The sequence below is a fragment of the Limanda limanda genome, chromosome 11 (assembly GCF_963576545.1).
Source record: "Limanda limanda chromosome 11, fLimLim1.1, whole genome shotgun sequence".
In the NCBI taxonomy this organism is placed as follows: Eukaryota; Metazoa; Chordata; class Actinopteri; order Pleuronectiformes; family Pleuronectidae; genus Limanda; species Limanda limanda.
Genome location: NC_083646.1, coordinates 20,886,453 through 20,958,541, shown reverse-complemented (window position 1 = coordinate 20,958,541; position 72,089 = coordinate 20,886,453). Strand labels below are relative to the sequence as shown.

The following is a 72,089-nucleotide window of genomic DNA, read 5'->3' as shown; positions in this document are numbered from 1 at the left end:
AGTGACCTTGACTGTTAGAAAATTATATGGTTTAACTAGTGTGCCTCAATCAGTCATTTGCGTATGATATGATGGTTTTATTATAGATCACATATATGTAAGAACAGTCAATATTCATCAGTACATATAAAGTTATGATTAAAAGAGGCACTCCAGTGGTCTACTTCTCATTGGTTGTACCACTCATGACACTGTAAATAGAGTTAAAATGACGTTACATTCATGGCAGCATTACCAGGAGGAGTAAAGCTAGCTCAGTGACCTTTGACCTCACCTCAAAGGCTCTGAATGACCCAAGATGTGTTATGACAGTTAAAACCTTAGCAAACCATTTATTTGCAGCAAATTTTCATTCTGTCTTCCCCCCCCCATCGCTCCATGTCTCATCCCAGTAACATAGAGGAGGCAGGGTTGATGACCTCTACTTCAGCCAGCCACCAGGGGGTCATCGAGAAGTTTGGGCTTCACCTTTCGGAGTTGTCATGTTGTCCATCTTTATATATAATCATTGCACGAGAGCATTGTGGGGGTTGAGGATTGGAGGTGGAAGGGGACGGTGGTGATTTGTCTCGTTGAAGGCTTATGAAACATTCAGAAATTCTGCCAACAGGTGTCGAAATATCCAGACTGCAACACAGGCAACATTGTTCAGCCGCATGTCTCCCACCAAGTCTGTCTACCCGACACAACAGGAAAACTTCAACTTCAGCACGGACAAGATACAGGCAATTATCAAGCAGATCATGGAGCAGTTGAAACGCTGTTTCTGTTGCCTACATACCGAGCTGTGTGTTTCTGTGAGATCCAGGCAGAGCATGGAAGTTCTCTCCTACATGAAAAGTGCTGTTCATCTTGTCAAGAGTTGGAAAATGATGAGGACGAGCAGCATGAGGCCACTGAGGGGGCCGAAGAGGATGTGAAAGGAGGGGTGAGCTGCACAGCTACACTGAGAACATAGAAAACCATTTTTACTGCAAAAATAATAATAGGCAACAAGTAAAGAATCTTACCTCTTCCACTTATTTCTCAGGATAATATTGTACGGATCTTGATAAAAAGAGCGACATATAGAGTGTGTGAAGAATAGTGAGTTTGAACAGTGAGGTGCAGATGATCAGACTTCTTCCTTTTTAATTATAGGAGCTAGATCAGGTGTATAGGATTGTTTGGCCTTAGCGGAGGTTTGCGCTCTGCTGAGTATTTTTTTTGTATCTTCTGGCCTTGTGAGTTGGTTGATGTTCAGTCATTTCCTTGGTGGCAGCACTCTCAGCACTCAGTGGCTGGAAGGAACATAAGGCTCCTGAATCTATGACAGAGGACGATATTAGGTGTCCAGTGATGGGAACAAGTAAGACAAATGTGGCAACACGACCGAATGGATGTGGTGGTTTGATCAGGGGACTGTGAAGTAAGCAGGTGTCTGTGGGAGTTTTCCCTCTGGTCTGCCCAGTAACAAGGCCATAGGAGCACCCGGTGGGACCAATTTCTGTCTGTACTGTGGGCCATGTCGTGTCTTTGTGTTGGGTTGAAGAGGATGAGGAGGAATAGGAAAAGGAGGTGAGATTAGAGTAATTGGTATACGTGTTGACACCTGACACTGTTTTCTGTCTGCTATAGCCACACAAAGACCAATGTTGATTTTTTATACTTTTGTGGCACACTTGTTACCTTTCAGATGAACAGAGAAGAAGAGCCTCTCCAGAGGTCGATGGGTTTCAGGAAAATAAGAAAATTTCGCAGTGATTTTGTCCAATTCCCATCAAATGGACGGCTCCACGTTTCACATTTCAACAGAACGTGCATTTTCTGTATTGCCCTTTGAACAGAGTTGCACATTATTCCCAACTTTCACCTGGACAGAAGTGCAACAGAGAAGTTCTCATTACAGAGCAGGGCGAGTGTAACCCCGAGCCAGACAACTCCTTCTCTCCTCATTCCTACAGCTGCTTGTGAATGCATCAGGGAGTAGGGGAGTTGTTCGGTGCAGTAGGGGTCTCACAAACAGGATGTGACCTGCAAGTCAGAGAGCTCCAGCTGTTTCCACATACTGAGGTGAGCATAGGTACACCGACCTACTGACCCCAGGTCGACGGCCCCCTGCACACAGCAGGACATCTTGTGGCCAGTGAGAATGATTAGTATTTTCTCCCTGCTCTTCCCACTATCACAGGAATGGGCCAAAATTAGGAATTGTATTTATGCGACAGTAAAAATTTAGGAAACTAGAAACTAGCCATCCAACCCGTGTCAGCCTACAGCTCACCCCCCCCCCCCCCCCCATGGTGTCCATGTGGTCACCACAAAACAGTTATGTTTGGTGCTCATCAAAGCATCTGCAAGACTGAATTGTAATATTTTTTTTTCTGTCAGAAAGCAGGTGTTTTCCTGTAAATATGCTGATGCATGTGAGATTGAACCAATTTATTCGTTAATGCAGTAACTACTGAAATATTGAACTGAAAAATCTAAGCAAAGGTTTTATCATATATTCTTTGATGTAGCAGTGTCATAATCAGACATCAAACTAGAGGCAAATTATTATCATCCCATTGAGGTTAATGGGGTGAATGATTCAAATTAAATTATTTATATTATTAGATTGTATGGTTTCTTAAGGTGAACTTGATGAGCAGTGTCTAATCCACTAATAATACTGTATAAGGCAATTGGACCCGATCCAGTTTCTAGTGTTTCTTGCAGAGAGAAGGTCACAACATTGAAAGAGCCATGAATAGAGCAACTTTAGTCATTCATTAATGTAATAAACACAAATATTCATGAGTGACTGGAAGTTCATTCCAACTCCTATTCATATTAATGGAACTCATGAGTTGCTTGTCATCTGCCATCAAGAGGCAATGCTGACTTTTCATTTATTTTGCCAATGTCAAGTAAAAAATTGAACTGAACTAAAAATAAGCCCGGTCGTTGAGGGTGTCCTGTTCTCAGTGACCCTTATTTTAAAGGATACAGAAAGTAACTTAATATTTATTTGAATAAAGGTGACATTCAGTAATAAAACAATCTGATGTTTTTTCTGTCTAAAATATGTACTTTCACTCCCTCCACCATTTCCCCCTCAGCTCACTTGTGCTATAATGAGATTCTGCGCAACTTGGCAGTGTAAATATGTCATGAAGCTGAGCAGCTGCTGGGTGGCCTGACTTCTAAAATGCTGACCTCCAAAGTAAAATGTCCATCCATAGGTTCACGTCCTCATCATAATATATTCATCATATCTGCCAAGATGGAATGCGGATGGTTACTTGACAGGAAGGGATCCTGCTGCTTCTTTGCAGCTATAATTTAAAGATAATGTAAGTGAAAGCTGTAAGTTGCTGGCAACACGTGAACAGTTTGTGCTGCTTAAAGCACAAGGCTGGTGATGAAATGTGATTAAACAGTTTTCTGCACGTGGAAATGGTTTGATGGAGTTATCAGAACGTAACATTTTCTTCTATTGTTGAAAAATTGTTCATAAAATCCCACATCACTTGTATTAATTTAAAATTAATTTAATCTGCTGCTGAACAAGCTGCATTAAATTCATGAACATGAACATATGGGCACCTCATCCATTAAACAAGTGGAAAGATTGCTTCCCCATTATTCAGTTAGCTCAAGCATATCATGGCTTTGTTCTCCCAGAATCACGTGTTTTCTTAGAAAATGAAGAAAATTCTTTAAAAATGTCTCACTGTATATACATGTGATGTGCCAACATTATACAGGTTTCAGAAAATATAACCAGTAGCTCTGATATATTTACAGTACACAAGGAACCATAGACTTACTATATATATATATACATGAATATTCTGCATTAGACTATATTTCAGGGTGCTGCCTTATGGGTGATTGCTAAACAAGCCATAAAGGATGAATGCAGATCAAAGTGTTACATGTAATTAATAACAAGCATCATAATGACAGTCAAGAAAGGTTTATGCAAAATGTTGCAATTTCCAAAATAAATGAACAATTTTTTTTTTCTTGAAGTAAGAGGTGCCACTAGAAGTTATGAAAAAGATTAATCTTAGGCATCATTACAACTAAAAATTCTACAGTGGATGAGTTGCTGATGCAGAGCTCCAGAAACTGTCCGTTTTTCAATTTGAAGAACAATGGCAGAGTGGAATACTGATATGACTCTGCAATAAATTTCCAGTTTGCCTCTCCGACCTGGAATGAGAACAGAAATAACAAATACTACACAACTAGTCATTTCTGATTGTGGCATGCAGAGTTCGATATGAGGGAGGAATGACTGTCTTTGTTTCCTATGCATATCCCTATTTAACATCAGGATTTATTAAAGCAAACGGTTTTTTTTTTCAAAACCAGCTGTGAGTAGCATCATCGTCATCACTACCATCTGACACCAAGCTCTTCATCACATAGAAGCAGTCCCAGCAAATGAGAGAGATGAGCGTGGTTTATGTGCTTGATAATTTAGTATGGCACTTGAAGGATACTATCAAATGGAAATAGCTCTTTTTTTTTTTCAATATTTTATTTATACATTTTCAATATATAAAACAGGCAACAAGCATATTGTGACAGAAAAAAGACACATTGAACAAGTGTTCATGGACAAACACATATTGTACAGACAGCAAAAAAAAACAAAAACAGAGAGTACAAAGAGAGAGAGAGACAGAGAGAAAAAAAAAAAAAAAAGGGGACCTGCTCAGAAACAGTACATACAATTATCTACAGAACATACCTGTCATTATATAGAAATCAAAAACATGAAGTTACGTTGATAGAGAGGAATGTGAGTGGAGCATGACTATCACTGTTGGGTCATTCTTGACAAATATAAAAAGAAAGGTTGCCACATCATATCAAAGGCTGCAGAGCTGAGAGAAACATTGTGTCGGATCCTTTCCATATGCAGCAGACTGGTAATTTCTGAAAGCCAGGCCTTAAAGGAAGGTGCCTCACCACTCTTCCATAAAGTTAGTATGTTCCTTTTTGCTATGACCATGCCGTATTGTATAGTCCTACGGTGTTCATTGGTGAGCATAGAAAGGTGCTGAGAGCCACCTAAAATTGCAGTGAATGGATCTGGAGAAATATTACGCTCATATACCTCAGAAAAGCATTTGAAAATATCAGACCAAAACTGGTTCAATTTGGGACAAAACCAAAAGAGATGTCCTAAGGTTCCCTCAGCTGATTGGCATTTTGAGCAGATTGGGGATACAGAAGGGTAGAAAGAATGGAGTTTAGTACAGGAATAATGTAATCTGTGGACAACCTTAAATTGAATAAGTTGGTGTCTTGAATTTATTGAACATTTATGAATATCACCGAGGTAGGATTCCCAATCATTGTCGCTTATCGACAAGGCTAAGTCTCTCTCCCAAGCTTCCTTTAAGTGCTGGGATGAGGTCGGGTTAAGTGAGGTGAAAAGATCAACAAATCGCAAAGTGAGTTTCTTAGAATCAGGAGGTCGAGTCAAAAGAGTGTATAATTCAATGGGAGCTGGCAACGATTGAAAGTAAGGAATATTTTTGCGGGTGAAATCTCTAACCTGCAGGTAGCGGAAGAAGTGCGTGTCTGACAGTGTATATTTCCCCTTCAGCTGAGCAAAGGTGGCAAAAGTCTTGTTAAGATAAAGGTCCCCAATGGTGGCAATATCTTTATCCCTCCAGAGAAGAATAGTGTTATCAGACAATGAAGGTGGGAAAGCGTGGTTTCGGTAGAGAGGGGTGTAAGAGGAGATCTCAGGCAGGTTAAATGATTTCCTTATTTGATACCAAATTTTCAAAGAGCTTGTAACTATGAAATTATTTCCAGCAATGGATTTTAAGGGCTGAGCTGAGGAGAAGAGGAGGGCTGGCATAGAACTGACGGGGAGACTTTGTTCAATTGCGAGCCAAGATGGGGTGTGGGCAGCAACATTACCTTGATGTGCGTTTTGCCAATACATTAACGCTCTGCAATTCGCTGCCCAGTAGTAGTGGCGGAAGTCTGGTAAACTGAGGCCACCAGCTGATCTGGGTTTGGTTAAATGTTTTTTAGCAATACGATGCGTTTTGAAACCCCACACGAAAGGTAGAATGAGTGAATCTAATAATTTAAAAAAGGATTTGGGCAAGAAAACAGGTAGATTTTGGAAGAAATAGAGGAATCTGGGAAGAATTACCATTTTGATTGCATTGACACGACCTATCAGAGATAATGGTAGCAGTCTCCAGGATTCGATGTTCGATTTTAATGTATCAATCATGTCCAGGAAATTCAGTTTATAAATTAACTTGGGGTCTTTAGGGATTGTGGTTCCTAAGTATTTGATTTTGTCTGTTACAATTTTAAATGACAGGTTTTTAAGAAAAATTGGGTCCAGATCACCTGTAAGGGGCATGAATTCACTTTTATCCAAATTTACAGTGTAGCCAGATATTTCACCAAATTTTTCAATGAGTCTTAATAAAGGGGGGAGGGAGTCTTCTGGGCGGGATAAAAACAAAACTACATCATCCGCGTACAGCGAGATGCGGTGGTCGACTCCCCCAAGGATTACTGGGGCAATAGAAGGGTGGTTCCTGATACTGACAGCGAGGGGCTCCATTGCAATAGCGAATAATAATGGGCTGAGGGGGCAGCCCTGCCGGCAAGATCGTTGTAATTTGAAGGTAGGAGATCTGTTGTTTTTAGTGATAACTGAAGCGGTAGGACGAGCATATAGCATTTTGACCCAGGAGGCAAAGTTCTCCCCCAGACCGAACTCCCTTATTGCAGCCAATATATACGACCACTCAACTTGATCAAACGCCTTTTGGGCATCAAGAGCGAGGACAGCTATTTTAGAATCTTTACTAAAACTAGTGTACATAATATTCAACAGACGCCTTACATTAAAAAAAGAAAATCTGCCTGGAATAAATCCAGTTTGATCTTCATGGATTATATCTGCAATGCATTTATTTAGTCTGTTTGCAAGAATTTTAGTAAACACCTTAAGGTCACAGCCCAGGAGGGCAATAGGCCGGTATGAGGAGGGGTCTGTCTGGGTCTTGTCTTTTTTCAAAATCAGGGAGATATTGGCAGAGTAAAGCGTCTAAAGGGGGCAGACCAATTGACATAGAATGATTAAACATTCTTAACATGAAAGGAGCTATAATGTCTAAATATGCTTTATAGAATTCGATGCCAAATCCGTCCGGGCCGGACGCCTTTCCATTAGGAAAAGAGCGGATTGCCTGTTTAACTTCCTCTAATGTTATGTCAGCATTTAAATCTGCTTGTGCTGAGGGACTCAATTTAGGCAGGTGGAGAGTGCGAAGAAATTCAGAGGTGTGTGTTGTAGTAGTGGTAGACTTTGAGGTGTAAAGATCTTCATAGAATTCACGGAAACATTCATTAATTTTCTCAGGGTCTGTAGTAGTGGTTCCCGATTTGGTCTTAATTTCATGAATCTTTCTGCTAGCCTGGATGTTCCTAAGCTGGCGAGCCAGTAGTTTATCTGGTTTGTCGGCTAGCTCGAAGTGTTTTTGTTTAACTTTTAGTAACATTAAGCTGACTCGGTCAGAAAGGATAGCATTATATTTAGACTTTAATTTGGTTATTTCAACAAGCTTAGAAGGTAAGGCGGTCAATCTGTAGTCTCTTTCTAATAGTTTGAGTTGAGTCGTGACATCAATTAATTCTTTCTTCTTGTCTTTTTTTATTTTAGCCTCATGAGCTATGATATGTCCTCGTATAACAGCTTTAAAAGCCTCCCATAGAGTGGAGTCATTTACCTCGGGTGTATCATTTTCATAAAAATATTCTGTTATTCTGCTGGCTGTTTGCTGGCGAAATTGTATGTTGTTAAGTAGTAAAGGATTGAACCGCCAGTTAAATGCGGTCTTGGTCCTACCAATATTTATTTTTAGTTCAACAGGGCTGTGATCAGAAATTATGATATCATGATATTTGGAGGAAATTATATCTGAGGTCAAAGTGGCGTCAGTCAAAAAGTAGTCAATTCTCGAATACGACTTATGTACGCTTGAGAAGAAGGAAAAGTCCCTATCGCTTGGGTGTTGCAGCCTCCAGATGTCAAGAAGGTTCATTGACTTAATTATATTATTCAGCGCAATGCTGGCATTAGAGAGACTGGTGGGGCGAGAGGAGAGTCTATCAAGAGAGCAGTCCAATACCGTATTAAAATCACCACCCGCGATTAGATGAGTGGATGATAAATCTGGAATAAGGTTGAAGACTTTCCTAAAAAAACCAGGGTCGTCAAAGTTAGGTGCGTAAATATTCAGAAAGGTTACATGCCGTGACAGAATGCGGCCTGTTACTATTAGATAGCGCCCGTTAGGGTCAGAGGCAGTGGAAATATGTTCAAATGGGATGGTCCGTCTGATTAATATGGCTACACCTCTGGCCTTAGTAGGGATGGGTATCGTTTGGTTTTTATCCGATACCGGTTCCTAACCGATACTTTTAAAACGATACCGGTGCCTAAACGGTGCCTGAACCGATACTTTTTTCAAAAAAGTGCACAAAACGATGCTTGACTAAGAAAGGCTTTTTTTATTGCCAAATATATTAACTGTTTAAAATAGATTATAAATATAAATAAATACAAAACCCTTTTAACTTAAAACTTTGAATAACATACGAACTGTTTACAAAAGTTTACACTATACTTATATAAATAAAAATAAATACAAAACACACACACTCTGACTCGTGACTCTGACTTCGGTGCCTGAGCCAAATGAAGACTGAGGGTCGCTTTTCCATCACTCGTAGACCCCCGTGTCTCCGCGGCTGGGGCTGTCGCAGGCAGGCTTCGGCCCGCCTTCGTCCCCCTAAAATGCGGTCGCTTTTATGAAACATTTCTCGCCGTGGTCTTCGCTCCTCCCGCCCCGAGCCTTTCCAAGCCGACCCGGAGCCGCTCGCGGCGCACCGCCACGGAGGAACTGGCCCGGCGCCATCCCCCCCACCCCCCCCCAACTGCACAGGAGCCCTGACGCACCCGGGGCGCGGGCAGCGCGGGGACAAGAGTCTGTCCACCGGCAGCCGCGCCCGCGGGGGGGGGGGCCCGGCGGGAGCCGCCGCTTCCCGTGAAGGAAGGAGCGGAAGTGTGAGGAGGCGGGACGAGCGGAGACCTCAGTCTCCAATTGGCTCAGGCACCGAAATGAGGCACCGAAATCTCCGTTGCATTTCGGTCCGGGTAGGTATCGGTTGTATTGGAACCGGTTCCATATTGGAACCGGTTCTCGGTACCCAACCCTAGGCCTTAGAGGAGAAAGTTGACTGATATATCTGAGATATCCAAGCACATCTCAACCTCCATTGCTCATTATGTTTAATATGCGTTTCTTGCATAAAAATAATATCTCCTGACAAAGACTTTCAATGGGAGAAGACTTTGCCCCTCTTCAAGTTACTCTGCAAACCTCTGACATTCCAGCTAAGTAGTGTTAGACTGCCACCTTGTGGCGGAGTAGGAGAGTTGTCAATAATCACAAAAGGATAGTGGATGTATGACGACGTAACATATCAAAAGACATAGTAGGTACCGTACATTTAAGAAGAGCAGGCGAAAAAGGGAAAAACGAGAAGACATACAGACTAAATCCCCCCCTGTCCACCCCCCCAAACGAGGTGGAACAAGAAAAACATAAGCACTGAGAAACGGCTAGACACTGCAAGAAACCGTCGAACTAGAATAATACTCCTTGCTAAAGCAGAGAACATGACTCGCTAATCAATAGACCGGTAGCCCCGTCCACACAAATAAACGAAAAACACTCATATATTTAGCGGTTAAATAACACTCAATTCTTAGTGTGACTGAGAAACTAAAACGGGTACCACTAAAATGTCTTACGTGAGTGTCTGGGAGCGGCAGCAGGATGAATAAGTTCCCCGGCCGGGGATAGAGCTCACATCGGAGCGGCGGGGGATGTAATACATTTGTCTATGAAAGACTCGGCATCCGTGGCATCCTGAAATATTTTCTGCTCCGTGCTGTGATTGAAGATCAGTCTGGCGGGGAAGAGGAGACCGTGTTTGATCCCGGCGTCCCTCAGCTTCTTTTTTGCTCCGTCAAAGGCGCGGCGTTGTTCGGTGACTTCAGGTGAAAAGTCTGGGTATACGCTGATTGAAGGTCAGGGGAGCCTGCAGGCGGGCAAGCTTAAGGATTTTTTCCTTCTCCGGAGGGTGATGAATCTTAGCGATCATGGTGCGTGGACGGCCGGCTGAGGATGGACCGATGCGGTGCGCCCGGTCAACTTTGAGTCCACTTGAGAAATTATTGGTCCCGAGGAGCTGCGGCAGGAACTCAGCGAGAAACTGAGTCGGGTTGCCTTTCTCAACTTTTTCTGGTAGCCCAGTAACTTTAATATTACAGCGTCTAGATCGGTTCTCGAGGTCTATTAGCTTACGTTTAGTGGACATGTTGATTTCCAATAGCTCCGTGCACCGTTTCTCCAGGGCTGCGATGCGGGACTCGTGGTCGCTAGCAAAACCTTCCAAGTCGGAGATGCGTGCCGTGTGGTCCGCTAGGGAAGTCTGAACTTGTTGAAGGTTAGAATCAAGCGCGTTGAATCTGGCGTTCATGTCGTTGTCCAGTTTTCCAATAGCCGCTAAGACGCTAGCCAGCGTGGGTTGTGAAGTTGAAGGTTCATCGGTGTTAGCAGCGGGGCCTGGGCTGTTAGCCGGGCTTAGCTCAGGGCTAATGGCACCAACCTTTTCCATAGTAGGAACGGTTTTGCCGCTTTTCTTTGGGTTCGCGTTCGGATGCGAAGGTTTCTCCTTAGGTTTGTTTCTGCTGGGTCCGCTCATATTTCTGAAAGTGTTGATTTTAACAAATGTTTAGCGAGAGTGTGGTGGAGCCACTCGAAAACAGGACTACTCCATGCAGTGCTCACTAGCGCCCCCGAAATAGCTCTTGATAAAAGCTCCACTGGTGTACGGCATTGTCTGTTCAGTGTATGACACTTGTACTTGTATTAGCTCATATATGTACCAACATTTATTTTGCTTTGTTGGGATCTAGTCCACAATTCAGACCACATAATATGCAATTGAGAAAAACATGTTACATCATCACGTTGAGGAGCAGAAGCGCCACAGTCAGACCTCACTTACCTCAACCCCCTGGACATTTTTCATGAAGTGCACCCTTCAGTTGATCAAGGTGTGAATTAAACCTACTCTGATGCAAAACTTGAGCAGACTTTAGATGTGCTAATTGGTGGGAAGTGTGTTCTGTGTTGCTCTGTGCTGTTTCTTCTGACTGCAGCTAATCAGATGGTGCATGGTGAGTGTTCAGATGGAGCAACACTACCCCCAACCCAGCAGCACAGAGGGGAGAGAATAATCGCTTCGCCGTCTGCTTCCTCCACAACTGCGGTACCAATCCAGTGGGGTGGAAAATTGTCTTGTCATTTTATTTCCACCACACAAAAAAAACTTTGTTTTCATAGGATTAATATCTCTGCTTTGCTCCACTTAAGTTGAAAGCTCAGCAAAATGAAGCAAGCTGTGTCTGTATCAGCAATCTGTTGGGACGAGTTTGAGAAGGCACGGAAAGATGAATAATGATCAGCTTCCTTGTCTGCATGTTACTGTTTACTCCATGAAAGCCATTAATTACCTAAAACTATGGCCTCAAAGTATTTTAATGAAATGCAGGACAATAGAAATGTTCTTTACTTACAACAGGTGGACACAGTGTCAATAACCCAAACACAAGCTTTGTTCAGCAAACTGCACAAATTCATTTTTAAGTAGCATTAGTGTTGGGTAACTTGTGCGAATTTGGCCGCAGGATCGTTTGTGTTGACTTATTCTGCATAAAATCTATCATCAAACATGATGTTTCTATTATCCATCACATTCACAAACCTTCCTCCATGCGCCTGTAAGCACATTACAGATTCATGAGCGGTGGTTCTACTTGAAATAATATATTTTTTAAACGATTCATTCTTACACACATTTAAGATCTTGTTCTCATCAACATCCACAGTCCCTCTTCCCACACCTTTCCAATGTGTCGGACAATTTTGTTTCAGTTTGCAAAACAGACAACAGATGAGACCCCAGAACTGTCCATCATGGAGAGAGAAAAGTTATGTGTGCATGTCCTGGGATAGAAGGGAGATTAATGCTTGGTCAAAAACATCAATATATTCTCAAAATAAGTGAGACCACTTAGAATGAGTTTTATGTCATAATAGTAATAAATCATTTGTTAAAAATGCTTCATAACCACATATAAATGCAAAATGAAACTGGTTTTCCAGAACTAAGTAGAACTAAGGACTATGAAAATACATAAATCTAAAATATTTGGCAAATAATATCTAAAGGAGAGTGGAGGTGAGGAAGTGCAGCACAGGCAAAGCACAAGCTAGAGGACATCGCTGACTGCCAGTCACCCCATCTGTTCCCCTGTAGCCTCATTAAAAGGAATGGATTTGATCCAGTCAGAAACTCTCTGCCCAGTGGCTGACCGGATCAATCAATTTGTGCAAGTGACGACGGGCTCATAAAAGACATGTGTTTAATGAAAACACAAATAGATGGAGATGGAAGAACATGTTAATTGCACAAGAAAAAGCATGAGGCGGGGATCAGATGGGCTCATGACTTCAACTAGGGAGAGTCGGGAAAGGAGGGTTATACTTATTAACCTTTCAGAAATGGCTCATGAGCTGAGCCTCTATTGATAGCCCAGGTTATGAAGTCACGATGATTTCTCTAGGAGGCTGAAATGAAAGGTTAGACTATTCACATTAATTGCTCCATGAGGTCAGTTACTGTGTGAACAGCCCTTAAGCTTTAGCCAGCAGAATAAGAAAAGAAGGAGCAAAGATGGGAGAAAGAGACAGAATGTAGGGGATGAAGTTGGCCAGGCGTTTGATGTTGGTGAGAGTTCTGAGCTGACTCCAAACTGTTTTTTGATAACGTCGGGTGCTCTCGTGTGCCTATGAATAACTCAGAAAAGTAGGCACTAACAACAGCCCTCACAAACCTCAGAGGAATCGATTTTTCATGAATAAAATCACCGGGGGAATTCACATGGGCAAATACAATGCATCTGCACATAAATGTGCAGCTCTTAGTGCTGGGGTCCACAGCAGAGCTGCTGCCCTTTTATCAGACTCACAACATGAAACGCCACACATCACTGGAGTCTGTGAACAATACCCACAAACCATGTTGGGTTACATATGGCATGATGCAAACACAGAGGCAGGATATTGAAAGCCGATACCAAGATCATTTCCATCTTTTCCAGCCCTGGAAAATATGCTGTGAATGCTCCTCATCATTTTGGACACACCCTGACCGTTGTTGCAGTGCTAATGTGTGTGAACATCAGTGGTCCACAGAGGGCGAGGATTTTGGTAACGATACAATGGAGTCACTCTCACAAAGGTTATTCCAGTTTCCTTTCAATTTGTATTTTCACTCTGGAGAATCAGTACCTCCTAACTGACGCTGTCACAGAGTTAGTGATAGACAACCTGTGAGGGATCATGTAGTTGTAGTATTAGTTCAAAGCTTTTATTCATTCATTTGACAGACTGCAGGCTCAATTGTGTATTTTGAATGTGTTTCACACCCAGATAGCATACAGATGTGGGCAGCTTCAGGCAGGGATTTGGCTCTTCTGGTTTTCCTGTGGCACATCAAAATGGATGTGAGCCCTAAAGCGGCTAATTTGTAAAATAGCAAATTTTGCCAAAATAGCTCCAAACAAATGTCGGCCTTTTTCTGCTAACATTCGGTGCTCTCTGCAAGGTGTAAACTGGATGTGAACCTGAAACTCCAAAAGAGTTTTGTTGGCTCAAACACGTCAACCAACCCTCCTAGTGGTGAGTAGATAATGAGAGAATTTTCAATTTTGGGTTAACCCTTTCCCTTTAAATGGCCCAATTATATTGTCATTGTTTTCCTTCTTAGGTTGCATTAACTTATCTGCTTTAAGAACAGCTAAAGTCACTCTAATTATTCAGTTTTCAATGATTTGCTCAATTCCTTTATTAATTAATATTGACTTACACATATCTTATGTAATCATTTATGAATGCACTTATTTATCTACAATTGACTATGTACATCATGCATCAACTGACTAATTTAGATACTCATTCATTCATTTATTACTGTTTTTAGTTCCTAATTCATCAAACAAACATTTAAATACTCAGCATTTTTGACACCCATTCTTGACATTTTTATTTTTTAATCCATTATCAATTCCTATATAAATTTATTCAAAATGTTTGTTGATCATTTCTTTGTAATGTTCATTTAGTCATTTTTTTATTTTGTCCCTTATATTTTTCACAAATTCATTTACATTTTTATTTAGTCTATATATTTATTATATTCTTATGTAGTCCCATACTATAAATTATTTACACAAGTTAGGTAAAGTTTTTCATTCTAACAATATATATTTTGTTGTTCTATTTGCTAAATAATCCATTCAAGCTTGGGGCCGGCATGTGTGTAACATTCCTCAGAGTAAATCTGGTACGGTTCAGTGGAAAGCCATTCCAGCTTTCACAAGCTGCTGCCGTGCGGCTCGGCACGGAGTAATGTCAGCACTCCTGCTGGGTGGCGGCCGTAGGTGGGTGATTAGGGGTGAGGCGAGAGACGTCAAATCAAATCAGATCTGAAATGTGGCATTATGCAGCCTTAATGGAGATTAAAAGCCCTCAGCGTCAGCACTGTACAGCTCGGCCTTACCTGCACTCACCTCCACTGTTTTCACGTCTGATCAACAGAAACACTAAAAGCCTACAAAAGCAGCTCCACATCAAGGCTACACTCTGAAAGAGGGTAATTTTCCCTGCATCAGAGCCACAGAGAACGGAACAGGCTTTTAGACCTGGAATATATGTGCCCCTTGATGGTGGTCTCTTTAAACTTCGCAGGACAATGAAAATAAAGAATTACACATAAACACACGGCTTGGTTTGTCCATCTACGTGTCCTACAACAACATGAAAGAACAAGAGACTGTTATACGGTTTTATGGGTCCTGCAAACATCCCATTATTAGGACTTGATGTCCAAACTATGCCTTTGTCTTGTTTTCTGTGCAGAAACATGAGATCATCAATTTGAAGTACATAGCATTTTGAGCCTTGAACAAACAGGAGATTATTTTATTATTTTGCAAAAGGCGTTCGCAAGAAAAGCTGTCTCACATTTGGCAGTTTGTGTTGGTAATGATTGTTCAGAATGTCAAAAACAAAGACTGTAGTGTGACAATGCTGTGGTAATATAGGATTTCTACATTTGGTGTATTCATTTCATAAACATCCTTATTTTCCCTTTGTCTGTTTGCAATTTTTTATTATTTTGGTTTCCAAATCCAAGTCTTTGTCATTCTAAGATGACAGAAAGCAGTGACAAATAATTGTTGGTGCAGAGAAAAAGGCGGCTATACCCTCACTTGCATCCTTTCCACAAACAAGGACAAAGCTAGAAAATCACCATCACATCTGCACCGCCTCTGCACCCTGTCCTCATTCTTTTTTTTAAGGCTAGTGGGTCTGATTTGATACACAACATATTCCTTATGATATATTTGTTACTCAAACATAAAGAACTTTGTGAATTCATGTTTGGACATTCTGTCACTTCCTCCTCCTGCAGGATAAGACTTGGTTTTGGCTCTTCCTCACTAAGTGAAATCGTTAATAGATGACTAATAAGCTGGTGAGACAGCTCTGCTTTAATCCACTGGACCTGCAGCTCCTCCACGTTCCATTTCCTTCAATAGAGGGACTTAACTACTTGCCCGCTTGGCTAACTTCCCAAATTCAGCATTGATGTAGGTGTTATTTCTGTGACAACTGTGAGGGTTAGATGTCAATCAGGGTTAGATGTATTAGTGTGTGATGATTAGAGCTTTGCACTGCAGGATGCATTCAGAGACTAATCAGAATAATCACTTTAATGAGACCTCTTTCCAAGCCACGCCACAGAGCACCAGGGAACCTCATGACTTCCTGTGTGGTCTGGTTCTATTCTGTCTGATGAGATGAGAGAGGGATGAAACTCAGACATGACAAGACAGCATGATTGGACCAGTATTCCGGGAAATCTGACAAACAGCTTGCGGGGGTATTGAGAACTATTGAACTTGTGCTTTGAACAGAATAAGTGTATAGTTTTTAGCAGTGATTTGCAAGTGTTGCTGATCTATGCTTAGCTGCACCTCAACACCAAAAAGTGTCCTAAACTGCAGGGTTCCCAGTAATGACACGCAATCTGTACGATCCCACTGTGCATGATTGACGTCCAGCACTTATCAGCACCAACACAGGAAGCAGTGTCCCCTTTCTGCAGTAAAGCGACAACTAAAGTGCAACACACATGCATTTAGCACACACTCTGCAGAGGAGTGAATGTGATCAAATTGCTGCTTTATTGAAGAGGAGACGTGTTGATGTTTGGAAATAGGACTCAGCACTAAGCACTGACACATCACAAGATATTGAGCTGTATTTGTCATTTTTTCCTGATGGCAGATTTTCTGGCTGTGCAGTGTCATTGTTCAATCAACAATCAGATGGCAGCAGAATAAATATAACAGCTTTGGAAATGTAAAGTCAATAAGTCATCATTTACTTTCGTTGTTGTTATATCCACAGACTGTATGAACAACTGCACTCCACTTCCTCCCACTGTACAAACATGAAGCCAAATTATCCAGAGTTTGTGTGGTAGTGATTGTGGCGTGATGCTGCAGTATTGAGGTCCTGCTAATACACACGGTCATCTGACACAATATCAGCTTTATCTATGACATGCAAGACCTGTTTGAGCAGCATTAAAGGGATAGTTCACAGAAAAATGAAAATGCACTCATTATCGACTCCCAACTATGTAGATGGATGGGTGGGTGAAGTGTTTGAGTCCACAAAACACTTTGAGTTTTAGGAGTAAATAGCAGTGAAGCAAATCCAATACAATCAAAGTAAATGGAGACCAATTCTGAAAAAAAAAAATTAAATACAAATGCCTTCATCCTCTGGAGCAGGGTTCGCAAGTTGGAACACAACGGACATTTAACTTAAAAACATGGTGTAAAGGACCTTGTTTTAGTCAAATTCGAATGTCGGGACTAATGGTCATTTGGAAGACACCACAACAGCAGTATGAAGACATTTTAGGGTTTTATTCTGTTGTTTTTTACATTTAAAGGATTGGTCACCATTTACTCCAATTGTATCGGATTTGGCTGCAACGCTGTTTACCCCTGAGAATCCAAAAGTGTTTTGTGGACTCAAACACTTTACCCACCCTTCCATCGACATAGTGGTGAGTAGGTAATTAGTGAATTTAGATTTTTGGGTAAATCAGCCCTTCAAATAACTAAGAAAAAACAAAATTATCCTTTTAGTTTGACTTTTATTTGGCCCATCTGCCAAAATGGAGGAGGCAGGGTCATGGTTTGCCTATATGCAAGCCAGCAAGCAGGGAGAGTCTTTGCTCTTGGTCTCTAGCTTTTTGACAGCTGCCAGCCTTTGCATCAAACTAGGTTGCCAGAAGAAAGTTAAATCCAAAACAATGAATACATGTGACTAGAAGTAGAAGTACTTCGTTACAGTACTTAAGTAGTTTTTTTGAGGATCTATACTTTCCTTGAGTATTTTTATTCATCAGGACTTCTACTTTTACTCCACTACATTTAAAAGAAAAAATATATACTTTTACTCCGCTACATTTTCATTGAACACCTCGTTACTCGTTACAAATTAAAATCTGAATATAATTATAACTGTCTCTCATCGCGATTGGATTATCCGGACTGTGCGTGAACCGACGGTGTCTCGCGAGGATAACTTGAGGGCGGCACGGGAGATAAGCAGTTAGCCGTCAACCCGACTCAACCGGAGTGAACCACCATGGCTACCTCATCCACCTCATCCATCGCTGATGCTGAAGACACCGCCGAAGAACCAAATCAACCACACCCGTGGCCGTATCTCGCGAACATATTTGCCTTCGTGGGGATACAAGATGCATCCTATCGAATGAAGTGCCTCTTGTGTCTACCGAGGGAGACGGAAATAATGGCGTTTCAAAACTCTCCGTCGAACCTCAAAAAACACATTCAGGTAAGTGAATTAAGTAATGGCAGCCAGAGTCATGTTATGTATTGTGCCAGGAATAAGTGCAAAAGTCTCGCTGGTAAAATATAGTTTGCTAACAGAACAGATACAGCTGAGCATTTTACTTAACATGCTTAACATGCGTGTCTACAAAGTAGACACGTGCATGCGCGTCCAGGTATGGTCCAAGCGGAGGCGTGCATACACAAATTGTTGTTTGGATTGCATGTAGCTCATAATTGTTATAGTTCACTACATTTACAGCTATTTGTAGAGTATATTCTTTCTGCTGAATCTATGTATATTCTGTATGTCCATTGTCTGAGTGCAGTTGGTAATTTATTCCCCCATTTATATTCTCTGGCTGCAACATATAGTTGCATATCCTACCTCAGTAACCTAGGAAAGATGCAATTCTATTTATATACAATGTAATATATTCATCTGCCGATATCATTGATAATAACTGTTTACCCTACCCTACTAGTTTAGTGTCAAAATTTCTGCTGTGAAAGGGATATTAAAATGTATTAACAATAACATTCATGTTTAAACAAACTGTAGGCTGCCTGTCATTGTAATAACTGCTGTGTGATGAGCATCAAACTGATATTTTTCTCTTCTTTTTTTGATGTAGAGAAAGCATGCAAATCATAAAACCAAATACGAGGAGCTGACGGCACTGAAAAGAAAACGGGCTTTGGAAAATGGGACTTCCACCCTCAAACAGACCACATTGGTGAATGCCAGATCCATCTCTCAAAGCTCAATAGACAAAGCTGTGGTGAAGTTTGTTGTCAGAGGGCTCCAGCCATTTTCTACAGTGGAAAATCAAGCCTTTAGAGACTTTGTCACAGATCTACAGCCTAATGCTAAATTCATCTCAAGGGCCACCCTGCGTTCGAGGATTGAAGCTGTCGCCAAGAAAATGAAAATATTGGTATCTGAGGCCATGAGGGCTGTGGATCACATCGCCACCACTACAGACTGCTGGTCAGTCAGAAGAAGGAGCTTTATTGGTGTGACTGCCCAGTGGGTGGACCCTGACAGCCTAACCAGAAAATCAGCAGCCCTGGCCTGTAGACATTTGAGAGGTTCCCATACCTTTGATGTTTTGGCCACCGCACTCAATGATATCCATTCAGAATATGGAATCAGGAACAAAATTGTGAGAACAACCACCGACAACGGTTCCAACTTCCTAAAGGCTTTCAAAGTTTTCGGGGAGGAGACAAACAACAATGAAGTCTGCGGTGATGCAGAACCAGGGGAGGAAGAAGAGAATGAGGGTGATGAAGGAGTGGAGTTTGCTGAAGTGTCAGAGATCCTAAATCAGAATGATGGCTCGGAATTTGAGCTCCCAAAGCATCAACGCTGTGCCTGTCATCTGCTCAATTTGGTCTCTACAGTCGATGCTGAAAAAGCAACTGCCAACGATGCATACAAAAAACTGCATCGCTCAGCATTCAGCAAGTGTCATGGACTCTGGAATAAATGTTTGTTACCTATTACAGCAACACCTACATTTATATATTGTTCTTGACCCCTTAGAAAAAATCCGGCATATGTAGTGATCCCTAAGGGGAAATTACTTATCCACTTTTGATCCATCATTACAAATCCTGTTCAGCTTTCAACAACCTATCTACTACTGCAACTCCAGTAGTGGTAAAAATATTTTATTGCCCCAATAAACTGAACCACAATAGGAACCGGTAGACAACCCCAGAATTGGCTACATGATTTACTTTAAAACCTTAGCCTAAAACCTTATAGATTAATAAGCTATTGATTATTTGGATAAAATATTTATGCAGCGTGGTAAAACACTGATGTTTTGTTTTTTCCAAACAGGTTCAATCCAGTTGAACTCACTTTCCTAACTGAGTATGTCACCACCATGAGCCCAGTCGCCCAGGCCATCAACATTCTTCAGGCCGAAACGAATGTCCAGATGGGATGGCTGCTTCTGACTATTACCCTGTTGAGTTCAAAACTGGAGAAAGCCAAGCTCCATCTAAAGTACTGCAAGCCGTTGGTTGAAGCCTTAAAAGTGGGGATAAACAAGCGCTTTGGCCACATGTCAACAGACCCTGAATTGGTTGCCGCTGCTATTCTCCTCCCTAAATTTAGAACTGCATGGACAAAAGATATTGCTACAATCAGAATCGGTAAGACAAATGAAGATGATAAATGTTGACATTTGTAAAGGAAAATAATATGTGAGTGTACATGAAATCAGGGTTAATGGTATTTCAGCTGTACTAATTCTATTTTGACCCTCCCTGTATTTCAGGAATGGACTACATCAAGGAGCAGATCGCGGATCCTTCATTGTCAGGAGAAGCCACCAGATCCAGCTCATCTGATGAGGGAGACTTCTTCTCTTCGCTGAAGAGCTCTCACGTAACTCAAGACAGCTCCAAGCAACTAGATGGATACCTGGCCCTTACAGCAAATCAGATGGATGTACTGAAGACGTTCCCTGCTGTCTGCAAGTTGTCTGTTAAGCTGAACACACCTCTGCCTGCCTCTGCAGCTTGTGAACGACTGTTTAGCTATGCAGGACTTGTCTTCAGCCCTCAAAGAGCTCGGCTGGATTCGCACAATTTTGAGAATCAACTTCTGCTGAAGATGAACCACAAGTTTGTTGACTTTTAATAAAGCACTATGACAAATTAAAGTTATTATAGGCATTTCACCATGCAATTACACAACCCAAACCTCTACCAAAGTTTAACCACTGCATTGAGTTTTTAGGTCTGCTTATTTCAAAATTGTAAACTTTGGTATAGGTTTGGGTTGTGTAGTTGCATGGTGAAACGGGTCTCAAAATCAGACCTTATCAATCACTGTAAATACAAACAAAAAGGAAAAAAACACTGTTGGGTTTTGTAATTTTATGCATTGTCAGTTTATGTTCTACAAGTGTCGCTTTAAGTCCTGTTATATGGCATGGTTGTCATGGCACGTAACAATACAACCCGACATTTTTTGTTTAAAGTGGTTAAAGTTCTTTGTTAGAAAGTAAGAAAATGTTATTTAATATTTATTTTAAGTTTCATCACTTCCAATTTCACTTGTTCATGTATGAGTTCTATATTATTTTATAAATAATAATTGAAATCAGTTGACATAAAGCCTGAATAGAACAATTTCGGTTGTTTTGTTTCTGTGTAGGCCTACTATAAAAAGCACTTTACATTTTTAATTTGATACTTGTACTTTTACTTTTGATACTTAAGTACATTTCAACACCATATACTTTTGATACTTAAGTACATTTAATATGAGCTACTTTAAGACTTTTACTCAAGTCATTTCCTGACTGGTGACTTTTACTTTTACCGAAGTCACTTTCAGGGAAGATATCTGTGCTTTTACTCAAGTATGGCTTTCAAGTACTTTGTACACCACTGACTATAATCCTGTATTAAGTTTCAGTGCTGAAGCAGAATCTGTCCGAATACAATTTGAAACAACTTAAAGCTTTAACATTACTATTGCTTCTTCCTATAAATGGCAGCACACTTCATGTAACTCTCTCCCATTTCCCCAAAAACCCTGAAAAGGGTTTATGGACAGAAACATTATTCACAAACACCAGGACTGCATTCATGCATCTTTATATATATAAACAGTGGCACTTTATTAAACTTACAATGATGATTTGTAGAGTTAGTGAATTGGCGAGTTTTTAAAAGATGATGGTTGTGGAGAATTATGTTGGCAGCAGTTGAAATTATTGATTAGGGCATTGAAAGCATTTTGGAGGAAATTCGAGAAACCCAACCTCATCACCAGGGAGAAATGAAACAGACTGTCACTTCTAGTCCATGCTGCTGTCCATTCTGATCCCTCTGTGTCTGTCATATTCACTGATAATCTTTGGATTGTCAGAATGTAGTAAAACCTTTGTTTTTAATTCATGTGAATGTACCACAAATGAGTAGTAATTTCCTCAATGAGATGGGTTTCCTAGATAAACATTGTTAGGTGGTTATATTACCAATTTTTAAGTAATGTGGAGAATGCCATTTCTTAAAAACAATACAACTAGATGTAGTCTGATGTTGTTATAGAGACACAAAACCTCATGTAAATTATGTACATTTACTAAATAAATCCTCTCGTGATCCCCTGAGTTTTCCTTTGGTGTAACCATGATATCTACTGCATTGAGTGCCAGTATATATTGTAAGGATGTATAACTTTGGTGATCATTTGAGGGTTTAACAACACTGATTACATTCCAATTAGCCAATTTGTACTTAATCATAACCACAAAATTATATCATGAAAACTTGGCTTGCTTGACATTAGTCTAGAGTTGCGTGGATGGTTTGAATCATGCAGCTCAGGAGCCTGCTGTTAGCTTTCTGATTCATTCCAGCAGTCATTGTGGGTTCGTTAACTCTATATAATTAAACCACCATTCAGATTATTCCATGACCTAAATCAAATAGTTATTCTGATGCCAATGTTTCCTCACCTAACCATATTTGTATGCATTTGTAGTGGAAGTCTATATGGTGTTGGTCTGCTGGCCCATTGTGGTCCACACTGCAAATATATTTATATACTAATTACAGAAATCTCTGTCCGTCTCAAGAGGGGATTGTCTGTATGTGGAACTCATATCTGGAGTACTGGTGATCCCATCACTGGTGGAAAACGTTGATCTATTTGAATTCAAGAACAGTATTGTCCAGGTACATGTTCAGTATGTATATTGGTCCAACCATTGACAAGCCTCATGTGAACTCATTTCCTCTCATGCTTTGTGTGGGGGCAGATAACACCCTTTAAATATGCTGTGCTAACACACATCCACCTCATGTCCATGGGACCTTGCGAGCCACAGAAAGGCAGGCAAGATGAAAGTGTGTTTCACCTGTCCGGGACTAAATTAATTATCCAATTACTCTTTTCCGAGTGACTGTGCTGAGCAGATAACTTCAGAGCTATTTACAACAGACTGTCCTGCCAAGATAACAAAAGGGATAGTTTCCACATCATCACTTCACGTGGTAAAGGATCGACGAAAAACTCCTGAGACTGCCAAAAACTCCCCGGACCTCAGAGAATCCATCAGCATATTTTACCTATTCTCTTGGGAAAAACTGATGATAAGGTAATGAGCAAAAACACAATAAAAATCCTCTGAGAGACGTAGGAAGTAGGAGAGAGGTGATTTAATTCAGAAAATTCACTTAGTTTGTCACTCATTTGCTCTCACGTCCATCCTGAGCCCATCTTCATACTTTGGAGCCAGCTGTTTAATTACCATTGCACCAATCCATTTTGTTTTTATCTCGCCCAAAGCCAAGAGCAGCAAAGGGGAGGGAGGGGCGGGAGGAACTTGTGGCTTCAGGCGCGGGAGTCACTCTTTATAAAGCCCAATTACACCCCCCATCCACTCATCACCTTGACAAGAGGAGCAGCAATGTTTTAATCCAGAGTTTTCACCGCAGCTGAGGATGGCGGCCAGCAGCAAGATTTATCAGAGTTCTGTAACAATCTCAATAGATCAACACTCTTCACGGCCACTACTTCTCCAACTGTTCTCCAGGAAACAAACTATTTGTCTCCGGTAAAGGAAAACTCCATACATCTTTTCACTGCTTAGAAACACATATCAGAGGCTGCTGTGTGTTCACTGTATTAAAGCACTGAGGTTCATCAGCATTGTCTTTCAAATTAAAATCCAAACTCCATGCCTTCTTGCAAAGCGTATCCCTAAGCTGTGAAAGTTTCATGAAAACATCACTTAGAAAAGACTGGACTACACATGCACAAGAAACAATAATAAAGTTCAAAAAGAAGAAATTTATCTTATTCACACTGGACTTATGCCAATCACATGGGTGGAAGAAAATTTGGCCTCAAAGGTCTGCGCAGTATGTGACTGTTTGACATGAAGCAGGGGAAGGAGAGCTGCAAGATCAATATGGCATGTCAGCAGCCTGCAGGCCTGATGAAGACACCCTCAGGCCCAACTCCACACATGCGGGGTGGATGTTGGCGAGGGTGTCAGCACAAAATGGCAAACCAGCTCGCTCCACAAGGGGCAACATCAGAGCCAATGTCAAAACAGAGGTGGAGAGAGTTCAAACGCAGAAACATGATTACTGGGTTGAACTACTGACCTCTTAAAAGCGAACCGTCACTAATGTGTATTCATGACTGAAGAGCCAAAGGAGGCAAGGCCAGGGTGCGGGAGAATCCATACACACCTACATACACACGCACACACACACACTCACAGACATTACAGAGTAGTTAATCTGTGCTTTTAATGGGTTGACCCTTTCATAGTGCTGTGAGGGAGGAAATAAAATACACAAGAAGGGCGACCCTGACCATAACCCTGACCCATCCTTTGAGACTAGAGGCATAAGAAGAGAAAGAGAAGGATCCATGCATAAAAGAGCAGCCTGAAGTTCTCTCAGCCTCTCTGCCCTCCAGTCAAGGTCCTCTGAGTCAAGGCTGCCACCTGGAGACACATCAAACTTGTTTTCTGATGGCCTTACAATTCTACAAGGAATTTTGTGCTTTGTGCTACGACAACACTTTTTACATAAAAAATCAGCATGACCTCATTCACTGCGCGGAAGGTGCAGTGCTGCTTGATGCAAAAGAACGAGTCGAAGTATCAGAAAGCTGAGATTTGTGAATTCCGTATTTTCCAAAAACTACTGCTGTGCCGTTTTAATCCTGCCTGTTTGGATTGGTCTGTTTGCTTGTCTCGTGGTAATTCTGGTTGCAGCTCTCTTTGAATGGGTGACCTGCAGTAATTGAACTGCGGCAAGTAAAGAACCCTGAGGCTGCTGCACAAAGAGCTGATTGCCTGTTAATGCAAGGTTAATTGAAGCTCAACTCAGTATGCAAGACCCCGAAGTGAAGAATCAGTTGTCATTGCTGTTGTTGTGAACTCGCTGTTGTCGTGATCGACGTAGCTTACATCCATGACTCCCAGCTGCCACTGGCCCTGGTCGCCCGTTTATTTAAAGTTTATTGATATTGAAAATATTATGTTTCCAAATCACACTGCACCTCCTTGGACAAATACACATGCCAAGTACACAGTTCTACAGACAGACAGACAGACAGAGATGTCAAAAACGAGGAAGAGGTGTGTTTAGTTTGGAAAATGCACCTCTAGTTAAAAGCCCTACTTCTGTGAGCAGCTTTCCAAAGCCTTTTCAGTATTCAAGATGAACACACTATTCACAGTGTCACACTTCTGAAGCTGCTTTCGGTTGAAAACTGCATTATGATTATTGTGCATGCTGGAGATGCAGAAAAACACATGTTGACTGGTTTGGTGAAGCAGTAGGCGAATGTGTTGAGCTTTCTTCTGCAGGTGAATGACATTGGCTCAACAGGATGAGCAGAGAGGTAATGGAGGGACAGGAGTGTGTGTGTATTAAAACATCGGTCGGGGCTCCTGTGAACCAACAGCAGACTCTCTCTTTTGACAGTGAGCAGATGGAGTGGCAAGTGCTATTCAGACAAGCTGCAACATTCTGAATATGGAGTTAGACTGACAATGCCGTGTTGGGATTTTCTTGTTACCTTGTAGGGCTGTGACTCAACCCCCCCCCCATCCCCACTGGCCCTATCTCTGAGGCCTGGCTGCCATGGGTCTGAGTGAATTAATGAGCGAAGGCAGCTTCTGTAACAAGGATGCCAGAGCATGTTAAGGCTGCAGCCCGATCCCGGTAAGCAGCCATGAGGGCAGCAGTCTGCTTCAATAAGGAGGACTCGCAGTGGGGGGAGCTGCATGCAGAGGGTAGGAAGAGGAGTTTGAAGGGGTAAACGCTGAAACCTGCATCAGTTGCTAACACCGCCTTTTGTGCAAAGAACATTTGCAACAACAAAGGGCTCAGTGGAGCACCAGAGAATGGATCTGTGCACAGACCAAAGATGAATCACTTCACTGCGTCGGAACCTCTTGGGGGAATATGACTTACAGATAACCAGGTAATACACTTTCAGGCTGAGAGCTCTTCTTCAAGGGGGACCCGACTGCACAAACAACATCACAATATACTGTATGCGAGAACAATGACCTAAGACACAAAACACTCCTTTAGCACCTTTACACATGTCTATTCATGCAATAAGTCAATCATGTGGCAATCGCAATGCATGAAATCAGTTTGAGTGAGTGAGTCGAACTGACAGAGAGGCCACAGAAACCCTGATAACCACAGTGAGCACCGACAGTACACTGCACAAATGATCCAGTGGGCTAATGAGTGAAATGATACAGTATAGCTGTTTTCAGACATGAACAGGACACAAAGGCATGACATCCCAACGATTGGGTCCATTCATTCCCTCCCCGCTCTGGAGTTGGCCTTTCACTCATCCAGCTTGCAGCAGGCAATTCTCCGGTTAACATAAAAACTCTCTGGGCTATTCAGGTTGAGGGATGGAACAGGGGTGGTTGGTTTCCTCGGTGGAGGAGTGAGGGAGGGCCTTTGAAACCATGAAATAGCCCTCATCTCACTTGATGTGTGACTGTTGTCGTATATTCTGTTAATGGATCCCTTTAACCTAGCTAGAAACCAGAATCACATGTTTAAGCATGCGGCCCTCATTATATGTATTTCTCGATTATTTCTCTCCTCTATAGGGAATAATCACTGACTTGTTAATAGATAAGCATAGAACATGGTCTTCGTCTATTAAGTAAGAGGCATGTCCTTATGAATTCATTGTTTCTTTTACATTATATGCTTAGACACATTCAGTCATGTCCTGCTAACCCACGGGATTTGGGACGTTGTTTTGCCTTGGGTCGCAACCTCTCTTTATAATGTGGGCTCGACTCCTGCAAATTTGGGCTTCACTATTGGCGTGTGAGTGTCTCTGCACTTCTAGAGTCCGTTCTGACCTGTAAAGACTTCTGTGTAATAATCTTAACTATACAAGCTAGTTCTGGGTCCACTGAATCCTTCCTTCAACGATACTGTCTACAGAGCAGAGGACACTGGGCTTGGGATCACTTCACTCTACAGCTAGTCCTCTCTGCCCCGTGATCTCCAGTATTCTGGAGACTCTTCTGACTGTGGTTGCCAGGTGGCTTCTAAAGATATATATTTTTAATGTTAAGGTCTTTAAGTCCGTTGTTAATAATTACACAGTTTAATCCGTCTATTATCGTACAATACAGCATATTCTATATCATCAGGTGAGTGCTGTCAGGGCGAGTCAAACTATATCTCTCCTTACATCTGATCTTAGACCAGTGATCTGTTCTAGTGAAAATGCCATTTTCACATAAAATTGTTGAGGAATGGATGCAAACTGAGTTTCTTCTCAGTTTTGCTAGTTTTTCTCGACACCTTTGAGTTTAATGTTCTGACGTCTGATTCTCCTGGTGATTTTTGCCTTTTGCCTTATGGTATCGATTCCATACATGACATAAATCTACGCCTAATGTTGCCCCTGGAACTCCAATTTAAAACCCTTCATGTACCTTTCCCATGAAATCAATGGAAATCAAAAAAATCCAGTTGGTTCAAACTGTGCTTTTATGCCCTGGTATGTTATTGTTATATAGAATATGTACCTGCTTCTTCACCTACATCTGCACTGTCATGCTCTGTTTCCTCTCCGGCTGTTTGGTATAATTTATCTCTCTAGGGTCTGAACATGTCAACAGAACTGATTTCAGGGAGATTTGAGGATGTTTCAAAGAGAGACCTCTGCGACTGAAATACCTGAAGCAACAGAAGGAATTTGTTGTGTGTGCAAATAAAACACAGCTGTTTGTCCTCGCTGCCTGGAATCACAGACGTTTAGACTCATTTACAGAAGATGTTTAGGACATTTGCAAAATCAAGAAGCATTGTGGGTCCTTTTCAACCTGCCTACTAATTCCACAAATGTGCGTCTTTTCTGTCATAGATTCACTTCCTGTTTGGCAATAAGACTTATAGGTAAAAACACAACCTTCATTTTGTTGCTGCAATACTTTCTATCGAGCTGAATTACAGAGCTGTTGTCATGGTTTGTCTCCTACATTTGTAACAGAACGGTTTCTGTGCGTGTCGATTATCATCTCTCTCGTGATTTCTGAAAGTCTCAGATGAGAAAAGTCCTGGTTTTCAAATATTTTCCCTCATTTCAACCAAAGAATAACTGAGATCATCATCTTTGGCTCTTTAGTCTCCTTCCATGTTTTCCAGGACTCTTGTACCTCCCTGAAATTCCTCACTCATGCATAGAATCCAGATTCAGCTTTAAAATTTCACAGATTGCTTCTGTTGTCAGCTTCAGTTTCTTCCACCTCAGATCCATCAATAGAGTTAAATCGTTGCTCTTTCACAAAGACGTTGCATTTATCATTCCTGCTTTCATCTCCTCTCAAATCGATTATCGTAATTCCCTCTGTGTTGGAATAGAATGATCATTACTTCATTACCTCCAAGAGGTTCAAAATGCAGCATCTAGATTTTTAACAGGGACACGAAAAAAGAGAACACTTTTTACTCATTCTATCTCAAATGCACCTATCAAATACCTTCTCCCACATATTTACTAAAGCTCCTCATTCCCCTGTCCACTTCCAGGCCTCTTAAGGTTTTCTGATAAGAACCTTCACAGTGTCCCACACTCAATTTGGAGATCTAAAGGGGATTAAGCTTTGTTATAAACTCTTGCTCCTTTAATTTTTATAATATGAATGATAATCATAATAATATTAAGTCAATCATTTTTATCATTGGAATTTTACTGTGTTATCCTTATATTGTCTTCTTGATTGTTTTTTGTAACTTTGTTAGGTTTACTATTCTTTTAGTTGAATGGTCTTTAAAGTAGATATTGATTTGACGAAAATAAAGTTATATTACAAGAATAAAAAAATGGTTCAATGAGAAAAAAGCCACAACATGACATTACATTTTTTAAGAGATAAGCATGCGTCTCCATCCGATCCCATCGCTCTTTGAGAATCAATGAAACCCCTGAATATCACACAGATGTAACAGATAACTTCTCAATCGACATTTCCTCCTCCACAAAAGAAGCAACCTCCTTCAAGTCTTTGAAATTCTTTCTTCAGAATAGACTCTTTCTTACACAATCTTTGCAAAGTCCTGAGACTTGTGATTATGTAGTGGTGATGAACCGAAAGATGAAGTATTTTGTTATTTGTTATACTTAATCTCAAGTTTAACTTAACAAGATGCTCCACATTCCTCATTCAGATGGAAATAGCCTAAAGTAGAAATAGGAGCCTAAAGTTATGACTATATTCTCATAATATAAACTTATTCTCAAAATCTCCCATGTTTTCCCCCATTAAGTGGTCCTATCACACAGTATTTGTGCTGAATAAATAAAATGACTTGCCCTGTGTTGAAAAGGACATTGGTTCATCCATTGCTCAGTGTATCCCATCCACTACAGTTCGTGGTATGACCCTGAGGCGTGCCGTCCTGATCAGTGCAGGAAAATCAAATAAACTGGCGATTTCCTGCTGACTTTCATAATGCATGTTAACCTCCTTAATGCTTGGTAAGCTCCAGTGAATATGTGCACCCTAACATCTTCTAGCCCTAATTTGATGAATGGTATCAAAGGGACAAGGTGAGTCCATTCATCCCTCTGAGCTGCCTGCAGAAATAAATGCTGTATGATGGTTTGAGACTTGCTATGAAACATGGTGGATATCTTGGGCTGCCGATCTGTAAAGTGTGGAAATACTTGAGAACTCAAAATGGAAGAAGGAATCAAAGCATAAATGCATAATGTGATGCAAAAAATGTACTAATGAATTTTCTTTAATTTCACCATGTGCTACATAATGATAAATACTGGTTTCCAAGTCACAATTGGTACACAACATGATTTATGGTGAGGGCTGTTTGGAGGACTGTATCTGTGCAAGAGAGAAAGAGGAGGTGGAGGAAAACTGTGTGTGTGTGTAAGACTAAACCCCGTTTTTAGACATGACCTTCGGGTAAAGTCCAGAGAATTAGGTCCAGAGTTGACCTTCAGTTTGCTTTTCACACTTCCACAATGCAGCGGGAGGTTCTCTGCACAGACGCGTTCACAACAGCAACAAATCCTCCACATTATTCAAGCGAGAAGTGGAGCAGCCGGGAGCAGCAGTTAGAAGAGGGTGGAACTTTTAATTTCTGAGATCATGTGATTTCCTTGACTTAAGATTAAAGATGAGACTACCATTTTTCAATTCAGTCTGTCGAAAGTATATAAAGGAAACTTGACTTTTTCTATAACATTTCTCCCACTTGAATTAGGTGTGATGAAGTTTGTCTGGCTTAGGGTAACAGGGAAGCATACAACCTTTCAGTTTTCTCTTGCTAAGGCATCCATTTTGAAACCTAATACAAAAGTTATTATGCTACCATCTGGGCCCAGCCTGACAGTCTTGCCACTTTCTGATATTGAGTCACTGTGGCATCCATCCCAGAACAAGCAGCGCCGCTCAGACCTGTTGTAAATGCAACAATGGCTGTCGTTTTTGGCAAGCAACCATCACCTGCTCCCAGCAACAAATCACATCATGTAGTAAATAAAACTAACATACTACACCTTTAAAGCCAAAGCCCTTGCTTAATGCGTGCTTGTCTGACTCCCTTGCTGTTCGGTCGTTGCCTTTGTGGCATTTACCGAAGTCCTGCCACTGAGACGAGGGAGTTAGCACATTTTCAGCCTCATTACTTTGTACTAGTCCGGTCTAGGGGAACATATGTGTATAATTAATACCTGAATATAAGTGTGTGTGTGTGTGTGTGCGTGGTAAAATGAGGAAGGGAGGTGGATAACACAGTCAGAAGACAGGGAATGGGGAGGTAGAGGCAGGACAGGGTGTTTTGTGGAATTGGAACAGGTTGTTGTTGTACTGGAGCAGCCGTAGTGTGTACCTGTGCGTGAGAGAGAGTGAACAGATGTAATCAGCCCATGTGGATGGAGAGGCAATAACTCCACAGGGGGAAGGCTGGAGAAGTGAATCTATCTCTGTCATGAAAACACGGAGCAATCAGGAAAAAACTGAGGCAGCAGATAAAGAAGCAGCGGTTTGGAGTTCAGGCACAGGGAGTGGATCACCTGTGAGGGATTTACAGTCACAGAGGAGAAGTCGGCCACCGGGAGAAAACTCCCATTATTGACTCTATTCTTTTAATGTTGCAGAGAGAGAAAGATGGCTCTAATAGTCAAAATTTGTGGTAAATAAATGTCTGTTCCACTGAATTATGTAATGATGCTCTTATGGATACTAATTGTATGACTCATATATATTGATACAATACCTGCCTAAATATACCAATACTGGAATCATTTCAACATTCTGTTCTCATTAAAAGTCATTTTTAAATCTAGTTGGAGCTTAGTTTGAGAAGTGACACATTTACAGTTAATGCAATTTATGTTTACTATATTGATGCATTTTTATATTTGTAACATTATAACAGTCACAATGTTTTTAAAGTGCTTGTACATGGTATGCAGTAATCCAACTTCATTTTTGCAAATAACATTGCAATTTTCTTGTGTTTTGTCTGTTTTGCATGCATTTCATTTGTATGCAGTGTGTTGAGGTTTCAAGGCCACTCAACAGTTAATTATGCTTCTGTAAAATATTGTATCATACAAGTAGAAAATGTTCCGCACAAACAATTTTATGAATTCCACAAAAAAAATGTAATTGTAAGAAACATCAGAGTTATTTTACTGTAAGTGGATGTTATTCGCAAAAGGCATCGCAATCCGTTCATCTACTTGGCTTCACACGTGGCTTGTGTATTTTTAATGTCCCAGGAAAGTGCAGTGCCAAGATTGGTGTGTTTTGGACACGTATTAAGTTCAATATTAATACAAGTTTAAATAAAAAGGCGATCAGGTACTCTGTAGCAGTCGGTTGGGGGGGAGAATCAGTGTTTTCTCCTACATCCTTGGACATTCGGATAAACTAACCTTTATAACATTGGGATACTGTGCAACACTAGCCCAATGTCGGTTAGTAAATATGGCTCCCTCCCTCAGTTTGAGTGTACTAATTCTTAATTGTGGATTTTTCTGTGGCTTAATGGCTCCTGTTGTTGGCCACTCTTTGAGTTTAAAGCCAGGAGTCTATTAAAACCTAATTAATGGGGGCTGGATTAAGCAATTTGATTAATTAAGCCAATTATTTCAAACTATAGCCAGGACATGCAGCTTAAATATGTGCTAACCCAAGTGATGTACTCTAGTCCACCAGTCACCAACAGAGTGAATGGAGATTCAGCAGCAGATCTACTGTTTACAGGAGTCCATTGAATTCGTTGAACAGGCTTTGGGATTTGAACATTGTCTTCATTAAGGCTGCATGTGTACTTTCCAATGTGGGTTGTAAATGGTACTATGGTGAAAATCAGGTCTTCCTTAATGCTTTTCATCTGTAGTTTGTGTTTAAACCAGGAGAGTGGATGGAGTCATATGGACTGACAGATTGACAGATTGACAGATTTACTGGTGACCTTCATCCTACATCAGCATTTCAAAGCAAACCAAACTGGGATGACTCCATTATATGTTTGAGGCCACACTTTTGTATATATTAAAATGATGAATTACCTTGCTTGATTACATCCCATATGTGTATGAACTGTATTGTTTTTTTGTGTCAGTGCTTAATCTGTTCATCAGGACCACATGGTGCACAGAGCCTGGAGAACATGAAATAAAACTAGAAACAAAGCATCACTTTATGACATAAAATCATGTGAAAGAATAATTGCCATAATAAGGAAGAAATAAAATTAGGAGTGACATTTTTATTGACAACCACGAAAAGCAAACAGTAAACCAAAGTAAGTGAGGTGCTCTATCTGTCTCTGTGTCAGTCTCCTCTGCTTAGTGTCAGCACTATGACAGTGTGGATCCTACACACACACAGCCAACCACTCCACATGCTTCAAGTATCGCCTGAGTGATTGAAATCTCTCTCTCCTTCTCTCTCTCTGTCGCTCTCTTTCCTATTCAAATTTTAAATGCACCCAAAGTAGGCAAACAAGCAATTCACAAGTCACTTCAATGTGAAATAAAAATAATGGCAGAACAGATCACAATGAATATTAAACAAAAAATATGTAAAGGTTTTGAGAAGAGGGTGCGAGTTCCAGTCTAGGAGGAACAGGCTCCAGGGCTAAATTGTAACGAAAGGCGAACTGATGATGCTCTGTCCACATGAATGCAGGTATTTGGCAAAACAAACTTTCTCCTCTGTGTTCCAGGCTCTTGTTCACATGCAAACAGCGTTTAACCGCACTAAAAGGACATTTTTACAAACACCTTCCAAAGTGCGGATTTTCAAACAGAGAGAAGCAGCTGAAGGGCTGCACAGGAAACACAGTAATTATGAAAATATTGTCATAATTAATTAAATAGACCTGCACTGTGCAACACCACACAGAACACACTCTAACAGACAGACAGAATTACTGCAGCTCTTTCAAAGTGAGGGTGCACTATGCTGGTGCTGACAACGTGACAGAGCTGTTGCACAAAGGCGTTGTGACAAAGACGTCAGACCTCAGTGTAAGCCTGACTTCTCTGTGTTTTGTCTTTTCCTTTCAGGTCTGCCAGCGGGAAAGAGGTAGCACTTGAAAAAGCTGCCAATACCAGACGAATGTTATGAGGAAGTTGTTGCCATGGCAAGCATCCCATGTTCAAAAAAAAGAGTGCAGTCCATTCTCACTGAAAAAGGAAGGGTTGTCATGGGGACCAGGTTCTCTGGTGAGGGATAAGGTTATGCAGCCTTTCACTGAAATCAAATCCATTGGTGTCACCCTTGGTGATTGGAGCATGTCCCGGTCACTGTGTTGCTGTGAAGGTTTGAGTCTAGTAATACAGGTGCTACCAACAGTGCGAAGGCTTTCACAAATTGAACACAACATCATTTTGGCTTAATTACACAATTGTTGTTTACATTTTTCCGTGGAGTCTCGGGGTCGAAATGATATTGACAACATTAACGATTGAGTCACATTTCTACTCTTTCTGTAGAGGCTGACTGCCAACCTCGACGTCAATCAAACAAGTTAACATTTCCCAGACGAGTGTCTCCACTAAACGGATACAGACTAAACTGAAATCAACCCTCCATCAAAAGATTTCCTCGAAACTTGGTGGAAAGATGCCGTGTGGATCAGGGAAGAATCCATAAAATTTTGGTGCGGATCTGAATACAGATTTTCAAACATCTTTAGTGATTTCCCAGGGACAGGTCTTCTCAAGCACATTTAGGGAACTGAATTCTATGAGTGTGTACGGTGAGCCTATGGTCCTGCCTCCAAAGTTCTGATTGGCCGGTTACCTGAACTTCCTCCTGAAACCTATAATGACAAAGCTTTGTTTTTAGTTTTTGCAGGTCTACCCTGCCCTCTGTGGGAACGAAGTGAAAGGTTATACACCATTTTGTTTTCTGTGTTGTGACTTTATTTCAACGTTGCATGAAAATTTTAAGTCACAGTAAGAAAATGTTAGGACAAAAGGGTACATCATTTATTTAATTTTATATTTATTCGTCCAATTATGATAATTTCTACATATCCTTGTTAACACTGTAAAAGTGCAATTAATTTGTATTTTTACCTGATCTCTGACACATTTTCACACAAACATTAAACATTCTACCATCTCTCTGTATATCGTATATCTTATATACATATACACATTTATAATCTGGCATTATTTGCTTGCATAAATGCTTTATATAGAGCTCTTAATAATATTCTAATAGGTTTTTAAATTGATTGGACCCGGCCGGCAATGTTGTCTTGTGGTGTGGCATCAGTTCCAGTCTGATCCTGTACAGGGGTGAGGAGAGAGGCAGAGGTCTTAGTGAATGTAAACTGCTGTCAGAACGGTGCTGCAGCAGATGTTGGACTCACTAAACACTGGTTAAGGGCCATTTAGCAGCAGTAGACCTGCTGCTCTAAACTGGTGACCCAGCACAGCACTCATGCTGTGGCCACATATGTCTATGCAGGCAAACACACTATGTGCACACACACACACACAAACACCAATGGGCTGCATGCATCAGCTACATGCAGCCTCTCCTCACTCTTACCATCTCCCTTTTGTTTCATCGCAGCAGAAACATGAAACACGTTCTCCTGTGCAGCTCGCCACCAAATCACCTGGCTTCTCAAAACAAGGTTTATTGGATAAAATCTCAAAGCACAAAAAACTTACTCTGACAAACCACATAATTTGATACTGAAGATATTTACAGAAGTTTGTATAAATGTATATCAGTATACAAAGGCTTGTAGATGATCCATTCAAAACAATACTGCTGGATAATGGGATTGTATGTTTTAAATCAATATACTCCCTTTACAAATGGAAAGAAGGAAAACTAAGCTACCTGATACATTTATGACGTTGTCCCCATTCCTTTTAGAAATACAGCACATTTTCAGCATCTTTGTGTCGGCAGAATACAAAAAAATAACATTTAAAATGATTCCAGCTTTGTCTTTTTGGCAATGCAGGCCAAACATGTTCAGATATGTTGTATCATTCCTCATTTAAGAGTCTACTCGACTGGGAAAGATACAAACAATAAACCATCACTAAAGGAAACTGCTGTTCATGAAGCACAAATACAGACGAAAGAAAGTGAAGAAGTTCAGAGTTGAACACATGACACATACCTTTTATACTTAGGGAGTGTTCACACAGAACACCTCGATCATACAGTATCCTCAATAGCCTCACCTCAATGAATTATATATTCAGTTTATCTTCTGCATACTTATTTTTCTGAGAAATTAATAATATTTATCCTTGGCTTTAATTTTAATAGGTAACTTTTTAATAACCCAAACGGAATAAATATTACACTTACTATTATCCTGCAGTGTTAGCGCCCCCTACATCGGTATTCTCCAATGGACATCTATTTTTACCAACTTCACAACACCAACACATGTTTGCTGCATTGTAATCGGTCGAATATCTGTGTGTATCTGTATTGTTATTGATGTAGTATCTGTGTGTATCTGCAAAGGACCGTAGCAAGGATATTACAAATACTAAGGTATTTGCAACATAATTCAGTGTAAACTTTTATTTTACCTTAATGTAAGATTCCTGACCCCTGTTATTGCTTTATTTGTATTATCATTATTTGCACTTGAATACTGCATTTTACAAACACTTTATGGTCAAAAGTATTTTGACACCACAGCTCAAATACAGTACTTGGGTGTCCATTTAAACTAGGTGTATTTCTACTAGTTTGGGGCCCTTCTTTTTTATTGAGGATACATATTAATACCACACATCATAATAATAGTAGTCTTCCCTTTTGGGTAAACCATTTGTTTGTGGCTCTTTGTTGCTGCACACAGCCAGTTTTCCCAGTTTGCACAGAGCCCTGACGTCTACTACCCCCAATACCTTGGAGGGGAACAGGAATACCGGCTGCCAGCACGGTCTTATCACCCAACATCAGTGTTGGGCTGCCCTAATGCTCTTGTAACTTGTGGCTGAATGGTAGAAAATCCCTGCTGCCAAGGATGTGAAAGCAGAAGAGTGGAGGCTGGTAAAGCAGCACACCCAGTGTTCCCATTGGCAGCTGAGAAGCTTGGATTGTTTATTTAAACCAAATGAAAGGATTATTAAAACAGGGAAATGGAGACTTAAAAATAAATAAAAATCTTAAAAACTAAACTAACTAAAATCTTAGTATACCAGGTTGCTGGTCTGTGGGCCTGGGAAAGGCCCTTTAAATAGATCTGCACTGTAAACCTATGATATGAATATGATAGTTTGATTGACAGCATGTTTAAAGCTGATCAATTCTATCCTGTATCCATATGGAAATCAACTTAAACTCAGTCAATATTTGACATTCAGTAAGCCTGCATGAATATGCTTTAGCCTGTGTTTTACGTAGAGTTCATTTTATAAATGCTGTTTTTCATAAATGCTTGAAAATAGTGAAATTTGAAGATATCAAATCATTATTTGCATAAATTACCTGAAACCAGCTTGAATAAAAACAAAAAAAAGAGTTAAGGCACAGGTATGAGTGGAGCTCCAGAACCTGTGGCCTCTATTCAGTCTGTTGTGCCTGTCCAGCAGCTCATCAATAGGAATCTGGATTTCCTTTTTTTTTTGTCAAAAGCAGTACCTGACAACTAAATGAAAGTGTGTGGAGGTGGGATTGTTGCTTGGGTCTGCAGCCTCTCATGGTAGCAGGAACTGATGTGGTGTTTACGCCATGGTGTAGCCATAGCTCCCACAATGCAGAGCTACGAGCAGCCGGTCTCTCAGAACCTCCTGACTCGGGTATTCTGGTAGTTTCAGCATGTTGATACTGCAGTGGGGGGAGAAAAAGTGAGTCGGGGTGATGGGGGAAGGGTACACATGGTCAACACTGTGCAACGCTGTGGTCATGATGGCTCATATGAATTATCTGATGCACATTCCACCATGCAGAAATCTCTCCCCACTTTCTAAGCGTGCCCATCAGTGTAGTGAATGACACTACCCAGTGGCTCTGAAGAGACATACTGCCCTCTAGTGGTATCTCCGGCTCTGGAGGCTGCAGAGTGACTTCTACTGTCTCTCTTTGGCTGTTTAGTCATTTTTTAATCTTTAACAGGGAGGAGGGGAGAAAGCTAGGGATGGTTAGAACACTTACTTGCTTCCAGGAAAGAATAAAGCTCACAGTTCTGCTGAGCGTCGTTCCCAGCACAGTAAAAGTGTGGCACTGAGCCACGGCTGTAAGACCATCTAAGCTCAGTGTAACTGCCGTTTAAGACTGGAGTCTTGTCCAAAGAAACACATCAGTGCTCATTTTATATTCTTATACTGTGGGGGCTGTTCAAAGTGAGAGTCTACTGCCACTGCAAATAACTTTGGATTTAGAAAGGTTCAAAATGTGAGAATAAAGGGTAGTGTAGTGGTCTATGCTGATAGGGTGTTTGAAGAACACAACCTTCCTATAATTTCCCTGAAATAAACTGATATGTGGGAGGATTCATAGGAAATTTGTGGCAATGTCAAATGTCATTCCATAACAGCAAACGTACCAAAGTGTGATCTTGTTAAGGCTACTGCCAGCGTATTGACGCGAGAAACACTGGAGAACATTTGGCGTTCACACAGAAACAAGAATATTGCTGCTTGCGTTGCTGACCACCTGCCACTGTGGTTTGAGTGTTTGAGTGCACTTAGCGCTGACCATCAGGACAGACGTTAATACCACATCAGAACAGGGTCTGAATTGCCCAAAGTTGTATGTGGATGGTTTTAAGTCTCTGTATGCTGGCCCTGAGATATGATTGCGTCATGTCAGCAGTGGCCCCACCTGTCACTCAATGTCAGATGAGACTCGCAATGGCCCACCAATATATAATTAATAATATGGTTCTTTTCGGAAAACTGACACGGAAATTATAAGATGGAAAAGACGCTAACAGGAAAATATATAGTATGTGTTAAAAAAGGAACTCAAACACTGAATGTCTCTCTGGGGAACTGATGTGTGACTGAGAGCAGAGCAGCTGAGCCAGTCTGCTACCATAAGTGATTTGTGGGCAGGAAAGGCCATAAAATTAAAAAGCCAATTGAACTGAGACAAATCAGTGAACACACTCATGAGACCACGACAAGTCAAGGATCGCGGAATGAATAGAACAGGTCTGAACAGAACTAAGTCAATACAAGGAGGCTGACAGAGAAATAGAGCGATTACCAGGTACTAGCGGTAGGTAGAAGGTTGGAGGTGAACGCCACTGCAGAAATGGTGAACTTTTGTAAACCGCTGCCGCCCATCAGGTAAGCAAAACCGCCATGAGGAACCCTGGAACTGAGAAATAAGGTCACATCATTACAATAAATATTCACACACATTTTTTATATCAAGAACTATAGAATACATGCAACAGACGAACCTTCCAGTGACAAACTGAAGCATAAGAACTCGTTCCTCCTGGGTCAGGCTCTTCACCACCTCCCAGAACCACTGAGGAAACAAAATGCAGACAGGGTTGGCTGATGGCTAAACAGAGACAGACGCAGTCCGACATCCCAGAGGAAGAAAGGCTGTTGTGTGTCTCCACAAGGAAAGTGACATGAATACAATTCTGCCTAGTCTGTGCTCAAGTAAAATGGATCCTGACACTATATCGGGGAGTATTGGGAAACAATTTCACCTTAATCTTCTTTAACATCATCTTCATAATTTTTCCATGGAAAAGTTGTGAATTAGTTGGATCTATATAATTGTAAGTCATTAGTCCATTAAACATTATATGTAATAACCAAGTGCACCCAAGAAGAACTGGTTCTGGCTGTTTCAAAACATCACTGATGAAAGTCCTGTGTGTGTGGGGGGGTTTGTGTGTTTGTGTGTGTGCAAAGCTGACTGTGAATGAGTCGCGTGCCATCTTTAAACATGCCACTATTTCAATCAAGCAAGGATTAACAGAAACCTAGATGTATTTAATAAACTCAATATCAAATGCATCATTCTCAGGCACAGGAGAGAAGGCTGCTGACGTTACATTAGGTAAGACAGAGTTTGGCTTAGACACTTTGTTGATTAAAGTTAACTTGTTAAAACAATCGGATGTGTGTCCATCTGAGTCTCTTGGTATGAGGTCAGCGTTTTGTGTCCAGGTCCCAGGTTTTGAATGATTGATGGGTCTGGTTCATGTACAACTTTTCCAGGTTTATTTAGGTTGGGAAACTCGATTGTTAACATTTGATGATTGGAAACAGAAAGTGCCCTCTTCACTCGTTGTTGTTAAATGTTTTTAATCAAAATAGATGCTCAAGTCTTCAGTGCTGAGCTGAACTTACATATTTATTTAGTTCAACCTTCAGGTGAGTCAGAAGATTAAAAAACAAGTCATGAGGCAGAATAATAAACTTGCCTTGAATCCAATTGAATTTTATATCCAGATTCTGGAACATTTCACTCACACTTTTAAAAATGAAGCAATGTTTGATGAGAAATGGCTGCGAGTGTCAGAGTCAAGTGGTAAAGATCCAATGTGTGGGCTCTTCTGGCTCTAAAACTGTATATATGCAGACATAAAGCCTAAGGGAGGTAAAGCCAGGAAACCTAAAGTTTTCTATCAGCCGCCTGGAAAATAATATGTAGTGAAAGTCAGAAATAGTTTAAAGTTTGACGACACATTGCACCGTGTATGGCATAAATAATCTGCAGCTTTCCTTAAATATTTCTTAACAAATCCAGAAATGGAATAAGGCAACAGCCAGGAAAACCTAACAAGGAAACATCAACGTGACTAAACACTGTTGTCTGGTGTTAAAGGATTCAGTCCATGTGGCAGGTGGAAGAAACAAGACCCCACCTGGATGACGGGCTCCTGGGGGTCGTAGCCACTAGTGTACTCAGTGTTCTTGTACCAATCCTGCACATCGATCTCCGGCATCCCTGACAGCAGGAGCTCCTGTACAAACACGTATGCAGCCAAACACAGACAAAGACACACACGCACACGCACACACACACACACACACACACACACACATACATACACAGCTTGAAGCTAAAACTATAAATTAAGACAGTCAATTAGAAAAGGTGAAAACTAGTAAAGAGAAAGAGAAAAAAACAAAACTGTCTGCATCTGATTTGATGAATACAGTGCAGTGTGATTGTTAAACTGGTTATTTAAGGATGCCTCTTTGCCTGCACTGATCGTTAGGGACACACAGACCTCTATTTATCCCTTGCAATACTGATTCAGAATATCTACCATAACTGAGCACTGATCCTCTCCCAGCGCTTTCTTTTTCTCACACTTTAAACCTCTGAATGTAGAAACCATCTTTTACAAATAATGTGTCAAAACCTGAGGTCAGGAATGCTATGCAAACTAAAGTTGGCTGTCAGCTGTGACTAAAACTGTAACTGACAGCAGAAATGATGAATTGACTAAGAAACAGTATTTATTTTGGATCCTCCAACCACCCAGCCACCCACCAATGTTTTGCATGAGGGCAACAAAGATTCCAGTTGGTGCTTGCTTCCCAAGTTTTCTCTTGTTTCTTTGTGTCTTTTGTTAAATTGTGTATTTGTTGAGAACTATTAGAAGCAGCGGATTAATTAAGCGGATTGATTTATTAATTAATTTGGTGCTCAGGAGAGAATCTGGGGCAGCAGCACTACGTATGCGAGTTAAAATGAACCTCAGTGTGTGTTTTCATTGTAATGTGTGGCTCATTGATATGTGTATTTGTTGTTTCAGGACAATAGATCTCTAATACCCAGAGGAATGAGACATATGATGCTTTGGATACACATGCAGCACTTTTCCTTTAACTGACGAGGGTATAGTGGAGTAACATTAGTGACACTTTATGTCCTCATCCAAGCGAATAGTGTGAGTAAAATATTTTCTCTTCACTGTAGATTCTCAATCATGTCATAATTTTGTTTGAAGTGTATTTCACATTTATTTTTTAAATTTTAATGGAAACATTTTTTGTTTACACACACATACAGTGGGGTTATCTTTGCCAATGGAGAACAATACACTATGAACAGTTGTGTAGTGAACTGACATAAATCCAGCATGAAGCCAAACAAAGAAAATCAGGCCAAGATGCAACTATACAGGTAATGTCCTGTATGACTGTGGTGGAAGCTCTCAGGGCGACAAGGTGCCAGTGAGACTGAAATAAGATTGAACAAACTGAAAAAGAAAAGCAAACACTGCTGCAGGACATAAACATGTTTAAAACACAAAACTGAAGCCCTTGAGAACAACAGTACAGTTCAGTTGGAGGATGCTCAGACTGCTTGGAGGAATAAAAGAGGGAAAGAGTGACATCTGTAGTGAATTGAATGACATATGGCGGACATCACCTGTGGTTGCACAGAACTGGGGAGAGCAAAAAGCAGAAATGCGCACTAATCTGCTGCTGACCTGTTTTAATGTTGTGGCTAATCAGTGTGAATTAAAGATTTAACAACCTCCAGAACTAAAATTTTTGAGTTTGCCTCCTTCAACCAGTGCAGTTTCCATGTACACATTTCAACATCATTTAATTTCCAGATTTATATAAATTCACTCTGACCTTTGACCACTGAAATGTATCACTTCATCTTTGAGTCCAAGAGAGAACTGATGACATTCCCTCAAGCAGCCTTAAGGTATCACTCTTAAGAGGCCTTTCTTTCAGGCCACTGTGACCTTGACCTTTCACCAAAATTGAATCAGTTAATCCAAGTTTACATGTGTGCCAAATCTGATAGGAGTCCCTTGGGATGATCCTGGAATATTACATTCACGAGACAGAACATGTGTTCTCCAAATAAGGTCATCCATGAGTCAAAGAGAATTATGCCCAATGTAATTTCCATGGGCGGCAGTCCTGATATATCTAAACAAAATTGAATCACTTCCTCTTTGAGTCCAGGTGAACATTTGTACCAAATTTGAAGATGTTCCCTTGAGCTGATCTTAAGAAATCATGTTCAAGAAAAGCATCAACATACTGTGTGTGGCCACTGTGACCTAGACCTTTGACTACTAAAATGAAGGTCAGGTGAATGTTCATGCCAAATGGGAAATTTCCACAAGGCGTTCTGGAGATATCACTATCACAAGGCAAAAACCTGTGCTCCCAAGGTCACAGTGATCTTGAACTTTAAGCACCAAAATAAAATCTGTTCATCCTTGAGTCCAAGTGAATATTTGTACCAAAATTGAAGAAGTTCCCTGAAAGCATTCTTGAGATATCACGTTCCCGAGAATGGGACGGATGGAACACAAAAATATAATGCCCCCACAGAGGCATAAAAAGACTAAACTCAAAATCTCTTCTCCACTTTATGAGCCCAAAAAGCACTTGGTGTAAACGTGCCTACAATGTGGGAAAGCTCAATAAAATAGTGGTTATGGGATGGAAATTCCACCATGAGATTAGCTTATTTCAGTAGAGCTTGTCACTGTCGATATAAAGCTTCTTGAATGTGGCCAGAAGTGGATTCGATCCAATTTTTGTCAATGAAATTAAACGTCAATGACAAACTTGAATATTACCATCCTTACCATTTAAACTGTTTGTACATTGATAATCTGAAAGAGTGTGAGTGTCTGTGAGAGTGAAACAGCTACAGTGCTGTTAAAACACAACGGGGCCTATCAGTCACCAGTTGCCCTCCAATGACAGCATGACCGAGGAATGTCCAACAAATCCAGGGTGGGATAATCATCATGCTACACTATTGATCCTCGCAGAAGTGAGGACATGAAATCTGCTAACACACACAGAAAAAAAAACAGAACCCCTATAATGGAGTTAGACAAGAGGGAGGAGCTTCAAGGTGACCCCCCCCAGACAAGGCTAATCAATCCCTGCATCAGAGCTGAAGCCGAGCAGGGTGGCAGGCTCAGGGGGACGAGAATACCAACTGTGAAAGACGACAGAAGAGAACAGACAGAGGAAAAGGTATAAAAAAGACAGGAAGGTCAGAGGAGGACGACTCACCAATTCGTATTCGTCGAAAAGCTGGACGAGTGAGGCGAGGATGAAAGTGTGGAATCCTTGTAGGAAGGCGTTTATCTGAGGCTGGATGGCTCGGGTCATCCTCAGCTCCGTTACCAGCTGCACGTACTCTTCCTGAGAGAGGACACACACACACACACACACACAATGTTCAAAGTTCACAGATACTAAGAGAAACAGACACAATTCATACATAGTTATTCGTCCTGGTATTCTCTGCTTTATGAGACAGTGCCATCTGCAGGGACCCTGCAGCACTGCAATCTCTAATTAGGACTCCTCCAGGCAAAAACCTATAGGAGAGGGCTCAATCGATCATACAAGACCAACTATGGACAGAGGGGAATGGTCATTAATGCCACCGTGAGCCGCAGCGCTGCAGCATGAACCAACAGAAATATTCAAAACTTTTAAGTCAATAACTACAGGTTATTGTCTAGTATTCTCATCAGAATCTAAGAAAATTCTGGGATTATATTTAAAAAGTATCAGGGTAAAAGTGCAGGGATTTATTTTATTTTGGATGATTTGAGATAAGATCAGATATTTTGCCTTAAATCATTATCACAATATAATAACAATAGTATACTAATAATAATCAAATAATTATTTAACATTTTTTATGATGACAGTAATAAAGCAGGCAACAAATAAGCAAAATACGATTATATATGAATAAAACATAAACTGAATAACCAACATTGTAATAAATAATTCCCTGAAAGCAGTTCTGAAAACGAGAGTTTTTAAAAGATGAAACTCTGATATCCTCATGCAAGTCATTCCAAAAACAATGAGCTGCCCCTTTGTTTCTGAGTCTCGATTTGGAACAATAGGAAGATGTCAGGGGACTGTCGGCGACATGAGAAAACCGTTAGTCAATAATGTAACTTGAGGTATGACCTCTCTGGGCTTTACAAGCAAGAAGTGGAATTTTGTATTGGAATTTTGTAAGAGCAACAGGTCGTCTGTTTAGAGCGGCCATGTTAAAAGAAATATCTACATAGAGACTCCTGTCCTTTAAGTAGGACGTGAACCATTGATTCAAGAGCTGCGCTAAGAGAAAACAACTGATAGCAACATCGGCTGACAGTAGTAAGTCGATTATGACCTTAAGAAATGCAACTTTTACTTGCGTTTGTTTCTCAAATGGTAATTCTGGCCTTTACTTGAGTAATTTGCTATGAGAGGAATTGAAGGCTATTTTTACTCACTGCATATATGCAATGGAGACAGGCTAATCATTTCTGAAAATCACATTTATTATTGATGTTGTGAGGAATTATGAAAGATAAACTCAAGCATTTGAGACAGCGAACGCAGCAAGTATGTAAATGATGGTCTGGGAGGAGCATAATGTGGCAGGAAGAGCGAAGGTCAGCAGGAGCGGTTTGCTTTACTTTAACAACTTATTTATATCGTGGCTTTAGGAAGGCAGGTGACTATTAAGAGTTCTAGAAGGTTGTCTAAACCCCACATCAGATTCAGCCAAATGTAAAAAAACTCATCAATCAGCAGAACCACGTTCCTGAACATACAACAGTAAAAGCAACCAAAGAGAATTTCAAGGTACAGAGGTGGAAAATTCTTGACAAGCCAAATCCATCACCCGATCAACCAAGCACAGAACCTGAAGGACCAAAAATTTGCAAGACACTTCATCAGCAGCGCATTGAAATGACGCTTTTATATTTTGTGCTTATGACTGATTGAGGCAGTGTCTCCTTGAACAGCATAATCATAAGAAAGCTAATATAAAGTATAATATAATCGTTAAATATAATACCAATGAAAACATTCAGATAATTTTGTATCATTTCAAATCCACACTAAGATATGGAAGTCATGCCTGGGTATAGTATAAGGTCTTTATGCATTACTTTAAAAGAGTTTGTCTCGATTTGAAATATTATTCATTTGAAATTCATTGATTCAAAACTTTGTACAGAAAGTATTATAATAGGGTCACCACTGCCCACTGAGCCTGGTCCCACACCAACAAACACAGTTCACAGTTCTGCACTATGTGACTGACCTTGTTGTCCTGGGTGACCAGGATGCTTGTCCCTCCAGGTTTGAGCGGCACTTCCTCCATCGCCCCGAACACGTCTGTCTCCACAGAGAAGGTGAGCTCCAGACCCAGATCACTGATGTCGTTGTCCAGGATCCACTGCAGGTTCTTAGCGTACTCTGGATCTATGGATGATACATCCTGGTAGCTCACTGGGATACCTGGAAAACACACACACACACACATGTTAACCAAAGTGTGGGAAGTCATGATCACTGTATAAAGGAAGATATATTATTCTTAACCTGAAGATCAGATACATAACAAAGCAGTTAGGAAACAGTATATTTTTAAAGTGACTGATTTTTTTTTTACTCTAATTGTGCGTGTGGGTGTGTGTGTAAGTTTTAAACACAGGGCCTAACCCTAACCCATTACTTTACCCATGTACTTAAAACTACCACCTGAATATATTTAGTCCAGAAAAACAATTTGTGTTTTTGAGGCAAGATCTGAAGTTTTACGGAGTATATTTTTATGTTATGTATAATCTGAATTAACTATTGTAGGAAAATGTATTTGAAAAACTATCTGCCTCCACACTATTTCCATTTGATGACTAGAGCCATAAAACCATGATAACATATTTTGAACTTTCTCTCTCTCTTACCCAGTATGTGTTTGTAGAAGGAGCGGGTAAAGTAGATGTTCACCAGCTGTCGATGGTACATAGCCAAACCCAGGACATGACCTGCAAACCGGAAGTAGTTCAGATGGTCTGGGTTCACTGAGGAGTTGCTGTTGGGCTGAAAAGTGGTTCCTGCGAATTGTACACAAACACACACACACCCCTTTAATCCACATGATAAAGGTCTGCTTCTCACAGTGAATGTTATCGAGTAACAGGAAAACGTCAGTTACCATCAGCTGACTGAGTGAACAGAGCATAGTCTGGGTTGATGATCTCATTGGACAGGATGTCGAACCACTCCCGAACCACACCCTGACCCTGAAACACACACAAGACCACGCAACTTAGGATTACATGAGACAGGGAGGTGGATCACTGTTGGTCCAACTCAAGCGGTGGCACAGGTTAGAAACGCACCATGCCCTCCTCGCCGTGGAAGCGAACAGCAATGCCCTGTTTGAGTTTCTCGTTGGTGGACTTGGCAACCATCTCACAGCTGCTCCTGAATATGGAGTCTGTTGGTGAGATAGAAGAGCAGAATTTGCATTTTGTGAAACATAACTTGAAAGAGAAAGAGATGAGGAGGCAGACGTAAACTACAGTGGTTAGGTTCAATGCTGCTTCCTGTCCTTTCTGCGACAAACTGAGTTTATTGTCCTGTTATTTATAAACAAAAATACAAACCTTTCAACCCGATGACTGTATTTATGTTGTGTAACATTAGACTTCACTTTTAATGACAGAGTCCATCTTTCTTATGTGGGATTCAAATCGATGAACCCACACGTATGGTTTCTAACAGGAAGTGGTGCGTGCATGTAATGATGTGCTGGATTTGATGCAGAGGCTTGTATTTCAGCAATGCAGCAGACAAAGGTTGATGCTTACATGATTGATGTGTGTTGATTGCCTTCAGTTTTTGTGATGTAATTTTGAACAGAACCACAAGAGACCCGATGAAACAGATACATTTTGAGTCCTATTTGATTCCACATATTTATACAAAGCTATGGAGGAAACTGCCATGAATATTGATTGTTATTTACAGCGGTCAATAGCGCTGAATGTGAGCCATGCCCTGGCTGACGAGGACACTTGACCCTACAGGCGCCTAAAGATTTACCCAACGATTTAGACAGTGTAGGTTCCTGTGCACCAGTCAATAACTGGCAGGATTTAAAGTCACAGGGAGGAAGATAAATATTCAAGAATGCTAAATTAGTAAATGCTCTTGAGTGCAGGATGACTCCTCAAACAGTAAGAAAATGATACAAATTTTGACTTATCAATACAATGATAGTGGCTTTTTGACAGATGTGACACATTAAACCAGATAAATGAACAATTAACACAGAGACACATAATTAAACCTGACTCCTATAAAAAACCCTTAAATTACCCCCAGTATCCACTGGCATCACCAAACCGACCAGTAAGGAACTGTTAAAACGTAAAGTCCTTCTGTTGTTAATAATTACATTAGAACATTATTAAAGGATCAGTGTGCAGAATTAGTGATATCTAGTGGTAAAGTTGCATTTTGCAGCTAAATACCCGTCACCTCACCTTCCCTCTCCGAACATGAAAGAGAACCTGTGGTTGGCTACAGTTGTCATAAAAACTCAATAGTGTGTCTGGTCTGGGCCACTGTAAATATGTAAATAAGAAGTATTTAAATAAAAAGGGTCCAATCTAGGGTGAATTTAAACAACTATTCATACAATTTAGATGACCACACACTAGTGAAAACATCATAAGGATTATTTTGTATTAAATTTCTGCCAATAGATATTTTTCACCTAAATCTTACACACTGGACCTTTTGAAGGATGTTCACTTATTTATATTTACCACTGCTTTGTTGTAGTGGGGCTACCAACAGAGATGTGTATATGTATCTAAGATGTATCTGCAAAAACCCACATAAATGCAGCTGAAACAAAACTCAACCTGCATGACGCAGATTGCAATTCCAATTGATGAAACTTTCAGTGAGGAGCTCTTTTGGCATTAACTTGGTCCTAAAGTGATACTTAATGGTCCCACTGTCCCAACAACTAGCAAATATCCTTCAGAAACTAATTTTGTGTCTCATTCTTGCTAATAAGCCGGGCAACATTACACTGGAAGGTGCATTATATTTCCTCCCCTGACACATGAACAGTGGAGGGTCCGTGGCGGTAAGAACAGTTTGTACCTCTGTGGATGAGGAGGATGTCGTTCTCGTTGACCGGACGATGAACCATGTCTGAGTCTGGCTGGCCGGCCAGCAGATGCTCGTAGAACCACTCACAGCGATCCTTGAAGGGCTGAGAGGGAAAACAAGAATTCACACCACAGTGCACAGCACTTTTCTTAAACTAATTACCACTTTAGTGCGTTTTCAATGCTCAGACTGTGGATTTTTCAGCCTCCACTGACGCCTCAGAAAGCTTTCGGTTCTGAAATATAAAGATGAAGCTAAAGTCTATTTGCATAATACTGTATATGCCTTTGTTCTCTAAGCACTGGAGGAAGAGTGAAAGATGAGAGAGAAAGGCTTTTCCCCCTGGGGCTTTCAGTGCGCACTGAGAGAAGAATCAGAAGATGAAATCAAATTCGCCAGGTTAAAGTCTGCAATTAAAACAAGAGCCTGCTCCCAGGCAAGACACAATCCATGGGTAACGAGGCTCGAACGCTGCATTTCAAATATGAATGCTGCAGAGCGAGTGAACAGCACACAACTCAGAGCAGCACTTAAAATTTATGAAGCCGTATAAATGGAACTTAAGACAAGTGTTATCGCCGTGGTTGTAACAAAGTTAAATGATCCTGAAGTAAAGACACAGGACTTTCAAGGTCACTTTCTGTAAAGTCCCCGAAGACACAAACATACAGACAAAGAAGGACTAAGAGCTACTTGTCAAAGTTGAAAAATACAGAAAAATAGAATGAGTACTTTTGGATCCACAGCATGTTTACATAGCACAGAGGTATGGCGATGAGAAAATGTTTATGTACTTTTCTCAGCTTGAAAAGAACTACACTTACTCAGCAAACACGAGTTTGATTTACAATGTCAGAAAAAAACACAGATTAAACCTCAGATTTCAATAGTGAAATCTGAATGGACGATTTAGAACAGGTTTGAAGTTCCCATCCCCAGATAGAAAGCACTAAAACGTAAAAATATATTCAAAAACATTTTGAGGCACCTGCAGAGGTGATCTGTTGATTTGTTTAAAGCTATAGCGCGTTATAAGTCAGCTCAGAGAGTTTGGATATTGAACGGTCTGCTGTTAGACAAACTGCCGAATGTGAATCGAGCTAAGATAACTCCTAAAGCACAACGCAGAAAGGTCAATGAGGTTAAAAAAACCAAGTCAAGTAGCTAAAGAACCATTGATTAACATCTGTATTCAAGAGTCTACCACACGCAATTTATGCATCATGTCTTACCTGCCCCTTAATTATATGCATGAAGCGTGACATTATCTCTGGACACTCCAGGAGGAAGTGGAAGTGGTTAAAGATGATCTTTGGATTCCTGTGCAGAGAGAGGAGGAGGTGAGAGAGCAAAGAGACAAACATGCAAATAAATTGAGAGGAAAGAAGGTGCTGGATCAATATCCATTCTCTGGGTACGGTGTGAAGAGGCTGATGCGTGGCAGAGGGTCACACTGACTCACCTGGTGACAAAACACTTGAGCACGTTGTCATGCTTGCAGACAAATTCAATGAAGCGAGGGGACGTCATTCTGGAATAGGGAAGAGAGGGAGGTGAAGCGTGAGGAGGAGTGAGAATAGAATAGAAAAGAGACAGGTAGCCGCAACTGTTTGACAGTAGGATCCCTCGATTATATCTAAAAAGTTAAAAATCTCTAAACTGGAAAGGATCTTTGACCATAATAGAAGAAGGCACTCATCCAGAATGCCAATAGAGAGCAGGGTAAAAAGAGCAAGCACAACAAAAAACAGGAAAAGAGAGAGAGCTCATTTTAGCAGACGAGTCAATAACAGGCCTCTACTGGCAGTTAATTAAGCATCTTTAATGATCTAATTGCTTATAATTATGAAGGGAAATAAATGTGGGAGCAAACAGGAGGTAGATGAGGCATGGCTGGTCACAGTGGGAGCTGTCTGAAGATCTTACAGAGAGATAACGATACCTTTGATTAGACTGATACACACTTCTGCAGAAAAGTTTCAGGGGAGGCTACTGATTGGTCCCAAATTGATTCTGCAGCACGACAGTGAGCCCAAACACAAAGAACTATATTTAGAGACAAGTGGAACAAGGAGTCCTGGAGTTTGCCCCCACAGGGGATATGATCTCAACATCCTAATGTCAGTCTTATCTAAAGATGAAAGACATTGAGACACAGAGGGACAATGACAAGGTCTTCAAGATACATAGAGCAGCCTGCCTATGCAAATGTGTACTGAGTATAACGACTGATGTTTTAGTCAGTCTGATATGAATGTGATAAATTATAAGATTGATTTAACAATGGGTCACACCACACTGGATGTATATGGGAAGCAGTAACAGTAGTAGTAGTAGAAGTTGTGACAGAAGTATAAGCAGTAGCAGTCACTAGAATTAGTATCCTGCGGTTGTATGCCTCTGCCAACTAGTGCAGTTTCAGTTTTTTTCTGTACCCATAGTTCACTGTGAAGTTTGACCACTGAAATTGAATCCCTTTATCCTTGACTCACACTCAATTTTTATACCAAATTTGAAGACATTCCCTCCAATTCCTTTTTGAGATTTCGTGTTCACAAGAATGGACTGGATGGACGGAAAACCCCAAAACAAAATGCCATTGGCCCATGGAGGTCGCCAGCAGGGTGGCATAATAATCAGTTTGATATTAGTATTAATACAAGTTTGCCATATGAATGCATATCATCTATGGGAGGAGTTCTCAAACCTTTCAGCCCCAGTCCCCCAAAAAGGATTAGAGATGTGTGAACCCCCACTATCTCCAAAGGAGGTTAAAGCAAATACAAGATATTGTTTTGAGTTGCGTTGTAAAAAGTAAAAAAAGTGCTTAAAATGTACCTGCTGCAACTGTTGCTTTCACTTATCTGACATCATCACCTCAGGGGTCAGGGGAACAAAGCAAATCTGAAGGCTGCATTTGGCTTCCATTTGCATTGTTTTAATTTCAAATTAAAATTATATATATTGTTTTCATATTTTTTAACGATTATGGCTAAAGTATGCCGTCTCTAAGATTTTATTGAATACCAATGTTTTCTTCCTGATTAAATTGTTTTTTGGTTGTTGAGGATTAAAGGTGTCACACCTTGGTTGAGCCCTATAAGGCAAGTTAGTATTTGTGAATATGGGTTCCACAAATGAAACTTAAATTGAATTGAATTTCTGAAGAACAGCATCCCCAACCCCTAGTTTGGGAACCATTGATGTATATAGGTGTTTGTTATGCCTTGTCACTCCTCCCACTGACACACTAAACTCAGCACAGCACAGATCAAATGTTTGACAACCCCCAGCAGCTTCCGACTGAGGAGATATTCAGCTGTGTCTTTCATTCATCCACCATCATTCACACATAGCAGATCCGCTTCTGTTTCAGAGGAATAGCATGAGTTTCATTGCCTTGCAGCAACACGATTTAGTTTTGAGCTATGAGCGCTGCCAAAACGCCTCCTACACAACTGCAGGGATGTTTCTAAACACATCTGGAGAGACAGTGACACAGGGATGAAGCTGCTGCTGCTGCTGCTGCTGCTGCCAGCAAATGAGTTAGATTCAGAGCCTATGGAACATAGGAAATACTATACGAACAACAGAAAGTGAACATGGCACTGATATAACATCGGATATAGAGCACTAGTTCAGTGGGGGTTGAGGCAGTAGTACTTGTGTTGTAAAGAAGCAGTAGTCGCAGTAATAGTTGTGAGTATAGCTGTGGTCGTATGTCAAAAGTGATAGTAGTAGAGACAGGGGTGCATAAGAAGCAGTGACAGCAGTAGCATATTGGTAATAGTGGCTATGAGACTAGCAGTAGTGAAAAATTATGAAAAATAGATTTTCTTGTACTGTATAGATGGAAAAATGTTCCAGCAGTAAGTGCATCTCTGTATATTGAGACATCTGAAGGCTGACACATGAAAGCTGAGCACACACCCTTGTGGCATCTGACAGGAACAGCACATGTAGAAGGCCTGGATCACAGCACTGAGCCGATGGGCTGTCATGGAGATGACGTCCTCCCCGTCAGCGTAGACCTCTGTTTCCATGACGTTCTGAGGGTCCAGCAAGGAAGGAAGCTTTGGTGCAGCGCCAGAGTTGTCAACCTCCCGCTGTTTGAGGAGCAGAGAGGCTATCTCGCTCCCGGAGGAGGAGGAGGATGGGTTCTTCCTGTTCCTGTCCAGCTCTGTGGAGATGAGCACTAGCCACTCATCCAGGGAGTGCCACAGCAGCTCCAACGGCTGCAGAGACACACACGCACGCACACACACACAGACAGAGACACACAGGAGGTGAGAGGTGCACAGGCCCCTGCTGCACCCAGCTGTTCCCCCACTTGCTGAATGAAGCAGAGGATTTGTTGCTCCTGCTCAGTGCATGTGTAAAAAGCAAACTGCGGGTAAAGTCCGTACCCAATTCTCCCGACTTTATCTGCAAAATCCATGTCTGAAAACGGCTATACTGTCAAGAAAATTTACTCTCTGAGAGTTCACCCCCAGCAAAAGGAAAATATTGTGACTATATTCATGTTTTTGGAACATTGTGCTATTTTCCCCATTTCCAATTCCTTTTTTTAGGAAGGAAAACTAATTTTCCAGTTGTGCATAGATAAATGTGACCCCCAACTTACCTTAAAGACCTGGCTGCGGGGCGTCTTGTTGCCATTGTAGCACATGTCGTTGCCGTTGTTGGGTGACGAAGGCCCGATGCAGAACACGTGGCAGAATATACGAACGATTCTCAGCAGGCTCTTCATCTGAGCTTCGAAACTACTGGACAGGCTGAGGAGGGACAGAGGGGGAATCGAGGGACTGTCAAGAATATCTAAGCATTGCTCAACATTGAGTTTGTATGCACTACATCAAACTAAACCCACTGACACAGAAACAACAGCTGTACTTTACTTAAGTACATTTATCTTAGGGTACTTTCCCCTTTTATTTACGGGATATCTTCTTCAATGTTGACTGTATTGATTCTACCTGAGAAGTTTGTGTCCATTGGTGGTCCCCACTTCAGCGAGACTAGTCAAGATCCTGTGGTAGTGACTGTCACTCTGCTGAGAGACATGCTCCAGAACCTGCCTGAGCTAATCACACACAAACACACACACACACTCAATACACATGTATAAAAGGGCTTTTCAATGAATATAGGGACAAACTGGTTGCACTGTACCATGCTCTCTTTAATCTCATCATTCTGTGTCATCTGGATGAGGGTCTGGAAGAGTCGGCCGTGATGTTGGATGAGGATCTCACAGGTCTCCCCATATCCACCCTAATGAACACACAGGATTAGCAGGATCCACAGGAGCTTAGCGTGAACAGAACAAAACAACACAAAGAGGGAAAGAAGAAAAGTACAGGAAAGGTTAAGGGGACAAACGCTCACCTGCACACAGAGATCCAGAGGAGTGATTCCATTCTTGTCAGCCAGGTATTTGGCACTTCGAGAGAGCAGGATCAGTGCTGTGTCTCTTTGGCCATGGCTACAGAAGAAAGGCAAGTTTCAATACAAGAAGTACAACATGACAAAAGGTAAATGTGAGTATTTGAGATTATCACACGCCCTAATACTTCAGCATTATTTTAACCCATGAATTAATAAGAATAAATGGGAAGAGAAGAAGAGGTGAGCTGTTTCCACAAAATGACACAACGGCACTACTGTGACATTACTGGTGACATCACTGATACCTGCAGGCAAAGTAAAGAGGCGTGGCTCCAGAGACGTTTGGCCTGTTGATGTCAGCTCCGCTGTCCAGAAGGCACACCACCGTCTGTCCAGACACAACACACACTCACTCTGTCTTACTATTATACTGTCATGTTTCACTGACATTCTGAATAACAAGTAAATAAACTTCTGTGACACTGACTGAAATATTTCGATACGTCTATTCCTATAAGGCCGGGCTCTACAGCGACAACATGCACTCGCTAAGAAACTGGGTGCACCCTCCGCTGTGGCTAGCTAATGACTGGCTGCATCCTTTTGTCTGTATTTATTTGGTGCAGCTGCAGTAACTTAACAAGGATGTGCTCGCTTGGCATTGTCGATTCCTGAATTCACAATATGTCACATGTGATAGAAGTATCACGTTCAAATCCTGGGTTTACTGCACTGTCTTGGTCAGTTTTACCAACTTAGGTCCTGTAAAGAAAAGAATAGCAATCTAGGCACTAACGCAGCTACATTCACGGCCAAGTTTCATTTTGTCAACAGCCAGAAATAACCAGCTACAGCAAAGTACATGGCCACAGAGCGGCTGAGGATAATGCCAAGGCTCATGGGGAAATATAGATAAAAGGAAATGCAAAGATAATCTGAGGCAACACAAACAAGCTGACCATTATTTTCACTAAAACTAAAACTAAATATTTGCTGCCTTAAAACTGCCCATACACTTTATGCTAAAGGCTTTGAGTCCTATGGACTAATTGTCAGGGCTAAATTCATACAAACATAAAATGTTTTAAATGCTTTATATGTCATGTGTATTTTCTCACTGTTTTGTGTCCATTCTGACAGGCTACATGTAGTGCTGTCTGTCCCATGGCATCCTCCACATCCACATTGGTCACATGCTGGACCAGATCATGGAGGAGCTCCGTCCGCCCGTTCACTGCCAGCCAGTGGATCTGCAGCAGAGGTTCACATACTGACTACAGGAGTTCATTAACCACCAGTCACAGAGATAGAACATCACAGTTGTTTCATAAGCAACAATGAACACAGGGGTTTTAAGATATTCAGCACAACATGAGCCACAGCCAGAGGATTATCGTCCACTCACAGCAGTTAGTCCCTCATTGTTGCAGATGTTGACATCAGCATTAAATTCCAATAGTTTGCCCATGCACTTCTTCTGTCTGAGGGAACAGTGGAGGAAAAGTGTTTAGTAACAGTGTCATCACACACTAGTGCTGCCCACGAACAGTCCATGAGTCAATGCATCAGTCATGAAGACCCTGAATCGACTCACATTTTGTCAGTCGACTCAATGAACTTCTATCATTTTTATTGTTCATAGAGCAATGCAGGGCAGCAGCGGGGCAGGCTGTGATCTTTACAGAGCCAAAAAAAATAAACGTGATGGAAACAGAGAACTATGATGGGAACTAAGGCCAGCACAGCACCAGACAGATTCACGCAGGGCTGCACCATTTGTGTCTGCAAAGCTCTCAGCTTCAGTGTTCACTGTCATGGCCATAACAACTTTTGAACAATACACTGGTATAGCTTCCTCTACTGCCGTCTACTGTGACTGAGTTTTTGGGGGACACAAAGAACACAAGCAAGGAAATGCAACAGTAGCAGCAACATCTTAGGCCACAGTAGTTCTCAAACGAGCCAACCAGCTGCTGCTGCGGGGTGTGTAAGACAACATACCCCTTGAGCAAAGTGACAGTAGAATTAAGCAGCAAAAATACAAATTACATATTGTCTTGTAGATGGATACAATTTTATGTTTAGTCTGAAAATGTTTCTATTAGTCTAACCCAGTAATAGCTTCTACACTCTATACTACATTGTCTGTGATACAGGAGAGAGGAGAAACAGTCTTACACCATAAGGAGCTGAACAGTTGCACATTCAATCTGAAATAAAACGATGGATACTAGATTGAAGTGCAGAATCTTAACTTTAATTTAGTTAGGTTTACATCAATAGTGAAAGGACTGTGTGTGAGATGTAGACATTTTTACACATAATGACAACATTATTTGAAAAATTTGTATGTGAAACTTTTATGTAGCATCCACTTCTTTACTTCAGGGCTGATGAATGAACTGTGCAACTATCCAGGTGTTTATGGTCTGAACTCTATCACTGGAACAATCACTATGGGACCTTTTTCAAGACAAAAAAGTTGTTTGACTCAGTGGCAAGTGGCAACATTGCTTAACAATATTTTGAAAATAATAGTGGTTGAAAAATACTTCATAATACAAATTTCCCAAAATATTTAAGGGAAAGGTAATGATTTAATGTGTTTGTTCACCACCAAAAGGCACTGTGAGCATTTGTGATCTGTAGCAATGAACAAACTTAAACTTCAAAACTGAGCAGAACAGCAACATGTAAACAGATATGAAAAGCAGCATGAGGTTCATACCCATTCCTAGCGGCGAGATGCAGAGGGGTACAGCCGGAGATGTCCTGGTAGTTTGGGTTGGCTCCTCTCTTTAGCAGCAGAACCAGACATTCCACTGACCCACAGCTGGACAGAGAGAACACACAACAACTAAAAATCAGACGTGTACGAAAAGCTCTACGAGGCGCTCGGAGAGGGCGTTCCACGACGGATAGGGCGGTCTTATCTGTCCGTAATAGAAAAAACGGAGAGGCATAAATTGGCCTTTAGTCTTCCTACAGACACAAACACCTAGTCTGCTCAATGTGTGACCGGTCAATGTCGTCAATAATACAATAAACAGTATTTTCATTTGCTTTTCATTGAGCGTCGCATTAATAATAGAGAACAGCAACTAAGACATGTCTCTCCAGCGATCTTAATTATAAATATCAACTTTCTAACAATTTGGATAAAGTTGACTCTTCAGTTAAGTTATTTCTGACGACCATGAAAGTGTGGACGATATGAATCACTGAATGAGCAGGTGTTTTTTTGTTTGTTTTTTATATAAACCTTGATGTATGAAAAAAAAATTCTACAATACAATACAAATTATTTTGAAAATACAACATGTTGTCATTTAGGATGCTCAAAACAATATTTTCGGTACCAACAGTTACTGGATTCGTAAGGCTGATATGAATATCAATCTCTGGTAATTAAATAAATACACGATTTCAACTTATATGAAGATGTAAATCTTAATATAATTTCTAGTTTAATTATCTGGAGATACCCTGTCAAGTAATATTCCCATTAACTGTAGTTTGGTGAAAAGCTGTCAAAAATGTCCTCACACACTTATAGAGACAAGGCTACACCTCACTGAGACCTACTTAAAAACAGAATTACCACAAGTCAGTGGTGAGCTCAGTTGTGATTAAGACCCGAGTGAACGATAGCTTACTTGGCAGCGATGTGCAACAGACTTCTCTTTACACGTCCAAAAGCGTAGTTCACATCAAACTTGGAGTTGAGCAGCAGCTCTGACACTGACCTGTTGGAGAAGAGGATGGAGCAAGTCAATGACAACAACACTAATTCAATCTTGCTGAGCAATGGTATCAGACCAAGCCTGTTACTACTGGCAAATCCTGTGAATGTGCCACAGTGCTTACCTGTGCTGGTCAGCCATGACCATTGGCATAAGAGTGTACACAGCAGTTTCATTGTCTGTGGAGGGGAAATAAAACCATCAGTCAAATTTAACAGACCTCATATTTTACTTCAGCGCATGACAGGACTTAGGGTGTTGGGTCAGTCGACAACAATGAAATTATTATTATTAATTTTAGTTTAATCGATTGATTATTAGATTGAGTGGTATCAGTTGTTAAATGAAACTTTTGTAAGTCATCTGTCAGTTGCAGCTTCTCAAAACGAAAAAAGCTTTTTTGTGTTTATAGTTTTTGAATTTTAATATTTTCACGTTTTTAACTATTCACAGTCTGATGTGGAGGAGGAGCTGAACTGTAGCTTTGTGTCCTGTAGTTCTTGCTAGCTGCCACTGGATGTAGCCAAAGATAAAGTGTAAAAACATAGTACTGACTCACACATTTGCTACACATTCAGACAGCGTTCTCACAACACCTTTGGCAAACACTACACATGGATTTTCTACAAAACAGCACGCAGCCATCAGATGTTGTTTGTTACTGAAGGTGGGGGGTGATCCATGGCAGAGCCTTGTGTACCATGGCTCTGGTGTTAAGGTCTTTAGAGGTGATTAGATTAGTTGTTGATAGAGATTTATGGGTTGAAGGAGGATGTCTGACCTTTGAGCTCCTTCTCCTCACTGCTCCAGCTGTTAGAGGTAAAAGCTACAGTTAAGTTTTGAAACCGACCAATGTATCTGTTTTTAGAGTATATATTTGCTGATATGTGCCGATAACAACGCTTTTATTAAGAAGAACACACATGTTTCTTGATTGAAAGATGTATGTTAATTTATATACTATTTCCAAGTTCTATATATTTTGTTGTATTTGGATTTTTTATTTATTTATGGTTATTTATAAACAAGTTTAAGGTAAAAATATCCATTCTCAATCAATGTTTTTTATCATTAAGAATCATATGTATAATACAAAGTATATATGTATCAGTATTTGTTTTCTCTCTAATATCAGTCTCAGCCACCAAAAATCCAAATTCACACATGAACAATCATTACAAACTTGAATTTATGTATGTTAATGCTGCATGATTTCCAAACTACTCTTACACATAAACATGTTGTGTTTATATGTTGTTATATAAATATATAAATATTTATATAACAACATATAAACATAAATCTTTCACACATTTGAGTGGCTCATTTGCTCCTACTAAGTCATAATAAGATGACAGAGAAAGTAATGCGCTTGTCATGCTGCAGACTAATGGAACGTGTTCTAAAAAATATACAGGACTATGTGTAGGAAATTATTTTATAGATTTTTATGATAAAGCCCTAGTTCCTGTTGTCAGGTCAGACTGAACAACACTTAAACTGCTGTATTTATGTGTGGAAGCTGACGGACACAAACAACGTATAGTGCAACACATTAAACACACACTACTGTGCAGCTGACAGAGTGCCTGTGACAAATAGTTACAATCACTGTGATCATCACCCAGTCTGACATTTTTAAAACACCTCATGACCCCATGTAAAGTCTCACTTTGACATCACTGTGAAACCTCTTTGGTTAGTCACCGTCACATCACACTGTGGCAGTGATTTCACAGACAGTGAATTGTAACTGTCACAGTGAGGTCACACTTAGGTGTCCCAGTGATGTCACCAAGCGGTATCACAGTGAGGTATCACACTGATGCCACAGGGATGTAACTGGGATGTCAGAGTGAGGTCTCAAAGTGATGTGAAAAGTAAAATGTCAAGGTGAGGCTGCACAGTGATTTCACCTAATCATAAAACCTCAATGTGACATCACTACGAAATCACCATGATACCTCATTTTGACACCTCATCCTTGTGACATCATTGATACATCAATTTCAACCCCTGATTAAACCTCACTGTGACATCACTATGATGTGTTACTGCACCTCACTGTGATGCCTCACTGTGACTGTGACCTCACTGGCGCCTCACTGTGACTATGATGCCTTACTGTGACAGTTACATCATTGTGACATCACTATGAAGCCTCACTGTAACTGTGACATCACCTACACCTCACTGTCACTATGACGCCTCGCTATGATGCCTTACCGTGACAGTGACATCATTGTGACATCACCATGAAGCCTCACTGTAACTGTGACATCACTGACACCTCACCGTGACTGTAACGCCTCACCATGACGCCTCACTGTGACTGTGACATCACTGACGCCTCAGTGCGACTGTGAAATCACCATGAAGCCTCACTGTAACTGTGACATCACTGACACCTCACCGTGACTGTAACGCCTCACTATGACGCCTAACTGTGACTGTGACATAATCGTGACATCACTATGAAGCCTCACTGTAACTGAGACATCACTGACGCCTCACTGTGGCTATGACGCCTCACTATGACGCCTTACTGTGACTGTGACATCATTGTGACATCACCATGAAGCCTCACTGTAACTGTGACACCACCTACACCTCACTGTCACTATGACGCCTCGCTATGACGCCTTACTGTGACAGTGACATCATTGTGACATCACCATGAAGCCTCACTGTAACTGTGACATCACTGACACCTCACCGTGACTGTAACGCCTCACCATGACGCCTTACTGTGACTGTGACATCACTGTGACATCAGCATGAAGCCACATTCAGTGTTGTTACCTTCCGGGAGTTCCACTGTCCTGGCCCGGCGGAGGGACCGAGTCAGCCGGCTGAGCTGTACGTTGAGCTGCTCCATCGCCCGTTCCATCATATGTGAACGTCCACCGGGAAGAAGCTCAGGAACAGCGCCTCTCCGTCGGGTTCAGTGGGTCTCACGTGTCGGGGTCGCTCCCGGGCCTCGCCCATGGGCGCTGGCAGAAGAGGAACCGTGTCTCCGACGGACGGTAATTTACTCAACACTCATTTTTGTCCTATTACCTCACTGCTCTGCTCGCTCACCTACAGCGACTGGCCAAGCCTCTGTTACTTCCTGTTGTGATGACGTTAAGACGCTATGCAGCGTGGGAGACGTAGTTTCACTGGTCATTGCCTTAAAAGGTAACAGCAGTGGTTTTATTGCCGACTGAGGTCGAATCACATCTCGTTTCATTTAAAAGAAAGAAACAATGGTTCAGTACAACAAAAAACAGAAGTCAGACAAATAATATAAAATAAAATAATATAATGTTTACTCATGTGTAGTAATCTCAATGGGAAAGTGGTACAAGGTAAAGCACACAACTACAATTGCATCTAGTTGGGCTTTGCAGGTCACAGTTTGTCATTTGCACTCGTCAGTCTTTCTTCTTCTAATGTTGAATTTGTATCTTCCCCCTAGCTGCTTGCATAGCATAGCAGTTACATGGACAGACACATACAAAGAGACAAACAAAAACTACTCCCCAGTTCTTGTGAGAATATTCTTGTTGTCATTAGTTATATTCTTTTTATTATTAAATGGCATGGGGACCTCATCTTCCAATTTTGAATCTGCAAAAGTAGCTTTCATATCCCAATATTTGCAACTGTGCAACAAAATGGTGTAAACATAACTGTAACATTTATTTTGTGTGGTTTACACAGGGCTAACATCAATTATGGCAAATGGACATTTGGCTGTTGAGATTAACTTTAGCTAACACTACACCAATGACTGCAGCTTTTTCTGTGATCAGGAAAAGTTGAGTCATGAACAGAGCTGGCAACATGTTTCATTGTGAACTTTTTGGGTAATCTAAGTTTTTCAGGTTTGACATCCCCTGGAAAGTTTGCTGGTATTGTTTTTGTAACAAGTTTTTCAACTGTCTCCTCAAAGGTTTCTCTTGCAGGTAGAGATGACATGTTTGCTAAAGGTGCTACTTAGGAATATGCTCCTGTGTGAATCTGGTTTGGGGTGCGTCCTAATTGAATCCTAATTGAATCTGGTTTGGGTAGCATCCTAATTCCTAAAAGTGGTGCACACTACTCTGCCTATATAAGTTTTCCACCTCTATCATGTAACAAAGGTGGTTGTATTGTTTTACTTGTCTGATGATTGAAAGAATTTGTATTATTTTAAGTTTCAGTGTTTTATCAATTTCAATTCTTCCAAACTGAAAAATAGATAAAAGAATAAGATAATTGTCCTGAAACTGTTTGAATCATTGGTTAATCCTTGACAACTTCACTGACTTTACTCTGATGAGAAAAGCACACATTGTGACCACAGGGGGGCACTACTAGCCTGACGTTGTCATACTCATTATTCTAGTCAGAATATGAGTCTGAGACCGCTCCATTGGGCTGTGATTATGGGGCTTGTTTCAACAGAACCAGGAAACAAAATGCCTCTTCGCTCAATTGGATAGACCTACAACCAATCAGAGCAACGTAGTATGTGACGTATGTCAAGCGACGCATAGTTGTTGTCAGTTGTCTGTTTCACAAGTTTATTCACTCTCTAAATAAATCAATGGAACTGTTGCTAATGCCGCTCGTATATCCACCGGAGGCAAAGCCCCCAGGAAGCAGCCGGTGACCAGGGCTGCTTGTGAGAGCCCCGGCCGGCGGCGGCGTGAAGAAGCCCGCTACGGATCTCTCTCAGAGCCTCGAGACCGGCCCGGGACCGCGACCGGCCCGGGACCGGCCCGGGACCGCCCTGACGATTTGATTGGTCCGATCAGCTCCTGATCGGCCATAGTTTCTCCCCAACGGAGCGACTCCAGACCGAACTTCCCGAACAACAAATGTTGTGGGCGGGGATAAGTTCGTCTGGCACCCAGGCTAGGGCACTACACTACTGGAATAACTTTTTACAACTCAGTTCCAAAATGATATTTCACAACAAATGTTTATTGAACACACACAGTGCACTGGTTTCTAGTACAAACATTTAAACAAGAATATATAACACACAGATAAAATCTTTTCTCAAGTAAATCCACACTAACAAAAGCTATTTTGTGGATGTTGAGGTGTATGCTTGTGCTTATAAAACAAAAAATACAAATACTTCCAAAACGAGTCTGTGTTGTGCTGGAGACAAGTTAAATCTGCTCTAACTTCTTCTGCAACACAATGCACTTGTAGGGCGAAGCGATGGCCAATCATGTATTAGAGGTGACCACAGCAAGAGAATCTTGTGTACCACAAAAATATAAACATAGAGGAGAAAACATTGATTGTATATAAAAAGTGAACGCAGCCCTATTGGCCCTGAAAATGTAAGCCCATGCAGAAGAGATTAAAAGCGCAATTCCACGGAGAGCCGACAGGGGGAAGGCTGGCTCCTAGAAATCTCTGGCTCCATAGATTGCCATATATAAAAAAGCATTCACACTCAAACTGATCACATGGACCCTTGCATGATCTGCACCAGGTTTTCCTCTCTGGTGGCAACCAGCTTGTTAATGATGTTAAGCATTTAGCAACTAAAAGCCTGATAAAAAGTCAGTTCTGTTCTACGACTGCGATCAAATCAATGTCTGTATACAAAGATGGACGACACGACTCCACTTCCTCCCACTGAACAAAAACTCAGCCATTATTTCCAGCACACAGATGCTGCCATTTTGCACTGGTGATGTAGTTTGGAGTCAGATTCTGTGCCGTGTGATCGAGGAGTGAAGCCATAACCAATGTATATCACCAGGTCACACCCACTTTCTATAGCATCAAATACCTTATTTTAATGAGGTATTTACCTAACTTATGAGAAACCATTTTCTGAAAAAAAATAATCATGTGTACCTTGATTTTTTAGTTTGGCATCTGCTAACATGGAGGGTGCGGGATTTGGGGCCTATACTGCAGCCAGCCACCAGGGAGTGATCCATATGTTTTGGCTTCTCAATTTACGAGATGTCATGTCCTCCATCTTCACAATAATTTAGCCAAATCAATTGATGCAGCTTTCATAAAAATCTGATAATAATAGGGATACCAACATTGTTTGTTCACATAAAAACATTTACTTTTCATAACATAGATTTTTAATGAATTATGATCAAGATTTGTGCTGATATTTTACATCATACAAATAACCTGTTAGTGCTCTATGGTGGAGAAACTACAAATTGAAGACACTTTTTTCTATGTTAGGTTGAAAAACACACCTACTTAATAATTGTGATGGGTGTCCATTCGTCCCCTGCGGACTACACTTCCTCAGTTGACGTGCTGGGCATACGCTGAGACTCGGAGGGAGCACATTCTTTGAAAACGTCATCCTCCATGGCTTCTTCTATGGGGTTCATCTTGGAGGCCTTGGTGCCAGGAGATTTTTCTAGAAAGAATATTTACACTTAAAGACAGAAAAACTGCAGGATCTTGGCTCAGCAGCCAATTGAAGGGGTCCAATGTCACAAAAGACAAACAATGATTCACACTTGAGAAGGAGGTCTATACACTCACAGAGCAGAGGATGTATGTACAAGCAGATATTCTGAAAGCAGAAAAAAGCCTGTGAATGTGTCTCCATCACCACTCGTAGCTGATCCATTAAAACACTAAGAACCTTATTGCAGAACAGAAATGCTGCGGCTCTGCTGGGCTCAGAGTACTTTCAAGAGCAACACTGCACTGCAGGTGCTTTGAGCCTGTGTGCCGGATAGGAGAACATCCAAACATTTGGTTTGTTGGAGTGTCTCCTCCTAATGCACATGGTGCTTTCACTCTGTTCACTGACTGAGTGATGTTACTGGAGTTCAACAAATATTGGCTAAGGGAGAAGTGGATATTTTAGATAGGTGCTGCCAAGTGTCCAAAATGTAGAAACATTGAACCACTTTGAAATTCTACACACAGTTACAACTGAGTTGGGTGAGCATGTGACTTACGGACGGACGATCCAGCAGATCCTCCTCGTAGGATCTGGTTCAGAACATCATCGGTGTCACTGGTGCTCGCCATGCTGTTCCTCATCTGCATCATAGACAGCTGCGAGCACAGGCTGGGCTGACGGTCCATCTTCTTCACTGCCTGGGTCACATCCAAACACCATCATCATCCTCATCCTCATCATAATCATCATCAACACAATATGAATAGTTATGGTAGAGGGTAAATCTAGAATCTGACAGCAGAGCTTGACCCACCTTGTCACTGAGGGTAGGGTCGTTCAGAGAGTACAGTTTATTGGTGATGTCTTTGCCGATGAGGTAGCGGAATACCTCACTGAGGAAAGTGTCTGACTCCAGGAAGTAGGTGAGCCTCTCTCGAGACCAGCACAGGAACTTACAGTTCTCCTCAGCCACGATGGTCACCTGCCAATCAATCAATCAATCAATCAATCAATCAATCACAATAAACCATTGTTTTTCAAGATGTCAGGATTATATGCTCTATCACTGAAACAGATGGAGCAGCAGGACGTTAATTAAAGCGCTGACACATCATTCATTTCACCTCACAGTCATTAAGGGTCGGTGTGGATGGCAGGGCAGTGAAATCTTTGTGTTCTTTTAATTGTTTTTACGAAATTCACCAACGATAGCACAAATTGGGCATGTTCATTTCTTTTTCTGTTTTCATATTACCTGGAACTTATCTCCCTTGTGCATCTGAGTGGACCTGAACTCTGGAGAATCAATGAAAGCGTTGGTGTAGATGTTGTGGAGGAAATGGCTTCTGTACGACACCTTCATCCTGTCACAGAGAAAGAGCCAATTCAAAACTAGGATCTTACAATCTTACAAAAGTGCGATGTCTTCTAAAGTGATTTTAAAAAGGATGGTTTCCATAAACCCTAACCCTTTCCAAGTTAAACTGAGGGTTATTAAATGTGCCAGAAATTTTAAATCAAAAACGGTTAAAAGGTTTGAAATTCAAGCTGAGATATAAATAAATATGGAATTTCAGTTTATCATGATGAAACTGACAAAAGTTGATCAGTAAACGGAGAAGCTGAATCAACTCTATCTTTAGCATTCTTTATTGATACCTTTTGAATCCTAATATATTCACCATCTAGAATTTCAGCCCCTAAATCTTTATATTAATAACAATAATAAATAACAACAAAGATGTTCCATGTGAAGACGTCCACTTAGTCCAGGTTTGTGTTGCATGCAGACAGTGCAGTATTTGTCCTACAATTTGACTCAAATGCTCAGACTCACACGAAACATGATATAAAAGATGGTTGACACAGGATAAGAACTGCACCTTCAGCCAAACAAGCAGCACATACTTTCCTTTGAGGAGAATGCTGAGGCGTTCGTCCACGGACGTCTTGTCCTCCGCAGCGTAGGCCTGGCCTTTCTTTAATGTCTGGATGGTGCAGAACTGTCCTGTGAGCCTCTGAAACAGAGCCTCCTTCACATGGAGCGGCTCAAACATCCGCTTGTAGACTGACCGCAGCTCCCTGTCGATCTTAATCTGACGAGAGCAGAGACACAAAGGTAACTCGTTATGATGTGAAAGCAAACTACAGTGATGCTGCTGTGTAATTAGAGTCTGTGAGTTGGAGCAGTGACTGAGGAGGACAAGTCTCCTGTCTCATTATGAAAAGTCCTGGTCTGATTCTATCAGCATGCTGGAGGGCCCTTATATTATTTCCCCCGGTGGCTCCCATGGAATTTGATCAAACCTGCATCTTATTAGCATGAAGCAGGAGTGAACCCAGGAGGATGAGCTGCTTCCTGCCGGAGTCAGCCAAGAAAATCTCAACACTGAGCCCCTGCATAAATAAACACACTGTTTCCCAGACGTGTGCTTCAGTATTTCAATTCGGTGAAAAAAAAAACACCTGACTGGCCTGAATGTGAAGGGACTGTTGAAATGTGTAGGAGAGCGTGTTGCTGTAGAACTCACTGGCCTTCGCTTGTACAGGAGGTAGAAGAGGTGCATGAAGTTGACCACCAGAAAAACCACGTTCCAAACCATCACATCCAGGTTGCACCTATACAGAGCCGCCCAGGCAATGTAGAAACCACATCCTGTCATGGATAAAGACACACACACAAAAGAAGTGAATGATAACATTTCATTCAAAGATTCAGAATCCAAAACCAAACAAAAGTAAATTCATCGTAGAAACATTTATTTTTGAATAACTCCGTCTCTTAAAAGCAATGAGAGAGATTTCAATAATAGTAATTTTGACCTGAGATAACATGTTAATGATTGATGAATAGTCAATGTCTGTGGTTTGCATGAGAAAGTGCAATAGTCAAGAGTAGCCAATGAAATAAAAGCAGCACATGGGGAGGAAAATAAGTACAAACTTAGCTTGAGACACCACAGGCAAACGGAATAAATTACTAAGTTTGTGATTGTTGTGGAACCATTGGAGCCAGATTTACCAGCACCTATTTACTTACTGTTTTGTTTAAAACTGTTAAATTGGTAAAAAAAAAAACTAAAAGGAAGAGTTTTAAAATTAAGATGAATATTCGCAAAAATTAACATTGAATTAATATTTTAATTGATTTTCTATAATTACTTACGATAATTGTTATTATTTTACTGGCAATGTTTTGAAGTTAGCTTTAACTCCTTCAGCTGTGTGAGTTTACTCTTCCTCTCTACTGTGTCTGTTTCTTTTCCTCTGTAAAACCCCCTGAGACAGAAAATGCTAATATAAATAAATGAACTGTCAAAATGGCCATTTTTCCCATAAATCCTGCTGCTTCCTGTCTCCCCTCTCTTTCCAAGGAGAAGATAAACATGTTGGAAGTGTTTTTTTCCATCTGCCATCCTCTCCTTCCGTTTTCTGCCACTATCAGAGCCTTTTAGGGCCTCGGACAGGACCCAGTACCGAAGAGATCCCTCTCTGTGTAGAACAGCTCTTAGAAAAAAAATACAAATCCTCCAAACGTAAACTGAGCTCAACTGACTACTCAAAAGGCTTGTGGTGATAATTTACTGATGCATGGACACGGAGCCAATTTTTGATTACAATAAAAACATCTGCTGGGGCTCTTAATGTTGTTGTCCCTCTGGTGACAACAGAGATGCCATTCGGCAGGGGGCACTGTGAGCTGACCTGTCATCAGCAGGAGGCGCAGCAGGATCATGTGCAGGCCCAGGGTGGTTGGGATGACCAGGCCCAGCAGCAGCGACAGGTTCCCCAGATGGAAGAGGAGGTGGTGGGTCTGCTCCCACTCCTCGCACGAGGTAGCATTGGGCACGAGGGCGAATCCTGGCGTAGGCGAGGGGAAGGGGGGCAGGCCGGTGAAGGAGAGGAGGGGTTGATCTGAGGGAGAGGACATCCTTCAGCAGGGGTCACCTTAGAAACTGGGGCAAGGTTAGAATAGATGTGATTTGATGAATTATTCATGGCTGATAAGATGTTTGAGAGAAAACCGCATGTGCTCATCCTTACAGAACAGTGGCACTTAATTTTAACTTAGCATTTCAAACTCAAAGTGTCTATTGTTTGTTTTTGGTCATCACATGTATAAATAATTTATGAAGTTGTCATGGTAAACATGTCAGCAAACAGTTTCCTATTCACACATTCTGGACCTGGAGCAACATTTTCATTTATTTGTTGTTCTGTTTATGTCTACTTTTAGCTCAGGTTTGGTCTGCACAAAAACATTAAATCTGATTGTTTATTAATTTTATTTTATTTAACTTATGTTATTCAGGTGAATCCTGTTGACATAGGATGGATGTTGCAAATTATTCTGGGGTGGTTCCTGCTCTCACAACACACACAAAATAATCCACAACCACCATCAGTGTTAATTTGGGAAAAGCTGCTCTGAACATTACCTTTACAAAAGGGTTACCAGTTGTAGCTTCAGTTAACGAGGCACATGTTGCTATTTACTCTGATAATATGGCAGACATACAAAAACAGTTGTGCAGAACACACTGATACAATTATCAATGTGCTTTAAGTGTATTGATGCTTTAATGTGCTGCCTAGACAATGATTGTGTGTGTGTGTGTGTGTGTGTGTGTGTGTGTGTGTGTGTGTGTGTGTGTGTGTGTGTGTGTGTGTGTGTGTGTGTGTGTGTGTGTGTGTGTGTGTGTGTGTGTGTGTGTGTGTGTACTGAATATATACCATAAATAAATTCTACTTTGATGTCAGGATTGCATTTGGAGAAATAATTTAAATAACAGCAATCAGAATTTTGTATAAAAAGTACATGAATATCAATATTTTCTAAAAGTGCAAACAATTTGTTTACATCAGTCTTTCTAAAGCTTGTGAGCAACCATTTCATGACTGTTATAATTATGTAGGCATAAAAGCCTAGTTGTGATTTGCTCTTTTTACCATGATTTGGATACTGAACAATAGAACCCTACTGTATTTCATTTTTCTTTATTATTTATATGAGCTGAGATTATTTGTTTTTGCTTTTTCAGTTATTTTTTATCTGTTGTTTCAATTGCTGAAACCGGAAGAGACACAGCATCTCACCTGTACTTGCATCCTGGTATTTCCTCAAGTTAAATGTAAAATTTAGTCTTTTATTTGTTTTTAAACGGATAGTTTACCCAGAAATGAAAATTCACCCATGATGTACTCACCACTATGCCGATGGAGTTTCAGAGGTAACCAGTGTTGCAGCCTAATCCAATACAATTGAAGTAAATGGTGACCGATTCTTCAAACCTAAACTTAGGCCCTGACATTGACATTTTCTGTTGATTTTTTACGTTTGAATAATTGGTCTTTTTTACTTCAATTGTATTGGATTTGGCTGCAACACTGTTTACCCCCTGACACTAACACCTCACCCACCCCTCCATCGGCATGGCTTTGAGTAGATAATGAGTGAATTTTCATTTTTGGGTGAACTATCCCTTTAAAGCTTTACATAGCCTAACTCGCCCACCACGACTCTTAGCTCCTATGCCCTCTTTCCATAACCACATCATCAACTTTGAAACAGTTTCCTTCCATTATCAGGTTGAAGGGAAAAGTGGAGATTCAAGTGTCCTTATGTCGTTATTATTCACTTCTGAGCCTTTTATGTTTCTGTATTTCTTTCTTCTACTTCTCTTTAAGTTGTTGCATTGTACAGCATGTTGCTCACTTCTGGTTGTTTGAAATCAGCTTTATAAATAAACTTGACTTTAAGAGCAGTTCATGTCAAGTTCGTCACACACACACGCACGCACGCACACACACACACACACACGCGCAGAAACATCCTGTTATACATCTAGACTCACACATGAAATATAAACATGCAAAAACATGTGCTCTCAAAATAATATTCAGATTTGAGCATGGCTCCCACTCTAACAGCTGTGTGTGTGTGTGTGTGTGTGTGTGTGTGTGTGTGTGTGTGTGTGTGTGTGTGTGTGTGTGTGTATGTGCGTGTGTGAGTGAGTGAGTAAAAATAGACATGGTTGTACTCTTAAGCTGCAGATGTTTATCTCGCAGTTACAACTTTCTCTCAAAGTAAAAGTACCGGGAGAGGAGAGCGGCTCGTTACTCACCGTTTCCCCGGGCAGGTGTGGGTGAAGCGGGGCTGTGCACGGCAGAGGATGAAGGGCTGGTTCCGATGAAGAAGGGGCAGAGACGCTGCTGTGGCTGCGGCTGCTTCCTCGCGTCGGGGCTGCACAGTGTGCGTCGCAAATTCCTCAGTGAGGAGACTAAAATAGGCAAGAAGGCGAGAGCAGTGCGCCTGCAGTGTGTCAAAGCTCCGACAGGGGGAGACAGAGCTCAGAATAACACCTATCATTCCCTCCTCTTTACTCTCTCTGTCTTTATTGAACAAGTTAAGTCCAATGACAGCATGTGTAAATAAGTTGTCTAAACAGGTGAACAACAGATAATGAATAAATAAAACTTGGTACAGTTTAATACTTGAAATATTGTCAGGTATTTAAGAAAGTTTTACCTTGTTAGGACATCCAGTTATTCCAGAAGAGGATTAGGTCTGAGTTATTTCTTCTTAAGAAAAAGAAAAAGATTTAGAATTTTGACTATAGTCTTAAAGACCGATTACATAGGTGATGTATACAATTTAAATTTAATACATCATATTGTAGCAAGTCTATTTTATATTGTTTGCATTGTGTGTATGTGTTTACTAGAAAAATCAATTGAATTCACACAGTAAAATAAAGTTACATTTATTTTTTAAAGTGAAATATAGACACAATTAGCCTATTTACAGTTTCATTTTACATTTGCACAATCTCACACAATAGTCACTGATCTTATCTGTCAATATTGCACAGCACAGAATCTTATTCAGTTAAGACATCTACAGCCTCCTATTAATGTCACTTTATACATGTATAACGAAAGTATAAATGACTAACTAAAATAAATAACATGAATTCACCTTTACCACAATCTTTAGTGTCATTTGTCCGCAATTATTTCCATACACACAAACACAATTTTCACAAAATCTTCAACGGTTAATCACTTAAAATTGCTTCTATGAAGAAATGACGATTGCTACTATTTAGGTTCTGATAGATTACGAAATGTTAGACCAGTCCAACCAAGTGGCTTCAAACTAGCAACTACACATGATATTAACTACAGGAACACAAGCTTGTCTAGTACACAGTTCAAAGCAGCTGGCTATCAGTAAACATATGACTGAGTGAAACTGATTTAACTCTGAAGGTTTGAGATTGTAGTTGGGTTCAGCCACAATAATGACAGAGAGCAATTATTCACAAAGCCATCACAAAAGTTCCACATTTAGCCTTTGTTTTATTTATTTCTTTACATTTCTAGATATTTAATGGCAAATGAAAGCACCTAACGGTGAATTTGCACCATGAATCTATTTAAAGAACTAGATGCCTTCCATTCATTCTTTAAGTTGCTCAGGGTGCAAATGCCTGAAAGGTTTTCTGGCTTCTGTGCTTCTACTCCAGCTAAACCATGACCGGTGGTTCAATCCTCAATCTGACCCATCTGAATGCCGAAGTGTCTTGGGCAAGATACTGAACCCCTAAAAATGTCCCCTCATAGATGAGGAATACACTAACTGTAAGTCACTTTGGATAAAAGCATCCACCAAATGACATGTAATGATGTGTGTATAAAGATGGACATCATAGCGATTCCCCAAAAAGTAAAGCGAAGCTGTCCTGATCGCCCCCTGGTGGCTGGCTTCAATATAGAACATAAATATTGCCTCCCCGATGTTAGTGTATGAGACCAAACTAAAAAGGCAAAATCAAGGTCAAGTTAATGTTTCTCAAATAAGTGTTCTGCCATTTTAGGTTGCTGCTACCGCAATGATGTTTGTAATAACTAGGGTTTCAAATGTTATTTGATACAAAATAAAAAACAGACTCAATAGTATGGCTCTATCCCATTGTCTTACTCTGGCTTCAAATTATGTCTTTGGTGTAAACTGGCAGCATTCATATTGTA

The 72,089-nt window shown here is 40.9% G+C and overlaps 2 protein-coding genes across 2 annotated transcripts; both read right to left on the bottom strand.

Annotated features, from left to right (window-relative positions):
• Positions 1-34,656: 34,656 nt before the first annotated feature.
• hace1 (HECT domain and ankyrin repeat containing E3 ubiquitin protein ligase 1) lies at positions 34,657-60,774 on the bottom strand. Its single transcript, XM_061081592.1, has 24 exons — positions 60,476-60,774; positions 57,798-57,852; positions 57,587-57,676; positions 56,659-56,763; positions 55,336-55,411; positions 55,049-55,180; positions 54,236-54,318; positions 53,931-54,027; positions 53,715-53,816; positions 53,519-53,625; positions 53,167-53,317; positions 52,473-52,777; positions 50,005-50,073; positions 49,775-49,862; positions 48,534-48,645; positions 46,754-46,851; positions 46,567-46,654; positions 46,316-46,465; positions 45,670-45,866; positions 43,617-43,748; positions 40,469-40,567; positions 39,041-39,111; positions 38,842-38,955; positions 34,657-37,458 (listed from the first exon to the last, which is right to left on the bottom strand). The coding sequence occupies exons 1-24, from the start codon at positions 60,564-60,566 to the stop codon at positions 37,356-37,358; spliced, it is 2,715 nt and encodes a 904-aa protein (XP_060937575.1). The 5' UTR covers positions 60,567-60,774; the 3' UTR covers positions 34,657-37,355.
• Positions 60,775-63,913: 3,139 nt separating this feature from the next.
• bves (blood vessel epicardial substance) lies at positions 63,914-70,240 on the bottom strand. Its single transcript, XM_061081962.1, has 8 exons — positions 70,181-70,240; positions 67,761-68,011; positions 66,587-66,711; positions 65,964-66,151; positions 65,311-65,419; positions 64,870-65,037; positions 64,612-64,753; positions 63,914-64,058 (listed from the first exon to the last, which is right to left on the bottom strand). Exons 2-8 carry the CDS (start codon positions 67,984-67,986, stop codon positions 63,931-63,933), a joined length of 1,086 nt encoding a protein of 361 aa, XP_060937945.1. The 5' UTR covers positions 67,987-68,011; positions 70,181-70,240; the 3' UTR covers positions 63,914-63,930.
• Positions 70,241-72,089: the final 1,849 nt, after the last annotated feature.

Coding starts and splice junctions, on each gene's coding strand:
- hace1 (XM_061081592.1), bottom strand. CDS start 60,566: ATGATGGAACGGGCGATGGAGCAGCTCAACGTACAGCTCAGCCGGCTG. Junction 55,412..56,658: donor CATCTCGCCGCTAGGAATGG/GTATGAACCTCA, acceptor CTGTTCCCTCAG/ACAGAAGAAGTGCATGGGCA. Junction 46,852..48,533: donor CATCCTCCTCATCCACAGAG/GTACAAACTGTT, acceptor TCTCACCAACAG/ACTCCATATTCAGGAGCAGC.
- bves (XM_061081962.1), bottom strand. CDS start 67,986: ATGTCCTCTCCCTCAGATCAACCCCTCCTCTCCTTCACCGGCCTGCCC. Junction 65,420..65,963: donor AGCATTCTCCTCAAAGGAAA/GTATGTGCTGCT, acceptor TCTCTGTGACAG/GATGAAGGTGTCGTACAGAA. Junction 64,754..64,869: donor ACCCTACCCTCAGTGACAAG/GTGGGTCAAGCT, acceptor GATGTGACCCAG/GCAGTGAAGAAGATGGACCG.